Source organism: Tympanuchus pallidicinctus, unplaced genomic scaffold (genome assembly GCF_026119805.1).
Source record: "Tympanuchus pallidicinctus isolate F22 unplaced genomic scaffold, pur_lepc_1.0 scaffold3, whole genome shotgun sequence".
Lineage (NCBI taxonomy): Eukaryota > Metazoa > Chordata > Aves > Galliformes > Phasianidae > Tympanuchus > Tympanuchus pallidicinctus.
The window spans coordinates 32,912,776-32,984,864 of record NW_026294747.1 but is presented as its reverse complement, the minus strand read 5'-3'; the positions used below and the strand labels follow the sequence as shown (position 1 = coordinate 32,984,864).

General features: G+C 34.4%; 2 long non-coding RNA genes across 2 annotated transcripts; both read left to right on the top strand.

Annotated features, from left to right (window-relative positions):
* The first annotated feature begins 21,136 nt into the window (after positions 1 to 21,136).
* Positions 21,137 to 39,016, top strand: LOC128086764 (uncharacterized). Its single transcript, XR_008209525.1, has 3 exons — positions 21,137 to 21,184; positions 30,221 to 30,302; positions 38,660 to 39,016. It is a non-coding gene; the product is annotated as an uncharacterized LOC128086764 (long non-coding RNA).
* A 13,316-nt stretch (positions 39,017 to 52,332) lies between these two features.
* Positions 52,333 to 59,599, top strand: LOC128086211 (uncharacterized). Its single transcript, XR_008209290.1, has 3 exons — positions 52,333 to 52,534; positions 58,238 to 58,297; positions 58,416 to 59,599. It is a non-coding gene; the product is annotated as an uncharacterized LOC128086211 (long non-coding RNA).
* Positions 59,600 to 72,089: the final 12,490 nt, after the last annotated feature.

The window sequence follows — 72,089 nt, the reverse complement described above, 5'->3', positions numbered from 1 at the left end:
TCAGTTCTAGATATAGACCCTAATGACTGGACTGCTCTGCTTTGTTGTATCTTCCTCCTTGCCTCTTCCTATTCAACCCTAAATCCCACTTTAAGCTTCTCTTTCTGGTATATACAAACTGATTCTCTTTCCCACTTTGAATGTGCAGTTCAAGCTTTTATTATTTTCCTCCTCTTCCCAAGTTTTATTTTAGCATATTCTGTGCAGGAGTTCTGTAAGGTAGCTTTCCTTATAGGAGGCAGACTATGCAGAGACAAGACTTTGAACTCAGATGTATTTTTTTAAATTTTTGTAGCTATGCTAATGTACTGGATCTGTTGCTCACCAATGGAAGGGAACTGATTGGAGACATTAGGATTGGAAGCTGCCTGGGCTATAGTGATCATGGAATGGTGGATTTCACACACCTGAGAGGTGTGGGACAGACAAAGTGTAAAATCAGGAAACTCAGTTCTAGGAAAGCTGATTTCATCTTTCAATAACAACTACAAGAAAAAAAGCCTGGGAAACTGTCCTCAAGGACAAGGGAGTGGAGCAGAGCTGACAGATCTATAAGGAAGCTTTCCTTAGGGCATAAAATCTCTCCATTTCCAGGTGGAAGAAGTCAGGAAAGGAAGACAAGAAATGGGCATGGCTGAACAAGGCCCTGGTCATCAAACTGGAGAGTAAGAAGAAAATGCACAGGCAGTGGAAGCAGAGAACCTGAGAGGAATGTAGGGATGCAGCTAGGCTGTTTAGGGATGGGCTCAGGAAGATAAAAGCCCAACTGGAAATGGACTTGGCAAGGTCTACAAAAAAGAATAGGAAAAGTTTCTACAGGTGCATCAACCAGAAAAGGAGAGTTCAAGAAGCCATACCCTCCTTGTATACAATTCAGACAAGCTAGTAACAACAAAGAGAAGGCTGAGGTAGTCTAATTTTTTGCTTCTATCTTCATTGGCAATTGCTCTTCAAAACACCCTCAAGCAGGCGTGTCAGAAGGTAAGTAAAGGCAGACCAATGTCCCTCCCACTGTAAGTGAAGATCAGGTTTGTTACCGCCTGGGGAACCTGAATATCCATAAGTCTACAAGCCCCAATGAGATGCATCCCAAGATTCTGAGGGAATTGGCTAATGTCAGTAATCCACACTCCACAATATTTGAAAAGTTATGGCAGCCAGATAAAGTCCCCAGTGACTGAGAAAAAGGTGATCTTGTACCCATTTTTAAGAAAGGTAGAAAGGATGACCCAGGGAACTACCAATCTGTCAGCCTCATCTCTGTGCTAAGGAGGATCATGGAAAAGATTCTCCTAGAAGCAATGTTAATCTATATGTTAGAAGCACATAGAGGACAGGGATGTGATACAAGACAACCAGCATGACTTCAAAAGGGGCAAGTCCTCCCTGACTTAACTGGTGGCCTCCTATGATAGCAAAACTGTAACAATGGACAAGGGAAGAGGCACTGATTTCATCTATCTGGACTTCAGTAAGGCGTTTGGTGTGTGGTCCTTCAAAATATCCCTCTCTCCAAATTGGAAAGATACGGATTTGATGAATGGACTGTTTGATGGATGAGGAACTGGCTGTGTTGTATGCAGAGAGCAGTAGTCAATGGTTCAATGTCCAAACAAAAATCAGTGATGAGTGGTGTCCTTCAGAAGTCACTACTGGAGCCAGTGCTCTTTAATATCTTTATCAATGACATCAACATTGGCATCAAGTGCACCCTTAACAGTTTGTGGATGACACTAAGCTGTGTGATGTGGTTGACACATCTGAGGGGTGTGATACCATTCAGAGACCTTGAGACCAGAGACCAGGGAGGCTTGACCAGTGGGTTCAGGCGAACCCATGAAGTTCAACAAATTCAGGTGCAAGGCCAACTATCAATTCAAGCTCAGGGGCAAGAAGATTAAGCACAGTCCTGGCAAAAAAGACTTGGAGGTGGATGGCAAGGTGGTCGTGAGCCAGTAATGTGCCCACACAGCCCAGAAAGCCAACCATATTCTGGGCTGCATCAAAAAATGTGTGGCCAACAAGTCAAGGGAGATGATTTTGGGTACAACTCAAGAACGCAAAGCATGCAGTAAGCCAGTGTCTGGAGTCATGCATGAGTAAAATTCTCAGGCAGCTCCCAGTCCTCTTTTTATGCTTGGGTAAAGATTCTCCTTGCAGAAAATAATTGTGGATCTTCAGGTTAACAATTCCAATATTATTATCAAAACACAGCTCATTTATAATGTTTGAAACATTGCTGTGATAAATCACAAATCAAGTTATCATTGTAACTTATGTCATGTTAAGTGACAGCAATTTCTGAATAAGAACTTTTCTTTTATAATTATAAACATATTTTAAGTAACATTTCCTGCACATTAACCCTCTTTGCCATACATTTTAAAAATATTTTTGATATAGTTTTTGATGTTATTTGCTATTTCTTAAGTGAATTTCACATTTTATTTAAACATTTTTCTTTCAAATCAAACATACTCCTATCTATTGACTTGACAGACACTTTTGATTGTTGTTAAGGTTTAAGCATATTTCAGGGATGAAGAATTACTTAAGAAACTTAACTAATTAACGGGATCATCAATAAATGTTCATGTTTTTGTTTTGTTTTGTTTTGTTTTGTTTTTGAGAGAGAAATTAGCAGATTACTGGACATCCAGAAATTATATTCCTGAGAAAAAAAGTAAAATAATACTAAATGAAAAGTTTCGCTATCACTGGTTTTCCATTCAGTTTTCAAAGAAACCTACCAATTTGTCTTTAATATAAAAAAACTTCTGAAATAAATCTCTTTACCTACCTTGATATCTTTCTGACAAGCTCCTAATCTCTCCAAAATGCTCATTAAAAAGTGCACCGCTAAATCAGCCTGTCATCAATTTTGCCTCTCACCACAACAATTCAAAGATTTGCCTCAGCTAGATCATTTAAAGAAACCACAACATTTTAAAAGAACATCTGCTGCTGTAATTTATAATGTATAACATAACCTCACACTCAAATTTGAGTTTGGTAATATCTTCCAATAATAGGTTGCGAGAAATTCTGTCCTGGGATGCTGCAAACAAAGCAGCAATAAAATATTAAGATACATAATCACAAATTTAATGAGAGAAAAAAAATCACTCTCTTCTTTGAATACTGAACAATATGATGCCATGCAGAATCTTTTTTAAACTGCCAGTTTCAATTTTAAGTATGTACTGGTTTCTCAGGACATAATTTCCTGAGATTAGTGAATATGAATGAAAGTGCTAAGTGCTGACAATTTGAATTCTCACTTCTTTTAACACTCAAGTGCTAAATATTGCCCAAACTTTTGCTAAAATGTTAAGTATCTATCTTTTTTTTTCCAGTAAATTGCCATTGATTTGAAGATCTGACAGCTATAGCCATAATATAGTAGGAAGAACAGTTATTGTATAGGAGAGGTAAGCTCCAAATTATGATGAGAAAAAACAACCCACTTTCATAAGCAAAGGAATTGCTCTACTTCTGAGAGAGAATAAGAAAGTAAGTCAATGTGGGATCAGCCTGAGCAGATGGATCAGAAGATCAGAAGTATAATGACTAGTTGCTTGTGGTCTTCATTGATAAAATGAATTCTTGCACTTTTTTTTTAGGCGTGGGGAGAAAGGGAAGCTGAGGAATGCAAGCATTTCCAGGGACTAATTCTCTCTGAATGTCTGTCATCAAGTCAGTCACTTTTGTTACTAAAATTCAATGCATGGTTTGATATGTACATGCTTAGTGTAAATGTACTGTAAGAGGTGGAAATTGGGAATTGGAAGCTTATAGGAGATCTGCAGAGGTAAAGTGGATTAGATGAAGCCTCAGCTTGCCTTTAGAGAACTGCTATTTGTACTGTCTGGCAATTAAAAGAGTTTGCTTCTAGGCAATTGCACAAGAACATGGGTACCTTTTTGCTAGTTTCCTGCATGCAGTCAGGCAGAAAAAGTCTCTTCTGATGCACATGAACAATAATGAGGAGTAGGAAAGGAGTTGGTGGAAAGCGGGTTCGCATTTTTAAATGGAAAAGTTATCCACTCAGCAACAAAGGTGGTGAAGTTCCCAGTTTGAAAGTACTTTACAATCAGAGGCCTCATCAAGAGAGTCATTTTCAAAAAAGCACCACACTCCCTCATTGCAAATGAATAAAAAGCTGAGAAAACAAGCAGAGAATAAAGCTACTCTCAGCCTGGGGTTGGCTCCGTAGTGTGGCCTAAATCAATCCCCATCCTTTTTTATGCAGAGTGCACTTACATGCTGATGTGATGGCACAGTTTTGTATAAGAGGTCTCAGGTTTGGCAACTTATAAGTGGCTTATACAGTTCTTAAAATTCTTTAAAAAATAACTTTTCCATAATAAATACAATTGTATACTGTAATTATTAAGTAAGATTCTTCCCATTAGGAATTGAACATTCTATTTTTATGTTTTCTTGGTTTTAAAGAAATTGTACTCATATAGAATCTCATGATCATTGGTGATTACTATATTTATGGCATAAAATAATGGAAAAGTAAATCGTATCTTAAGACCAATGCAACAGACTATACATTATTCATTTTCAGGTCTTCATACCTTTAGTACACAGTGTAAATAATTCAGTATTGCAATTAGTTTCAATAAAAACTGGAAAAATGTGAAACCTGAAAGTTTTGTTTCCTTTCATTTGCCTCCCTGAGTCTTTAAGGCCTTCCAACTCTTTACCAAAACACTTTTTTGAAATGAGAGTTTAAAGTCTCTCATATTTAAATGTCTCCAAAATTATGCTTGAAGAAAAATACAAAATATTGAAAAGTGTGACAAAATGGAAAAAGTGTCACCACAACTATGTGAGTATATTTTAATTTGCATTTTTGCAACTCATTTAAAAAAAGCTATCCTTTCAAAACACCAACTAGGTAGCAAACGTCCTAAGAAGCAGGTAGCACACTTGTGGTTACCCTGAATTATGAGTTTGCACCTCTCATTTCTTCATATACTGGTCTCTGTATAAAAATACAAGAATACAAGGATACAATGTGCAATTGAATTTATCATATTACAGCAATATCCTGAAGTTCTTCTAAACAGAAAACTGACTCATCAATTAGGAGATGGGAAATCTAATATAATAACTCAAAATATTTTAAAATACCAATCTTTTAAAATATTTATCTTTTAAATGTGACAGTACCGTACCATAACATGACACTCCTACATCATGTTTTTGGTGATGTATAAATCAGATGGTGACAAACACCAGTAGCACTGCATTTGTTGCTCGTGATGTTCATAATCCTTAGTTTAGGAATGCAGATATACAAGAACTATGGAGACTGTGTCTCTGTGGAGACAGAAACTGCACTGCCTCAACTATCAAAGAAGAATACACCATGAAAAGGACAAACTTTTTTAATCTGTACATATACTTCTGCTACTGGAACTAAAAGATGTTTGTTCGTGGTATGTTTATTTTTTCCTGGTTGATTTTTGTTTGTTTTTGAGACTGCTTTCTGTTTGGAGCTTACAAAAGAAGTGTCCATTCATACATCAGAAAATTATATCCTAAGAGCGTATCCTCTTATCAGGTTTGTGGCTGCTAGTTTATGTACCTATGTCACTATTCTACGTGCTACTGCTGTTACTAGAGAAATACAAATCAACAAAACCAGAAGATATTTTCAAAAGTATTTCTTTTTAAGAATTTCATATTTTCATAAAATATTATAAGGACTGTAAGTTTCAAATCTAATTTCTACTTCAGTAAATCTAGCATAATTTAAAAATGACAGAGGAACAGGCAGGGAATGTCTGTGCTTAAATATCATAATCTGTTATTCCTTGCTTCCCTAACATGGCTAGTTTTGTAGACCATGCTGCCTTCCTGTGCTAGTTCCATATTCATTACCTAGACCTCATTTTCTTGCGTGGTTCAAGCTATCAAGTTTCCAGATTCTGTGACAGCAATTTTTTGAAGTCCTAAAGCTGCTCAACCCCCACTTTTAAAGACGTGACTATAGGCACTAATCTATAGGCACCAACCTTATAGGCACTAAACTATAGAAGATATGTATTCCAGTAGAGATTCTTCTTTCAGTAACAGCAGTTAAAATCCAAATATCTCAAATGAGTCTAGTTTAAGGCAATGTAAACAGCATAATCCTATTCTTTATACGATTTTAAATCAGCGCTACAGCACAGAATATTTAAAGTGGTAGAATCAGTACTGTGTTTGCACTAATAAATTAATATTTTATGTTTTGTTCCTTCAAAATGAAAATTCTAGAAAATTTAAGTCTATATAGATATAGGAATAACTTGTTTTTTATATATATATGCATACTTAATTGTGTATGTATACATGCACACATCAATGTGTCATAATACTTAAATAATGTAATTTTAACTTCTAGAAAACAGAAAAAGAAAAATAAATGGATTTCTACCATATACTTACTTGTAGTCAATCTCCTATAAGATATCTTTGTGACATACTTTCCTTGTGATCCACTTGTCAGGATTCTCTAAAATTTTCAGATAGGTGCCTGTGAAAGACTAAGATTGAAAGCTTGTAATTTGTATTCTTCAATGACTGTCTCAAATGAGTCTTTTCTGCATAGGCCATTGTGTCAAAACAATCTGTGAAGGCCAAAATGTTTCTCAAGCATTATATTATAATGATTTGAATTTTTAACTAGAAGTTGGAGAATATGAGTTCTGTTCTCACAAACCTACTTTAAAACCTGCATCTGGTGACAAAGTAGACTCACGTGGCACAGGATTTACTTTTCTTTATCTTTTCTGGTTAGGACATTAAACAATAAAAGGTTCAGAGAGACAGTGAGCAGAAGGTAACCTTAGCTCACTACCCTGTGATGAATATTTTCTGCTCAAAGATTCTGAAACTAATTTTGAAAAGTTCTGATTTTGAATGTTGCAACATTTTCCAAGCAGATGCATGATTATTTCCTCCTAGTATAGTTTGTATGCATGTTATCCTAGTATCCTGTGATGTAAGAATTTTGAGGGAGAATTTGTAAACATTCCTTAGAGATAATTATCAAAAGCATCGTTAACTGTATAAAAGGAATGTATCTGTATAAGCACAATGTCAAATTTCACCACTGGGTGAGAAAGTACAATGGTCTTCCCTACTCGTCAGTTTATATTAATTTCTACAAGTTTATATGAGTTTGAGCAAGTTTTCAAGGAAAAAAAAGTATTTCTGTTGAATTTTAATATGAAATCTTAAGTTCTTGTCTCCTAATTTCAAAGAAAAGATCTTTTTAAAAAGGGCCTTCCTAAATGAGTGGGACAACATTTACAGAGCACCATTTGTGCATTCAGTAACAGTCCTCACACTGTCTGTTAAATGGAATTGGCCTTCACTTCTGTTTCTGAATGTGATGAATGGCATCATTCAATAATATATGTTTGTCAAGTTGCAATCTTGAGCAGTGCTAAGCACAGTGTTAAGCAAGGTTCAGTCTGCATATAAAATATACTCTCTTATAATAAAAAGAAAGTAAGACAGAAAATGAGAGGAAAACTTTGATGTAGCTATATGCATTATCAGAATTATGGAAAGGATATTGTATCACATTGGGTTTTTAGGAAAATGTGCATAATAACACAAGAAGAAAAACAAATATTATTTATTTACATGGATTAAGTAATAAAAGTGCAGGACACTGGGCATAAATGCCTGGCTCAGGATGAGGAGCCTTTTCTGTCAACATTTTCAGAATGAATGAGGAATTGTAGTTCCTAACACAGAAGTAAATTTAATTTTTTTTTTTTTCTGAAATGAAAATTGACAACACATGCATTTTTCAGTAATTTCCTGATAAATCTAATTTGTTCAAAAAGTATTTAAATAAGACTGTGATCTTCTGTAAAGAGTAATGAGAATATGTCAGTGCTAATCATTGCTGCTTAAGACATGGTCATGGCAAACCACAGAAAATGCAATTAATGACATATTGAATGGATCAAACTTTATTTGCACAAAATCTACTCTCTCAGGAGCATTTTCTATTAACATTGCTTTCTGCAAGTGATAGAAGATTTAACCTTGGTGTATCAGATAAGTCGTTGATCTGTCATCAGACTTTTTCCTACCTCCCACAGCACAGCGCTTCAAAAGTTTGTTTGGAAATGAAACCAAATTCTATGTTTCCTCTACAGATGGTTGACCTCTTTCAGTTAGTGACTGCATTACTCATTTAAACAATTATACAGGTCAGAATAGTGTAATCTAAATTATTTAGTCTCTGGGTGTTTTTCAGACACCACTGACAGTCCGAGAGAATCCAGCTGCTGGTTGTACCTGGATTTGAACTCCACAAGATAACAGAGTTTTAGTTAGGGTTTTCAGTCGTGATATATTCCTTTGTCTACAAAAATACATACAATGCTATCACCTACTCCTGACAGACCACAAAGATGGTAGGTATCAAAACATGCAAAAAGTAAGATAATATATTCCTAGGCAAAGTTTTTAAAATAGTTTTTACTTTATTTGAATAAAAATACCTGGATGCTCCTTCCTCATGCAAATCTTAAAAATACCTTTTTGTTTGTCCCCCACAGGGAGCAATTCAAGTCTACCAAACAGACTAGCAAAATATTATGATAACCTTTTCTATCCTAATTTGTACTGGAGGCTGTGTGTGTGCTAGGATCAACATTAATTACTGTATAACATTTCAGCTGTGTAGTTCATAGAAATGTCAGGGAGTTAGCTAAAGGGGATGTAGGGTCCTGATAGCAGCAGGGGGTAAGTGGCCTCAGTCATTGTGCAGCATGTGGATGATGGGAATTTGCAAAAATAGAATCCATAGCGGAGGTGTTAAAGCTAACTAACCCCAATAAAAAGTTATGTTTCACCAGGAAAACCATCACATAGATAAAATGTTCACCAGCAATTATTTACTTTTTCTAATAAAATTTAAGTTAATAAAGTCTAGAAATCAACAGTTAGCAAAACAAACTGCAGTAATCATTCCACGTAATAGGAAATCTACTTTGTTAAAGTTAATATATCAGTTTGAATTAATGCATTTTAAATTCAGATTCCTTTTGCAGCTTGAATCCAAACTAATTACAGGTTTTAAATTGTCACTAGTAGGAGCTCAGCCAAGGCATATTTCCTCTCTTCTTTAGCTGCACTCTGAGAATTCATGAATCAATTTTTTTCTGGGTCATGACTTTGCCCCGCCAGGAGCAGAGAAAACCCTTCAGTGTGAAGAAAATTTAATGGCAGAGATCCCAGTACAGACAGAATTTGCACGCAAATGGCTATGAAGTAAATGGCAGGGGAACTTTCCAAAGCATGAGAAAGAAACCTTAAAATCATTTGTAGTAATCCAAACAGCAGTGAATTAAGCAAATACCTTTAAGCACAGCAGTATCCATATCTGCCTTGGCAGTTTGGGATTGTTGGATGATTTAGGAGGGCTGCTTTTGCAAGCCTTTTTTTTAAACAGTAGAGGTCACCTTAGTACAAGTATCTTCTAAGAAAACAACCACAACAACAACAAAAACCCCTTTTCTACCCAGACAATTAACATACATCAAAACTGCTCACAACTTCGTACCAATGTTTTATATACATTAAAAAAAACCTCAAAGCATACTGTCCATTTAATTTCATTATATTTATATCTATAGAGATTATGTGATAAGAAAAGAGGATTTCTCAAATTATACTTACAGTTTTAATCATTGATCTACACATAAAACTCATTCAAATATATGAAAATTGGTCTTAGGGAAACACAGGGAAAAATGCAAGAAAGTAATTTATTTCCTGAGAGGAGGTTCTCAAACATGAAGTGCATCTACCAAAATTCCCACACTTTCATTAAAAAATAAAAATTCAGAAGCTTGACAAATCAGCAGAAGATTTGGTTAATTAATATCACGTATATCTAGCTTAATAAAAATTGACAAAGCTTTTTCTACACTATTTGTTTTCATGATATGACTCCCTTTTATCAGCATTGTACCTAACATCACCTTGGAAACTGCGTTGTGGAAAATCTCTACAGATACTGGGAATGAAAGTAGAAAATTATTTGACAAATACTTCTTATATCTAGCAAATGAATTTTTTTAACCATTTAAGGCACGTCAGAATAAATGCATTGTGTAAATATGGCTATTTAAAGTGTTTGTATAGTTCAAAAAGAATCGTGAAAAATGGCATGAGGCACACAGTAACTTGCTTCACATGCAAACAGTTAAACATTCTTAAATTAGTAATCTGTTTAAGATAGCAGTGTTGCTGGATTCTGGCTTTAAATATTGTGAAGTAACTGTTGTGGCACTATTTTCCTCTGGATAAGGCTATTTAAAGTGTTTCCATTAAAAATCTTAGTTAATATCTCAAAAATTATTATCTTTATATATTATCATTTCAGAATTGAAATGCCTGGGACATTCTTAAATGCTCTGGTACTTCTAAATTGCTCTATTAGATTTCCTGCTTGAGTGGTTTGTGAAGAAAACATTACATATATATTTTCTTCTGATTACCAAACCACGTTAGACACAAAAGTCTGCTTGAAACTAGTTTACAGTTTAAAAACAGGTCTAATAACAGGTGAATGCTGAAAAATATGCAAACAAAATGGCAGACATGAATGACTTCATTTAAGGCATAATTGCTTCTCATCAACCCAAGAAATCATGCAGAAACAGCCCCTGTTTCAGCCAGTCAGAGAGAGAGACTGAAGAAATCACTCAGGCATAGAGTCTAAATGGAAGGTCCACTCCTGGGTCTCTGCCAGACTGTCGATCCACACACATATCCACTCTTGGGGACAATAGTCCTTAGAATCACAGTTCATCATAACAGATAATTATACAGCGAGTAAAACAGTAAGGTACTTTGGCCTTTCAATATACAGACTAATTGTGGACTACTGAGTTTTGCCTGGGAGGTGTAAAACACACCCCTCTGTGGGGTATTTTATTGTGGTAAGGAGTGGCATGAATTTTGTGGAAGGGATCTTAGGAACTGGTGAGATCCATATGTTGTTTTTTTTCTGTACATCTTGGGCAGAATATCCATACATGCAGCTAGGAGCTGTTTTAAAAAAATAATAAAAAATCTTCCTACTTGCCCCTTTTAAATATTTTAAGGAACAAGTCTCTCTTTTTCCATCAAAGTCAGTGACCACAATTATTTTTTTCTTTTAAACATAATATTTCAAATTGATCAAGGTGGAAAGAACTATACTGGTCTTTTCAAAAGGAAAATATGTTAAGATCATATATCTTATATGTTTTTCATAGCAATAAATTCATAGCACCTGGCTAAAATACTTCCTGTAACTATTGTATACTGTTTCTGTCGTGGATTATTTGTGAAGTTGAAAAATCAGGGAAGAAAATATACATAGTTGATGACTGAACAGCTTTTGAATCATTTAAAAGTGACTTTCTGTTTTATGCTCAGCCAGTTCTTATTCTCCTGCTTAAAACGATGACAAGCAAGCAAGCTCTTTTATAGCAAATACAAGTGTTAGTTTCTGTATGCCATGTAAAGAGTGCAAATGCATAAGAAGGCTGACCTCCTGCACTAAGAAATGAGTACTCTATCTCTGCAATTTGTGCAGCACCACTGCCAGCCAATTAACTTGAAGTTGAGTTTTGACTCAAACTCATGACCCTTCAATCCCCACAGTCATGTGTTACATCTGGTATCATTGAATTAGTCCTTCCATTTTGGCTTTTTTTTTTTTTTAACCATCCACTTTCTTTCTGCCAATTTTTTTTTCCTAACCACTAATGATAACTCAAGAAGCTTTGTACACTATCTGCATATTTGTTTGTTTTTGAGTAGAGCTCCCTTAGAAAAAAATCTGGCATACATTTTTCTTTTCTAAGAATACTATTCAATTCTGCATTTCATGATACCCTTTTTTCCTGTTCTTTCTATAATGGTGACCATTACATCATGTACCCTGAGGGCTGTGCTTAAAAAGAGAAAGGATGGTGAAATTAGCAAAAATAAAAGGAACTCCCTGACTTGAATTCACAAACTGTGCTTGTTTTTGTTAAACAGAACAAAATCTGCAGTGACGGTAGCAAGTTCAACAACGTGTAGTGCATACGTTTTCTCTCAGCTACAAAGCACCTTCCTTAAGAAATGCTTATAAAATATTCAATGTAAACTACTGAAGAGACTCATATTTAGTAGTACTCCCCAAGCTGTGAGTACATTTCATGATTTAACTTTAATGTTTTTCAGTGCAGTATAATTTATTACCAAAAATTTGCTTTCATCACAATTATTTGTAAAATTGTGTTTTAAAAATTCTAATGGAATAAAAGGAATTAGCTGATTTTGTTCAGCTTTTCAGAAGTTAGCACTGGAGAATTAGGAAGAGTTGAAAATACATTGCACTAGATATTTTTATTCCGTACTGCTTCTCTAAGAATCCTTTTTATGCTATCGAAGTACAGCGCATGGTAACTACTGTTAGTAATGACAGACAGTTCCAATGGTGAGCATGTACTCAATCTTCAGTGCTTAAAACATTCCTTTTTTCTCATCATGTCTACACTGGATTTTCTCACTCAGCTACTGTATGTGCACTGCTTCATCCTTATTGTCAGTGTACTTCCATGTAAGTCTTCTCCTTTCCTTTTGAAACTAAATGTATCGTTCCTCATATATGTGTGTGCGTGTATATGCAAAATCGGTTGAACAATTAGTATTCAGATGCCAACAAAAGTCTATGCAGATGTGGTAAAAGTAGTCATATTCAAATTGTTTTTGTGCACTTACAAAATACTGTTTTGACTACTGTATGTAACTACAGTAATATCATTGTATCATACATAATAAGTTTTTAACTGTCAGTAAAATAAATGATACATTATTATTGAATGATGCGATATTTAAATATAAAAGCAGTTGAGTGCCCTATCAGTTTCCTCTTAATATTTTGCTGGTACAAATGTTTTTCTGACTTCTAAATCACACATTTGATAAAATGAGCTCTGCTAGATATCAGTTTGAACACAGGCACAATGTGTCTCAGTCAGATTCATAAAACAGATAACTGAACTAGAGTTTGACTTTTGACATCAACAATCTGACTTCAATATTTCTCCACAAAATGAGACTTCTGACTCTCATCACTGTTTCGGTGTGATGGATAGCTTTTCAGCTGCTGACAGCAGTGAATGTAATAAATGTAATCATCCACACTGGGGGCTGAATATTTCTGTTTTTTAAGTTTTCCACCTTGTACATTGAGAATGACAAAGTAACACCTGCAGTATTACAGTCACTCCTTTCCTACACAATTGAAATACAAAAATGTTATCATAAGTTGTCTATGTATTAGTACTTCAGTGCTAAATAAGCTTTTAATTACCTGCATTCATTTTTTATCCTAAGAAACACTTGCAGAAACAGAGCTTAATTTGAGCTCTGTTTGACTTCTCTGATCATCTGGGTTTTCATTGTCACTGCTTCATAATAATTTAATGTCATATATAATGACCTAAAACCAGGGAAAACTTAGGAAGCTGCCAGTGTGAACTGATCTAAGTGTTCATGTAGAAAAGCCTGATTTGTTTCTGCCAACAGCATTCAGCATAGTCTGTAACTGGGCTAGCGTTCCCTCGCTATCTCATTTTCAAATAGTCTTTCAGCATAAAGTGTAGCTGCTTAATCAGACTGTTTTATCTACCACAATTAACAAAATGAGTGAATGTATATATTGGCAATACATTAAAAAAAAGTATTAAAATGATGTTTACCATTTAGTTAGATAAACATTTTACCATCCTGTTTTTTCACTTTCTTCATGTTTGAGCAACTATTATTATGTTTGCAACTAGAAGAGTATGACTGGACCACATGCCAAATTCAAAATTAGGTTTAAACTTTCATTAAATAGCTTTGTAGAGAAATATCTTTTGTCAATGAAAAACTTATTTGGAAGCATATAAAGCTGTGGTTTGCATTTTTGCCAGTCTCTGAAAGCAGTGACTTATCTTACTTTACATCTAATTAAAAGTTTATGGAGATGCAATGGATTTTTGTGCAAATTAGAATTAATTAGAGTTATTAAGAAGCCATGAAAAGAAGGATTTGAGAAATAGTGAGAAATATTATTTAAACCCTAATGGAATTCAGTGAAACCTACAGGTCTATTACAGGCCCCTGATTTGCCAGGATCACTGCAGGGAATCTAACATTAATAAGCACACTGGTAATTAAATCATTTGTTACTTTGTCTGTAATGTTGTAATGTTTCACTGATACTCTGTCAGAGCTCTTTGTGCAGATCAGAGCTAATCAAAGGTAATCAATTTTCAGCATTTGAGAAATCTGTAAATGATTATACATTCATCAGATCATTTAGTGGAGTGCAAGGAAAGTGCAATGCAATTAATCTTCCTGCATGAGGAGGAATTACCACCACAGAATTCAACAGTTATAATTAATTTCATTGTCTTGCTGTGAATTTTGATTGCTTTTCTTTGGACTGTATAGTACAAATGATGATTCATTGCAAAGTATTTGCAAAGCAAACACACCAGTGTGCTATGCAAATTAAAGTAGCTGTATAACAGATAGGTTTCAAACTTCCTATTTACTCAGGGTTGTTGAGTACTAATTTGCCAAATAATTGCTTGTTAACTTTATACACTCTTCCTCTGAATATTGAGATTGGTAACCAATATAAATAGAAAGCACATGCTGTTTGATATGTCATGGTAAGAATTGAAAATACTAGTTAGCACTTAAACTTGCATTCAACTAGAAAAAGCATAATTTTCAACTTATCTTTTAAAAAAGATTCTCTCTACCTTCTTTATTATATAACTTTTTTTTAAATGTGTAGTATACTGAAAGGTATAAAGATTTTTAACTTGCTTTGCCATAAAGAGTTATGTAAGCTTAAAACAAGCAAAAAAATCCGTTTGTGATTTTCATCTAATATTTGTATTCTCTTATTATCATTACTAAATATTGCATAGCTTTTCTTCAGGATACTACCAGAATTACAGAAGGAAATATAGAAGCATTTAGGAAATTAGTTTATGCATTGAATGTCAAACTGTCAAAAACAAATGTTCTGCTCTAGGTTTCTATACCAAACCAGAGTCTATACAAAACTCAAAGGGACTGGACTGCTGAGATGACACATGTGCTGCTGTAGATTCAGTTACAGGACTGGAATCTAATTTAAGACTTTGGTATAAAACTGAATGGTACAATCAATAAGCATGATTTGCTCATTGTTAGTCAAATGCTAACAGGGATGTTTGGATTTGAGAAATGTCAAAATGTCATTTTAAAAGAGCCAATTAATTTCAAAAATTGTTGAACTGGGCCCTGCAGAGGGGAATATGGGAGTAAACATTTAGGTATAGGTGGTAAGAATGTGTAGTTGCTGCAGTCTATGTACTTATCATGTCAGCTGAAATTAATTTCAATTTTATTTTTAAAAACTGTAGTAGATAACAAGTATTGGGAACTGTCAGTGGATGTCTAGTTATTCATTACTGACAGCATTATCTATTAGATACTATCTGACTTCACTTATGATCAGCTTAAAAGTTTCATTTAAAAGGCAAAACACTATAATCCTTCATTATTTTGTTCTGTACAAATGAGATCCGGTAACAGTAACCATGTGTATGATTATGTATATATGTGTATGTAACTTACATGATTACATATTGTCTTGTGCGCATACGTACTTTTGGAAAGTCAATTCTTTCACCGCTAAATGCAATTTTTGTGACAGCATTGTAAATAACATACGATGTACTAAAAAAACCCAACAAATTTCAAAGACAGTGTGAGGATGGAAGGGTAGTTTCCCTTCAATATTGAATAGTAAAACTTCAACATTGTACAGCTAATTTGAGTAAACACTAATGGAGGACAGAAAGAGAGATGTTCAGATTTGAGAAGTGCCAAAATACGTAGCTGGGAATACTGACTGTGTAAGTACTTCTGAGAGCCCTGCAAAATTTGTAGAAAGTTAATACACAGAAGTTTAAGGTATGTGTACTCTTCTCTGTTTCAACATACTTGGCCATGACTAAGTCAAAAGGCTGTGCATTGTGTAAACCTGAGGAGTTCATGCCATTATTGATTTAAGAAATTTTTAGTTTTCGTATGTAATCAATAGTTTCTCCATCTAAATCCCAGTGAAGCACAACTTAAGTACAACTTAAAATAGCTAGAAATTATTCTTGATGGATGTTGGGTTTACAGTATATCTAAGCCTTTTAGTGAAGCCCCCAAGATGAAAATATTCTTTTGGAAACCTTAGAAAACTGGTTCTTTTTGTAAAATGAGGTGCAGTTACTGTTACTAAATTCTGGCTTACGAACTGATTCAGACCATCCTAAACTTGAACTTGTTCATCACAGCTGCAAGAAGAAACTACTGAAAAAAAAAATAATATATGTATATATATACGTGCTTCTCTATTTCTTTTATATTTGTACATGAAGTAGAAGTTTTTTAACTTGTGAGGTTAAAATGGTCCATATTTTACTAGGGAGGAAGCAAGAACAGCTTGTATGATACTATCCAATCCAGACTGGAGATCTACAGAGGTCAAAGAGATAAAAGAAAGATGTCAAATGTGGAAAAGTGAAATGAAATGTAGTGTCTCATAAATGCACACAAGCATATTCTACATCTCCCTACGTACCCACAGATGCGTAAGAAAAAAGAGAAACTGCTTCTTCATTAGCATTCTTCATTTTTCTCTAACTGTAGACTTCAAATAGTTAATACCTATATACAGTGAAGAGGTTGAGAATGATCAATTTAGTGTTACATGAAGAACATTCACAAAATGCACACTGACCTCTCACTGGCCCTATTCATTTCACTTTTCTTTGTCATCATAACCTCAGTAACATCATAGAAAATCACACTCATATCCTCATTCTATGCTCCAAGCAATTTAGCTTGTATGAATTGCACTGTGTTCACTTTTAAAAGCAAAGTATCCGATATTTAAGTTCATTTTTTATTATTATGCATTTTATTTTACTTCTTTCAATGATCTTTTATTGTCTAAAGTCTAGATTTCTGCCAAGTTTCTGAACTGTGCTTGTCAGAGTATTGCCCACAACTCTGGGATCCTTTGTTGAAGCTGTAGAAATAAAATGAATAGTATAAAAGCTTGATGGCATCTGTGGATAGGAAACTCATTAAAGCCTCAGGCTTCTGTTTTATTCCTAACCACATTGCCCTGTGGGATTTCAAGGTCTTGCAGGATGAAACCAGCAGGACTCATTACTTCTAAAACAATGTTTAGAGTTCTATTGGTGGTGGAATGCTTCTGCCAGTCAGGTAAAAAACCTAGGCCTTTATCCTTCCTGAGACAATACCAGGCAGCTCAGAAACTGCTTGGAAAAGTCATGCCTTTGAATGCAACTGCAGGTGTTGCTCCTCAAAGACTGTTGGTACCCTCCTATGCACCCTTCAAAGGAATAATAGCAAATTCACTTTGGGATTCAAATGAAGTCTAAGAAAAATTCAAATAATAGGAACAAACTTTTGAGACTTCCTACATTTTTCCCACGAACTTACGGACCATGACTAATACCCTGGGGGCAAAAAAACATCCTTTTTCCCTCTTACATAGGAGTAGAATTCATGTTAGATAAATAAGTTTCATGACCTCACCTTGTTTAAGGCGACCGATCAATTACTAGCAAAGGCTACTCACCACAGTGAGAAGAGAGTGTGGTCCTCTGACTGCTCACATTAATTAGAAATAGATTGAAATTTATATAATAAAAGAATAGTTAAAAGTGTTATGAAATTTCTCCAGAAGAAATAAAGTCAAAACATTCAGTAAAAATGTATTCAGAAATATGTTGAGTAAACTCATGGCTCAAATCTTCTTTGTGATTGATATAATTATGAAAATATTCCTGAATATGTGATAGAAAAAAGTAATGCTCTTGCAAGTGTGGGACTGAATACTTAAAGCAGTATCATAACTTTGCTAAGTAGAATTTCTTTTACAGATTTTCTGAATAACTTATCCATACTTTCTGAAAATTTCAACATTTTTATAAAAATGTATAATAATAATTAATATACTTTTACACTGACATATTAATTTAAAAATTGTACACTGAAATGCTATTTGAAAATCCAAGGCAACACTCCCCTTCAATATTCCTGAACTTTGATCCCAAGAAAAAATATTTTAAGGCAAAATTATTTTACTCACAAATTTTCTTCGTAGATGATCAAGACACATAAAGATCACATTATCCTAACTTGTAAAACAGCTAGATATAATGACAGAAACAGTAATAAATGGCAAACAACTGGGTTACTAAATTATAAACTGCTGAGATTTTCTCTTTTAGAACAAGTTTGCTATCAGTGAGCTTATTGCTGCACCATTTACTAAGTTGTAGTATTCAGACTAGTTAAATCTAAAGCATTAGAAAGATAGACTGTTTTCTTTTTTGTTTTGGTTTATTTTTGTCACCAGATTCCAAAATGACTATTCAACTAAGTATTGCATTTCTCTTTCTGTTTGTCTTTTCTGTTTGCCTATGACAGCTCCAAGAGCTCTCCCATAATATCTCAGTAGATCAAATATTTTTGAGTTTTGAAAGCATTCAGTTTCAAACTTTAGCATTCTGTAACAAACTTTAGCAAAAATTCAGTCTGTAAACTAAAAGATTGTTTCTTTATAATTTACAAATATATTATCTTAATACAAATGGATCTAATGTGACTTACATTCTGTGAGGTCAATTTACTTAGCATATGTAGTTCTTTCTTTTACCTACATTTAAATTAGATATAGGAAACCACCACATTATTTCTGGTAATAAATGAGGGGGCTGAAGACTATTGGACAAAAACAAATTATGCCCTTCAAAGGAAGATACAGTTGGGATTTTTGTGTAATTGTTTCTGCATTACTGTTCCCAAAGGACCAGCTGAAGAGATTACCTACTTCAGCCAACCTCTAAATGTTTGTTGCCATCCTCTTGCCAAAGAACACTGCCTTGCCAGATCCACTGGTTAAACTATTTGTGCTACCATTTCCTAATTTATATCAAAATGAGTTTGGTTGACAAAGCAGGTAAGCAAAAAAAAAATCTATTATTTTCATGGTTTATCCTGGATCATTTTAATATTCATAACCTAGAAAATAATGTCAGCAGAAGCTCCTACATGAATGCTAATGGGTTTGCAGCTACTGAAAGCAGTATGGGGTTGGTTAACTTCACTATCCTGTCCTTGATTTGTAACTAACTGTTTTTAAGTAAGACTGTCAAACATAACATTAATTCTGGAAAACAATTCTCAAATTGGGCAATCACCATTATCAATAGTTGTAGCCTTCCTGTCCATTTTGTATAAAGTTCATAAAAATAGACTTTGCATTCAGAAGTAGGAACTAGTAGTTTTGTAAATATCCTTCACACAAATGTCACTGTTATTACTTTTTCCTTTAACTTGGTAGCTTCCCTGTCTTTAAAATAAATGCAATTGTAATTAACTTTTGTTAATTGTAAGTAACTTTTCTAATAAATATGTACAGTTGGAAAAGACACAGAAAATCATTTGGATGAGCTGTATAAATAGATGTAAATTAGCTATGCAGATCTCAGCATGAGTGTTCAAAGAAAGTGGACAATTTGAGGAAATATGCATTCTATTTGATATGACTAAAGTTCAGTAAAATGTTTTACAGATTCAGTTTGAAATCAATTTTCTATGATTATTTAAAGACTTTTCTTGCAAAGGTTTGAACTTTCTACACCTTCTACCGATCTTCATTCAGATTAAGTATACAGAGCTTGAAAGGTTCTCAATTGTAGAAACTCTTGTCATAATTTTCAATCCATTTAAATATCTATATATTACACTTATGCAATATGCTTAAGTCACTTATCAGCACAGATTAAATAAGGACAGATCTGTTCTTCGTCAGTTTGTTATGAATTACTCAGGTGAAGAGTAAATTGAAAGCTTTTCAACAATGAGTGGGAAAATTCATAACAACAGATCACAATGGAACAAAAATAATTTCATGACATCATCCCTCTTTTGGCTATGTGCATTTGACTTTACACTTTCTAGACTATTTCATGTGAATCCTCCTGATAAGAATTACTTGGTGATGTTTAGTATATATATCTTACCCATCATTTGAGGCAGAATGACATTTCATTGTTCTATCATAAACACTACTAGGTTAAAGAATCTGTAACTTGATTTGAGTCTAAGTTCAACCAGTTAGTTTAATAATAGTAGGAGAAGATATGTGAGTAAAAGAGTAATAGTAGAAAGTCAAAGCAGAGTCTAATTACCAAACAATATGCAATGTGTACATTCAGGACCATAAGATGGTCCCAAGATATAATGTGGATTTATTTTATACAAAAATTGGAAATCATTAAAAGCATATTGCAAAACACAACAACAAAAAAATAATGAGAATATTATGGTTCTGATGCTTACTTACAGTTTAGAATAATTTCTCCTTCTACACAGGCTTGAGTGGGGTTTCTTTCTCCACATTACGTTTTTATAAGAAAAGGGTTTTTTCTTCATTCATCAATCATGATAGTTATAATTTTATCAGTGCATGAGATTTAGGATACAATTATAAATGCTCTTTTGTATTTAAGAAATTTGGAATTTGTGAAAGTTGGGTGAAAACTGTTAGTGAGAAACACAAAGTAAAAATTCACAGAGTACATAGTGTATTTTAGAACATGAAACGTAGATGAAGTTCACTTACTGAAAATATACATCTCTGTGGACAAGTCTTACTCAAAATGGATGCTAGTTCATGTTCCTGGCCGTAAGTTTTCTATAGTCAGCTACAGATGTGACAGGAATTGCTTTCACATAATTATTTTGTCTTATTTGTATGCATCCCTCATTTGGACAATTTGTGAGGTGTTAAAGGTGCATGCAGATGAACAAGTTACCCTCCGAACTCATTTCCCATTTGTATAGGAACAGTTAAGCCACAGTCTGAACCAGTGATTGAGCTCCTGGTAAAGGGACATAGGGAGCACAGGTGGAAGCAATTCACCTGTGTGACTGAAAGGAGTGGACCACTCCCCAACTTCATTTAAAGGCTGGCAGCAATAAGATTATTTCTTTTTCCATGTTTGGGTGGGCACTAAATCCTCGTAAAAGGGTAAGTACTATTCCTTCTTTCTTTAATGTACCAGGTTGTGACTTTTATCTTTCTTAGGTGATCCAGAACTGTATCTGCTGCCTCCTATCCTTTAAGAATCCTCTGCAGAACTGCCTGCAACATGCTTATGCTGCATTGTACCACACCAAACGCATACAAATGTGTATAGTTATTATAGAGTAGGTAACGAGAACAAAGTTTTTAACACCTACCTTATCTTGTTGATAAGGTATCTTTTAATCTTTCTGTACTCAAGATTTCTTAGACCATATTTAATTTGCTTTACTCTGTTGTAACTTTATAATAAAATCATGGTTTATTGGTTGTAAAGTGAGAAAAAACTTTTCTTATTGCTTATAATAAGGAAAACACTTGACCAAGGTGATCAACTTGTTAGCGCTGTTACAATCCTACAATACATTCTTTGCGAGCTAACAAATGCATGGTTTTTTAGAGATACTCACACAAAGGCTGCTCTGAAAGTAATGTTTTGGTTTTTTACTATGTTGGCTCATAACAGCAGAGGCTGATGGTAGTGATATGGCCCTAGAGGTCGAGCATTCCCACCAATGTTCTGTGACGTTTTGTTGCTGTGTGACAGATGGCAGCAGAGGGATAACCTGATAAAACATTGAATTGCATGTGAAGAAAGGTGTGCCACTGAATTCCTCTATGCAGAATAAATTGCAACTACTGACATTCATACACACTTGCTGAACATTTATGGAGACCGAACAGCAGATATGAGCACAGTGAGGCTGTGGGTGGTGTGTTGCAGCAGCAACAACGACGTGGAAGACAAGTCATATTCCAAACAGTCATATAGATTTTTATGAGTATGGCATGCAGGCTCTTGTGCATCACTAGTGAATATTCATAGCTAATGGTGATGACTAAGTTGAACTGAGGATTTGCTCTGTCAAAAAATGTTGTTGTGCTCTTTGTAGCTATTGTAGTTTCCATAGGAATCTTTAAGTAGGAGGCATTACTTTCAGAATGACCTACATAGATAAGGAGAAAGAATCTTCTGAAATTATAATTTGAGTTTTTTCTACACTACTTTTTTTCCTATTTTACTACTCTTTCCTTTCCCATTGCATCATATTTATGCAACCTATATTGCTACATCTGTGTAATTATAAAATTGTCCTTGTACTAGTTGCCTCAACTTTAGGTTGATACCTCACAGCTAATGCTGAGCATTTGTTTGAGGCTTAGAACTTCTAGAACACAAAGATCTGAGTTCCAGTGATAGGAAGTCTCTATTTTCCTTCAGGACTAAAGCTAAATGCTCAATGGGAGCTGCTATATTGTAAGAATAACTTCTTTTTTATTCCTTGTTTATTCAAAGCTGGGGAAGGCAGGTCTGGGGAAAGAAAAGAATAACGAAAGCCAAATACGTGCTAAGTAAGTTCTTAGATTTAGTAGCACTATACATATACTAGAAGTATGGACATTTTTCAGTCATTGTTTTTAACAAGCAGAACTGAGCTTCGAGTGTTTCTTCTTGTCAGGTTAGTCATCATTAAAGTTTCTGACAAGTTTTGTTATTATTGTTAAATTCTAGCATCAATCCTAAATCATAATACAGATGTATGTATCTGTTGATCAGTCTGAGATGACTACTCTGTATTAAACATCATATTAAAAATAAATGATAATGCATCCATACAATAATGATTTTACTCTGCCTTTCACATCTATTGATATTTTTCTGCAAGAAAACAGATCACCGTTCCACATCCACGGTTCCACTGACATGCAGAAAAATAAACAAAAATGAGTTGGAGAACAGACATGCATAACATACGGCTCAGAGACTTCATGCGGCCTGCAGAGCAATTTCTCTAGCATGCCAGCTATTTAGCAGCAGTGTGTACTGTTATAAAAAAGCAGAGTGTGCATCCTGGCTGGGCTTTTAACCAACCTCTCAGCTGTAAGCAGCTGATGAAAACTGTATCTCTTGGCTGGCCATATGGGTAGGTGGGAGGACATTATTTATAGGAAAAAGGGGAAGGCAAGAGACACTGGACAGTCAGGGGGAGGAAGAGAACTCAGTGCTGGTAAGGGAGGATCATTACAGTAGTAGACGATTGGGTCTCATATTAATATAGCATTCTAATGGCTTTCATATTTATAGGGGATATCCACATTCGAGAATTTCATCATTGCATTTATTCTTGCTTCCACAAATACAATATCTGAATCTAGCCTAGCAAATTCTTGTGGTAAATAAGTGCTTCTGTCTATAGGTTAAAATTTTAGACCTTTTAGGAAAGTCTGTACTATACAAAGTGTGATGTGCCTAAGTTCAGTGTGAGGTTGAATGGCACATAAAATCCCCTACACCCAACACTTGCTAATGTTTTTTCTTATCTGCTTTGGCTCTTTTATCAAATATTACATTTTACCGAATAATTCAATGTTATAATTGTGATACTTCATAAAAATTTAAAACTCTTGGTTTTAAATCCTGCCTAAAACACAGTAGGGTTTCAAAAGTAGATGAACTGTAAAACCAAATACATGTTTCCCAAATGTGATTATCTCAGGGTAGTAAGAGACAAGATTACCATCTAAAGGGCAGTCACCTTGATACAACAGATCATTTCTGCCAAAAGAAAAAAGCCATGGTTTCCTTTGCTCTCATCCTTCTCTCCCTCTTTCTGCCACTTTTAGTGATGGTGAGCAGTTAAACATCATATCATGTTGGAACTAAGGTCAGGAACGTGAATGTACCTGTGAAGATGACTCTCTGAGAGTGCTCCTGAAAGCGTTCTCTGATGGAATTTTCAGGTAGTAGCTTTCTTGCAGATACGTTTCTCTCTTCATGGCCTTGAATGCCACATTTTCAGGAAAAATGTAAAACCATCTGGATGCAGGAAAGAGAGCAAAAGAGAGGGACAGCAAGACACATGTAATTTATTCTTAGTCCAGTCAGAAGAGATATGGCTCTTCTTTCTGTCTCTTCATCCCTTCCATAAACATTTGACTTGCTTTGTCTGTTTTGGTTGCCTGTATTTGCATTTGACCTCCAGGTTAACTGTGATTTAAAGCATTCTACAAGAAGCAGTCATGTCAAATACTTAAACTGGGAGGCTGGAGTACATTAACTTCTCAGCCCATCCATTTCAACTACACAAGGCAGGTGAAGAGCTAGCCCCATCGAGGCTGTCAGAGCAGAGCGTCACAAGATTACACAAAAGAGGTCCCTTGTCTCTTCTGGAAGTTGTTGAGAAGTATACAGTTAGGCCATGAAGGTCACAAGAGACATCACAGTAAGAAGGTACAGTATGCTCATGGTTAAAAAAGAAGAAGAGTAAGCTGCCTCTAGCTTTTTGTTTCTTTCTTCATGTTTATCTACTTAAAAGACCCCTCCCTGACTTACTAAAATAACTAGCATAATATGAAAATATTTCTGGATTAAGTCTAAGACTGGTTATTTTACCAATGAAGTGAATGATTCTGGATGGAGAAACATGGGCAGAACACAGAAAATTGCTGAAACAAATGCAAACTAGCTATTAAAAGGGAAGTATTTTCCCATGGTAAAATAGCAGAAAAATCATAAATCTTCACTGATAATGAAAGTACTGGGCTAATACAAACAGTTTTTAATCATTTGTTCTTATTTTATTTTATAATTCAATGTCACTTTGAAGTTTTTCATAAAGTATTTCACAAGGACAAGAAAAAAATTCTAAAGGTAAAAAATATCTGATTCAGAAAACAGGCCCATGATGCTCTGATTCGCTTAAGAGATGTTGCCTTTTTACCTCATTTGCATATCCCTCATAAATATTCCTGGAAAATATTACTGATTTACATTCAGCTTTTTACTTGTGTGTAAAGGGTGCAGCCTTCAAAAAGGACATGTTTTCTCCAGTATAACAGTATATATTTGTTTATTTCTGCAAAGTGTATGTGCCACTGCAGTTAAATTTGCAACCCGCATTTTTAGGATACACCACTCAGCTTCAAGTCATGATGATGATTTTCATATCCATTTTTTTTTTTTCCCTTCAAGCGAGATGGAAAATATTCCAGCAAAAGCATAAGAAAGCTATTTTAAGATCTTCAAAGAAAAATTAATACGTTGCGGTGGTGATATTTCATCTTAATCTGGCATCGCCCAGGCTTGTCCCCTTTCAAGGAAGGGAGGAAATCTGGGAATGAGTGAAAGCCACAATAAAATGAGATCGTTTTACTGAAATATGATGGCATAGCTGTTTCTTGACAGTTATATATTCAACGAGTAGGAATGAGTGGTATGATAAAGGTGTATGATTTATTGTTATGTGCAATTAAACGTGAGCTGCACAATATTGAATTTTTACAGAGAGCTGAACTGATGTTTTAGAAAAAAATATGAAATAGAACACAACTAGACTTATGGATATTTATAGAATAAGAGAAAAAGTATGCCTCCAAATATCTCAAAAGAATTGCAGTGTAAATTAAGATTTCTCTGGTCTTCTTACATCTAATGCTTAAATTAAGCAAGGAGAGGAAGAGTTGTTAGTATGATATTCAAGTTGCTGTTAGACAACCTAGGATATGAGTTTGAGCTCATTTCCAGTAACTTATACGTTTAATAATATAAGTGTATATTATGTATATACACCCACAGTATAATATGTATAATAATATTAGTATGAAACAATCTACATGTATATATGTAAGCTCATGTGAAATACATTTATCTTTCTGGACACTAACATTCAGAAATACTAAATTTTAACTGAAAAGGAGAAAGGAAAGCCTAGTAAAATGAACAGATTATGGATAAATCTGTCTAAATAGTGATGAAAGATCTTGTTTTGTCTGTTCTAGAAGATTGAAAGAGGGAAGATAATTACTATGTATAGATTCTTCCATTAGATATCAGAAGGAAGAATGAACTTAAGACTTGCTAACAAAGAGCAAGCAGACATATACTAGCTATGGATTAAATCAAACTAGAAACAAAGTTTCTAGCTCTTACTGAACTGAGGTGCTGGACATCTCAGGATGTCATGACTATTATTCCAATATTTTAAAACTCTTACATCTTCCAGAATCACATTCCTGTTTTACTTAAAGGACAACTGCTAGAATATAACACATTTTTTGCAAACATACAGATAACGTCTATTGTGTACACAAAATATTAAAATAAAAGAAATATTAATTAATATTAAAATAAAATTAATTATTAAATTATTAATAAATATTAAAAGAAGTTAATTAATATTAAAATAAAAGAAATAAAAGATAAAATATTCTGCTACTTCATACTATAAAAGTACCATCCCAAATAATAAGCACCACTGAAACACATTTTAGGTTGCATTTCATTGAATCTCTTATTGGAAAGGTGTATGCTACTGTTTTCTCCCTTAGGTCTCTTAATTGGAAAAGTTACAAATTCTTCAGTAAAAATTTTATGGGATTCTCAGTTTTACTTCCATGCAGCAAAAAGGGAAGTGGTGGAAAGAAAGGAAGCCTTAGTTTGAGAGATGGTGTCATGAGATAGTTTCATGAAAGAGAGAAGTGTGTGGCACTGGTGGTATTGCTGTCTTGGTCACTGCCCTGAGAGTCAGAGAAGAGATGTGTACCTACGGGAAAAGAGGTGCAGTGAAAACCATGGAACCCGTGGGTTCTCCTTCCATAACTGTGTACTGTACCACTAGACCAACATGCACTTCTCCTTGTATTAAGCATCAAGAATGAAGATGACCATTAGAGCATAATGTTTCTTCAAATCAGTCAGACAGCTTAGTTCAAGGAGAAAATACTTTTTCATTCTAGACAAGCTTTTAAAAGAAAACCATGAATTTTCAGAAATGTAACCAAACCCAAAATATTTGTCTACAACTGGGAAACAAAAAATTAACTAAATTTGTTTAGAAACTACATTTATTGTAATATGTGTTTTATGTATCAGTTGAACTCTGTTAAATGTTCTTGGCATTATTTTAGTCTTTTTTTAATTGGCAAAGTGCCTCAAAAGTTTTTACTTCACTCTTAAAAGCTCTTAAAAGCCCTTAAAAGATCCACTGTTGGTATGTGCTCATATTCAGGATGCTCACTGCACCTCAGGAAAGAGAATTTGGATGTTATATGAAAGAAAAGAAATATCTCATATTACTGGACCAAATTCAAATTGAATTTTTCTGGTTATCTTGGATGAGCATGAGAGTATACACATAATCTTCTCAATAGAAAATACTCCTCTAGACCTCCGTATTTATACCTTCTTCATTGTTTCTGTACCTGAATAACTATAAACAACTGTGAATTCTTTGGGTTTTCTGCTAGTTCAAATTCTAGTGAATTCTTTCTTGATATGCTGTGCAGTAGAATGCTATGCAAGGCAGTGGGAAATGAAAAAGAGAGTTGTTCCCTACTGAAAAAGACAAGTTATTTTAAGTTACAGGGAAAACATAATTATAGGTAATTACCACAGATTACATTTTCTACATACATGCACTAATTAAATCACCTATAAGATGATTATATTTTTAATAGATTTTTACTGTCTATTTGGCTTTACTGATGATAAATCAAATACATAAAAAATGAAAAAGGACAGCATCTATTAAAATTATCTTCATAAATATTTAAGTTTTGATAAACATTGAAAAAATATTCCTGAAGTATTGAGAGAGAAGAGTAATAGTCTTTATCCATCTCCAGTCAATTGTGAAGCCAACTCAATAAAAACAAAAGTTTTAGTTCCTTATATATTCCATTATTTTGGTCAAGATCAAAAAGCCAATAAAAGCACTTCATATAATACTCAAATCAGTCTAGTTCGGCTGGTAATTGCTATAAAAAGCATGTATGAAAAGGAAAAAATGGAGAAGAAAGCAATAGTTTTTCTGGTTATGTGTGGAATTGCTGTTATCTTATTTAAAAGATGTACAAGCAATAGCAAAAAACAATGTTAAATAAAATATATATCAAACTAAATTAGCAGGGCTGCAGGGAAAGCAGTATTTCTTAAAGAGACTTTCACAGTATGATGCCATGTAAGATAATGGACACGCCCATTATCTTATAAACTTCTCTAGAAAATCCATAGGCACATAATGTCTAAACTAAAATAAATTTAAGTAACAGGAATTCCTTGAGATAAACATCCTCTTATATACCAGCATCCCATCACTGATGCGCATTTTTAATTCTCTCCTTTGACTTGCTTGGTGATCAGTTCAGTGTCTTAAAACAACGGTATGTACTTTTGTAGTCATCTTGGGAAAGAAAAATAATTCTATTAATCTTGCAACTCTTTCTTCTTAAAAGAATGCTTCTTAGGACAAAAAGAAAAAAGAGCCTTCTCCCTAATGACCCTCCAAAACTTCCATAATGTTATACCTTCTTACTGAGTCTGCAAATAAGTTTCACTCTGGCACTTTGTATCTATGTTCCTTTCTTATGTACCAATCATACTAGTCTTTTTTTGGGCTTCAGTTGCTTTTGGATTAAATCCCTAATTTCTCACTTCGAAAAGTAACAGTAATGATTTCTCCTATCTGGCTAATGACAATTTAGCACTGTCACCATGTGAGATATCATATCCTTGTTGTCCTGTTTCTGCCAAAAATTTTATCATAATAAATGCACTAGAATAAGGAGCTTCTTTCTATGTTGGCATACCTAACAGCTGTTTATTTTGATCATGGAAATGATTTTTCAAAGCCTCCAACTTTTTCTCAATATCAATCTGGTTTCAATTAAAATGTTTGTGGAGAAATTTGGTATAATAATAACTGAAAGTTATATTTTGAGTTTTTCAGTCACAACATTCACTGTGGTTAGATCTAAATTCCAAGGTGCTTTGGAGCTACCCGTTGTCGCTTAGAGAAACTGTCAGTAGGAACACATATCACCTCATAGTAGGAACTAAGAAAGATTTGTAGTCACATCCCACAGCAGAGGTTTGGAACTAGATGATCTTTAAGTTTCCTTCCAGTGCAAGCAGTTATGAGATTCTACAATTCCTTTACTGGAATATACTGGATCTAATATTTCTATTTGGAAATTGTCACCTGCCTGGACAGTACCAAGTCCCAGAATTTGGATCCAGGCAACAGTCTGTATTGTGGTATAAATTCTAACACCCAAAAATGATAGTCAACAAGATGTGTACATGTGTTGGATAACAAACAGTATGCACAGTTGATCATGGTTCAGCTTCTTTTTTGTCACAATGCTTCCAGTATAGCTGGACTAGACTGTGGCACCTGCATGTTTGTTCTTGCTAACTACAAGAGAGCAGTGTCCTCCTCTCAGCAGTGCCTTAGACATAAGCCTGGGTCTGGCGTCAAGGTCACGTAGTATCTTCAGTAGCTTTCTTTGTCCAGAGTCAGTAATGGAGAAGGAACACAGTGAAGTTACTCAACCTACTATAGTGACAGAAAAGCCAAAAAACAAAAAACAAAAACAACAACAACAAAAAAATCAAAACAAACAAACAAAAAACCCTGACAATAAACAGCAAAACTCCTTTCAGCTCTACATCTAACATCTCAACCATTTCTACTTCCAGAGCATTTTAAACCTATTATCACCTCTCTCACTTTGCATTTCAGCTCCATGCATTCCTGTTTCATCCTTGGTACAGACCCCAAAAATTTAAACGTTATTTTACACACAGTTGGGACTACTTCAGGGGCAGCCTAGTCCTGGAACATTATTATTTAACACTGTTAAATTTGTTTCTCCACATTTCTTCCATGAGGACTTTGGGGGGAGGGGGAAATATCTCTCACTAGCAAACATAATTAATTTTGTTTGTTTTTAAAATAATCAGCTAATTAGTGGTGTGACATAGTTCATTTATGACTTTAAAAATATTTACGATTCTTTATGGTTTGATTTTATGCTTTGGAGGAAAATTACTGTGTTCGGAATATAGAACATTGCCAATTTTCTTGAAAATGGTTTGGACTACTTGTCTAAACTTGCCATAGTAGCTGGCAGTCCATGATCCAGACCATTTCTTCACGTGGGAGGAGTCAGAGATTTATTCCAGCTGTTTTCTTTTTCTAGGTATACTGAATAGTCTGCAATGCATTATAGTAACCTGTGTCTTCTGGGAATTCTCTGTCTCCATGAACCACTGCAGCAATAAGTGGAACAGAAACCAAATTTTTGCCTTGAAAAATCAAATTCCCTAAATAAAGTCATGAAGATGCAGGTGTTTTGTGAATTATGTCTAATATTAATAACAGCTATCAACAAAATAATATCTTCCCATGCCTTCTATTCACCAAAATAATAGCAACATAAAAATATGTATCATAAAATACATGGCCTCCAACAGTTTTCCTTTACAGCTACATTAAATGTACTTAATCCAGTGTGGATGGCAACATAAAGCAACTTCTATTCATATCCCCACGATTCAGCTTCACTTCAATGAAATGAATACTGCTTTCAAAGAAAATTGGAAACCAAATCAAAACCAAAAACACCCTACTGTCATTATAATACCTGCAGAGTGATACCACTAACGGACCTGACTGTTTGTTTCTAAGGAAGAACAGCTGTGCAACAGACTGTCTGAACAGTCCCTATTACAGAATGCAACATGGAACACTGACACAAAGGAAGCACTACACCAGCTGGCTTTCTGTCTTAGAGCATTTCTATTCCTAGATGATTTACCTGTTCTCAGTCCTGTCACCTTAGCACTTCTTCTAGCCAATTAAAAAATGATGTTGCTGGATTCTTTCTGCTGTAAATTAGATATGTTATTTATCAGATCAAACTGCTATGTTTTTTTAAACTTTGCAATATATGACTTATTTTTAAACTTAGCTGCTTGATTATTTATTTGTGGTATATTTTGTTCTCTTGTAGAGTTTAGATCAGAAAAATTCTTTCCTAATGTATTCACATGCAGTGATCTACATTTCCTAATCATAATCATGCCAGCAAAAGTGGAGCTGCTCTTAGGATAACATTTTAGTCTAGAAAATGATTTCCTTTAAAATGGATTCAATGGACATGATGATATAGAAGATGCAAAATTGCACACAACAGTTTGCATAATCAAAACAGATATGTTTTGTATTCAGGGAAGATTTCTTTTTGCTACATTAAATGGTAGAAAATAAACCTTTTGGAATTCTGCAAGTATGCAGTGGATGTAAAGGCAATAGCTGTGGAATTCCAGTAGGATTATGAGGAGGATGTACAGAAACAAAAATAAATAAATAAATAAATAAAGAGTCAAGATAAATAGGAATAATATCAAAGGATAAATGGATTTTTAAAAACTAACAATAGTCTATTTATTTCAAACTGGAACCGTGCTTCATTTTCTGCTTTATAACTAAAGATAAATTTATGAAAGTTTAAAATATAGACATACTTTGTGCAAGAAATTTACAGGTCTTTTAGATAATTGTGAGTTCAAATGAGATATAATGAATGTGGAGCAATGTGGAACTTTATTCAGTAAATAATGCCAAAGGTATAATCTTACCTAAGTTCAGAACACAACTTGCGCATATTATGAAATAATTTTTGAAGTGCTCTGCAGGTGTTTCCTAGACACTACTGCTCCAGAGAAGATAGACTTCAAAATTAGCATTTCTCTTCCTTAATGAACAATAAACTTGATTCAACACATCAAAATAATATATTACAAATGGCTACACAAAGTACTGTTTATTTTCAAGGACTGTGTGAGGATAACATTGTGACAATATTGTGAAGGGTACTGAATAAAAACCAAACCCCTCTGTTTTTATTGCTGTGAATGAATCAGTGTTAAAGCTGGTCATAAACACTGTTTCCGTCTCATTGAATTTTAAAATATTTCAGTTATTTTTCTTGTTCTGCCTTAGAAACAAATCAGAGCCTTCACAAAGGGTCTAGGAAGAGTAAGAAAAAAGAGTAGATGGTAGGCTGAAGATTAGACAAACCAAGTGTTAAAAAGAGGACATAGGTTCAAATTCTTTTTCTATCAGTCTTCCATTGCTCAAATAGCCTAGACTCAATTGAAGCATATCTGAAAATGAAGGGATATTAGGTTTTCATTGAAAACAGTAAGTAACAAAGAAGACAACAAAGAGAGGAGAAAATGAATTCTAAAACTTTACAAACTTTGCCCTTCTGTCTCTGGATTTCTTAGAAGCAAAATTCCTGACTACTGCATGCATTTTTCTATACTGCCTTCACCATTACAATTAAAAAACAAACAAACAAACAAACAAACAAAAAAAACCACCTATTTTCTTTGGGAAAAGGTGACATCAAGTTTTACTCTAAAGTAAAAATAAATGGGACAGCAGAGGAGATTTTGACTTAGTAGGAATTTCTCCTGTTAAATGACATTTTTTGTATATGTGGAAATTATTTCTGCCAGTACAGTTGCAAGTCAATTTTCAAGCCCTGATTTAGTAATGAGAAGTAGCACATTGTCTAGAAGTAAATGTTTTATATATATCTATCATCTATATACAAATGCCCTCGCTCCTGAGGAAGACTTGTCGTTTAGAAGATAATCACAAAGACTCAAAAATGCTGTATTAGAAGAGCCTCCTTACTAAGGCATGAAAACAGTTGTACCTATGATCCTGTAGCTCAGAAATGAGAGGTTTCAAAATATTTTAAATGCACACAAGTTTGGTATTAGAAACCACTAACTAAAAGCAATTTACTTGTTATTCATTGATCAGTAGATACAAGCTTATTTTTATTTCTTACAAATATCAGCGATTAAGAATTTATCCAGGATATTTGACCTCCACTGCAATGATTACTGGCCACTTCATGGTTTTTACTGCATTTAACTTCATAGTGCCTTTGTGAGATAAAAAAAACAAAAACATTTTTTCATACAAATGAAGAGCTGGCAGATTTTAAGACAAATGATTAAATTTCTAAATATATATTTAAATGTTTGAATCCTGCTATATTCAAAGAATTAAAATGTATCATTTGAGTATGTATGTCATGCAAGATCATAGAATCATAGAATGGCTCAGGCTGGAAAGGAATTTAAAGATCATCCAGTTCCAACTCCCCTTCTGAATTGGCTAGCAGAAAAAGTACACATGGATTGCAGTCATTGGAAAGGGAAATTATATGAGAGAAGTTTTATGCCACTTTAATGACCACTACAAATTAACAAGAAGAATCTTCAGTCACTCTCATGTGCTTCTGCTTTACGTAAATTCAAGAGTCATATTATCAGGAAGACTACTGAGTCACAGAGATGGAAGGTACATTTCTTCTCATCAGAAGTCAAAATAGGAATTGCCTCGCAGGATGTACAAGATTTATTCCTGTGTAATCTTCCCTTCTGATTTCTGAAAGCCATGTGTCTAGTCACCTCAAAGCTTGAATTGGACTCTACGTTGCTCCCTTTTGCAGTGGAAATTAATTTCTTAATTATGAAAATTTTGTGCAATTTTAAAATCCTCTCCCTCAAGATTTTCACTTCTGGACAATCGTTAACACAGACACGTAAAATTAGAACATTTTTTTCAGTCCTGCTTTAATGGCTGGGCATTTGCAAAATTAAAAATATCATTACAATAGATAATGATTGCTTGTAGTCTCAACAGAGATTTTTATTGGGGAAAAGTACCTCTTACCCTTGCATTAATAGATCTTGCTTCTAGCATGTGACAATGACAGGGTAACAAAATCAGACACATAATACAACCATTCTGTGAATAAACAGAGGGCTTCAGTTTTCAGGGCTCATATTCCTGTACTGACAGTCTGATGCCTTTGGCACTAAATTAACTCTAAGAAAACTTGAAACAAAAGTAAGGAACACAATGCTTTTGGCAACCACGTTTACTGCATAGTGAAGAAATTATTTCCTTCTAAGAAAACAAATACAAAAACAGCAAAGAATTTCTGTTTCATTACAGTAGCACACTGTGGTGACCGATGGGTTATTAAGGAGCTAATAAGAAGACAGACTTGCAGACTGCAGCATGTCCTATTTCCATCTATTTTGATGTTTTTCTGCTGTGCTGATGGGAATCTGCAATCATAAAGCATTGAAAATTCAGCTGAGTGTACCTGAGTACAGTTTCTACTGTTTTCTGAATATTTAGCCTTACTTCTTAGACAGTAACCTCTTGCTTTTTGTTATGAAGATAGTTACTGAAGTGTACACTAACACTTTCTATCTTAATATCTCCAACCAAATGTATGGGAGTAAATAGTTTTATGCCAGAAATAATTATCTTTTGTTGTTATTACTAGTGCCTAATGACTCTAGCTAATGGACTACTAATAAAAGAGACACAGTCTCTTCCTTAATTATTTCCAAATTTCAAGTACATGTAGGAAATCAAAGAAAGTGAAGACAATTCTTACTCAAGGACAGGATTACCACAGAACTCCTGAGAAGAATTTACATATTGAAACTTTCATTTATTTTAACCTGTTTTTACTACAGAACTCAGGACCAATGCAAATGCATAGCAGCCACAGTTTTAAAAGCTAATGTGTTAGATTAATAATTACTTGGAAGTGCAGTGGGCTCAAAGTTTCTGATGGCTCAGTGTAGCCAGATATTCCCCACTTAGTTACACAAACACAATAGATACCAATAGACTCTAATAGCTGCCTATATAGCTGTTGTCAGATGGCAGTGAGGTGGTAACAACAAAGCCAAATCCATGCTATTTTAATTATTCCTTTTCTGCCAATTAAAATATTGTCTTAAATATACAGAAAAATATTTCTAGATTTTTTTCTTCTTGCCCTGGGATAGACAGGCTGCAAGAATTATTTAGTCTATACACAAACTCAAAATGCCTAAGGTAAGCATACGATAGTGTTCCTGACTTGACCTCATGGTTGTTGCACATTTTTCGAGTTTTTCAGTTTTTCAGTTTGAAAAGTTTTCACAGTCACTAAGAGCTAACATAGATTTCCTTTTTGTTTAGGTATTTATATAAACATATGCAGACATAATGGATAGATAGATATCTATTATGATTGAGTAGCCAAAAATAATCAAATTCAGAAATTTAATATAGTTTGAATGAACTCCTGCTTTTATTTTCAAAAGTATTCACACATTTGAAATAATCTACCAAACATCAGAATCTTTTACTAAAGTTAGATCAATTAAAAAATGAAGTGCAAAATATATGGTAATTTTGAAATTACAGACACTAAATCTGTGTTAGTGGATTAGTGTTTTTGTTTGTTTTGTTTTTTAGTTTTTAATATTTATACCATAATTTTTGCATCTTAAAACATATTATTTTACAGTAACAGCCTTCACAGGTTGCTTAAATAAGTAGCAGAAAATATCACCATTTTACTGCATATTTTTCAAAAACATTGCCTTTTGCCTTTCCTTATAACATATAATGTAATAGCAGAGAGATTACTCATGGTCTGCCTTTAAATTTTTCAGTGATTGATTTCTGAAATTTAGTCTGCCTTTTTCCAGTGGTTCACTCAAATGAACCAAAGTGTTTCTGTGTATAAAATGTGGGAAAATTAATTCTAGATCATTGTGAATTCCATACCTTCCATTTAGCAGGAACTGTTTTCCCACTTCAATTTTGAAAATATTCTATTTGTTCTTTATATAAATATGCAGAACTTGGGCACTGAAACAACCGCAGCTTCCTTTCTAAATGTTGGTTTTCCTTGCTATTTGAAAGTTCAAACATACTTGAACTCAAGTTAAATTACCGGTAATCAAAACCACCCAAACCAAAATCATTCATATATTGCCTTCTAATATATACTATTACAGCTTCATTAGAGGAAACCAAATAATATTTGTCTAATTAGATTTGCTGAACACAGATCTGACGTAATTCTTTCTCTATAGAATTTACTCATTTTGGAAGGATCTATAAGAACGGACATAAATGAGTGTTTTTTTTTAATTTAAGTACCAAAGAGGAATGGAATTAGAGGATAGTACAGGATATTACTGCATTTCAGTGATGTCAAATACTGAGATTTTGTTGAAATTTACTGGAAAACTATTACTATTTGGTTATACAGAATCTGTAGCTTTATTTGCATTAGGGTAGTGCATATAACATTTAAGAGGTACTAGGCTGAGAACCAAAACTGTAAAAGAATTTTCTGTAAACAGAGCATATAATTGATAGGAACAGCTCAAATTAATACCAGAATTCCCTTATGTAAAATTAGACTTATTTCTTGTGAAATGTTTCACTTAATATGAATATGAGATAAATTAAAGTATGAGAGAACACATTTCTGTGTTCTCCTTGTGTCCTTGAATATGGAATCTGTGGCTGAAAATGATTTTTAAAATAATTAAAAATAATTTTATTTAAAAAATGCAAGTACAACTTTGGAACATGCATTTTCATGCTCAAAATGTTAACTTCAGATTTCATCTATTAATCCTGTATTGGCATGTCTCATACCGGGGATAGTTTATACTGTCTGGCTAACTCAAGCCAGTAGGTATGTATGAATACGCACAGCATTCTGAACTGAGAAGATTGCTGGACAATAGTGGATGAGACATAAGCCACAGTTTAGCCTTACTGACTTGAGTGGGAGCTGTATTTGACAGGACCATAGGTTTTTGGGTTGAAAATGACTTGTACTTCAAAGGGCAAAAAAAGAGCGTTAGAATATTCTTTCTGCCAGCAAAAATGCACTTAGACATGTAATTAGACAATTATTATTTATGTTGAAATTTTTACACACTTATATACCAAGTAAATGGAAACTGTTTTTTTACTCCCAGGTTATATATAAGGGCTCCAAAAGTAATGCCTCCTACTCTATTATGTTGGCCCACAAAGTCAGAGGCAAATGCTGGGTGTATGGTAATAGAGATTGAATCTTCCCACCAATATTCTGTTAGAGGGGCAGTCTGACAAAATGACTGCTGACAAAAAGGTATGTAATTGAATTTCTCCATAAGGAATAATTTACATTTGCCCATCGTTTATGGAGAACCAACAGTAGATGTTAGGAAAGTGGGGTTGTACATTTCAGCAGTGGTGACAGCAAAATGAAAGACAATTCATGTTCTGGACAGCCATGAACTGCTGTCACATCATGAAATGAAGACCATCTCGATCAGTTAATCCACTTAAATTGGGGATTACAATCAGAGAAGTGTGTACAGAGATGAATATTGGCTTTGATGAATAGGAAACTATGGTGGCACCTTTGGAATACTGCAAAGTTTCCATCACATGGGTCCAACAAATACACACGAATAGCTTATGCAAGTTTGTCAGGATATATTGAACCAATATGAGGCTGAAGGTGACAGTTTCCTGGATCACCAGTAATGAGCCACGGTGTCACCACTACCAGCCAGAATCAAAACAGCAGTCCATGGAGTGGTCACATGAATTCCCCATCAAACAAAATGTTCAGGATGCAGCCCTCATAAAGTAATTTTTGGGACAGGAAAGGGATGAACCTTCTGGATTTCCTGGAACCTGGACAAATACTCAAGACTGGTGAAAATACTTTGCTAATGGTGGTAACTATGTTGAAAAATAGTGCTTTGTAGCTCGAAATTTGCTCTATCAGAGCCTTTTTGTTCTCTTTGCTTCTGTTGTATTTTCTGTGGAAACAAATAGGAGCAACCTACACATACAACCCAATCTTTCCGCTACATGAGGGCAAGATATTTAAGTGAACTACACCACACTGCATCCAGCTTTGCACAACTTCTCTCTTACATGAATAATTCTACTATATCCTCATTCTTGGACTTTGAACCTTACAGCTTCTGAGCTGTGTGCTGACCAGCACCAGTAGTGGAGGTAGACAAACACTGACCTTCCTCTCTGGACAAAACAGTAGACAACTGTGCTATTTTTTACCTCATAAACACATCCACTGCAGTGTAATCTACATTCACTGAGTTCTTATTAATTAAATGTCTTGATGATGTAAAGTCTTATAAAAGCTACTGCTGTGAAGTTTGTATGCGACATCTTTCACTTATTGCAACATGCAAGATAAAAGTAATGAACAAGAAAAAAGTACTAATAGAATTAATTGACAAAACTATGATGCTTTTGATGAATGCTAGAAAGCAGAAATGGTTAAATGCAGAGTTCTGTCTGGGAGGCAAGCATATCCAATCCATTCTGGAGAAATTAGCTGGGGTCAAACACAATAAATCCTTCCAGTACCTAAAGGGAGTCTACAAATAGGAGAGGAATCAACTCTTTACAAGGGTAGATAATGGCAGGACAAGGGGAAATGATTTTAAGTTGGAGGGAAGATTTAGGTTGGATGTCAGGGGGAAGTTCTTTACGGAGAGAGCCATGAAATGCTGGAACAGGCTGCCCAGAGAGGTTGTGGATGCCCCATCTCTGGAGGTGTTCAAGGCCAGGTTGGATAGGGCCCTGGGCAGCCTGGTCTAGTATTAGATTAGAGCTTGGTGGCCATGCCTGCAACAGGGCGCTTGGAGCTTGATGATTCTTGAGGTCCCTTCCAACCCAAGCCATTCTATTATTTTATGATTACAGAAAGGAACATCTTGAGTAGCTGAAGAGAATCCCTGAAACAAAAAATACACAAAGAGCGTGGACTACAGGAAACCTGTGCTGGTAAAAGTGGAAGAGTGCAAGAAATGCTGGGTGTTGCAAGGAACCCAAACTGCAGCTTTTAAATGTCTGTCATGAAAAATTTATAGACAAGTTCACAAAGTTAATAGGAAGAATAATATGGCTTGCAGCACGTACTCTTGGAATGGACTTAAGGATATGATTGTGCTTTTCTAGTTTTGCTAATGAATTTATACCACCACAAACACCTGGTAGCATCTCTGTTTCCCTATTTGTAATAGAGGAATAAGAGCTCAGCCTTCTTGCAAGCATTCCTAATAAAATATACCAGAAGCAAATTTCTATTAATGCTGCTACTAATGTATCTAGGTAAGTTCTCTAGAATGTATGAGAACATCTCATAAATATCATCTTTGGTATCAGTAAAATCGTAGCAGCATAGGACCTGAAATGTTTCTTGTCAAGAAATGAAAATCAATAATGAAAATGAAACTTGGCTAAGTTTCATTTTTAAAACAGGGAGAAAGTACAGTTCAGTAACATGACTGGATCTGCAAAATGGATTGCCAGTAACATTCTCTCCAGGAACATACTCTTGTCACTGTCCCTATTGGCTTGCACGCTTGTCTAAACACTTTCTGAGGCAATTAAAATTGCTAACCCAGCAGAAAACTAATCTAGGGTGGGAAGGAAGGGGGAGGAAATAAGGGGAACAGGACCATCCTTTTCATTTCAGCGGTAACAAGCTGTTAGATTGGCTCAACTGCATCCACACTGGTTTTTGTGCTTGGCAAGGTATTTAGATTCCTTTTCATCAAAGCAATTAAAAATATGCCTAAGCTGAAATACATGAGCAATATCACCCATATTCAGTAGATCATTTACCTTTACACCTATGTCTTTACGTACCTTTCCACTTACATAGTGTTTTGGTAACTAGACTGGGATTGTTCACATGATTGAAATTAAGCACATCCTTACGGGCAGTGTTGAATTAGAATTAGTGGAGTTTGGAACCCCATTCCATGGCGCTATACATGGAGTTGCTCAGTCTTTGCTCATTTATAGTCAATTCATCTGCATGCTAGCTTTTAATTACACAAAAGTTCACTGTAAAAACTCGTCCACATACAGCATTTAAAGAGTACGATGCATACCCCTTTTGGCTGGCACGCATTTGGAGTTTAACATAAAAACTTATTTTAATATCCATGTAGTTACAGGAGTTTTATTCCCTTTTAACATGTTAAAAAGCCATACTAGTGAAAATTAAATGAATATAAAATTTTGCAGGAAATCACTCGATTTTGTAACTGAAAAATTTTTCAGCATAAAAAGCCTGGATCTTCAAAATGATTAAGACTTTCCCTGTTTATTTTGTAGATGGGTTTTCAGCGGTAGAAAAACGTAATTATAGGAAAAGCTGTAAAATGTGAGCTGGTTGAGGCATAAAGTGCAGCACTTAGAATAAGACAATTGCCTAAATTCCCTGATTGACAGATGGATGTCACATTAGATGAAAATGATAACAGATTTAGTGGACTGAAGAATAACTTCCTCTTGACAGTGCCCTGACCCTTAACCTACAACCTGACTCCTGTTAGCTTCACTAACACAGGGTAATTGTCACAGGTGCAGGATAAAAGAAACCCCTACAGCAGCTACCAGTGGTCAGAGGCTTATTTCTTTTGATGACCCAAAATGCACCGTTGAGATATGGCCAAGAAGTCCTGACCTCTGTTGACCTTCCAGGGCATTAAAATTTGCCCCTGGGAAAAGGAAACTATATAAAAGGAATGTACTCTGTTCTAACTAATGCAGAGTAATATTTTAACTGTGTAATAATTAAGTTGATAAACAAAGCAGAGTGATGGTAAAGTAATTATTTTCATCAGCACAAAAGAGTGTTTCTTACACAGTTGTAACATGGTTTCAATAAAGACCACTACTGTACACTCAGTAGAGTTCACGGGTTTTGTAATTACAAGTAAATTCTTTACCATGTCATATTCTGGATATGTGTACTTTTACAAAATGATTCTGTTTTATTTATATGCTAATAGTATCCTTTCAATAGAAGCCAGCTCTTTGAATTGTATTTAAATTTTAGGAAGGTAAAGGATTGTAACAGTATTTATAAAAGACGTGGTGACAACTGTGAGACTTCACAAAAGTTTATACCTCCTTCTGTTAGAAAATAGAGTGTATTTTATTCTTTTTTTTCTTCAGCAATGTGAATGGGGAATTCAGAAAACACAGAGCAGCACAATGAGCTATGCAAATATATTTTATAATAGAAGAAAGAATATTACAGAAGAAAACAAAATGACTGTGTCTCACATTCGAGTGAAGTCAATCCAGTTAACCTGCCCATGTTGTTTTCCTTTATGCATAGAAGAATGAATACTACATGGGGGGAAAAAGGAGAAAAGAGACTTCTCATTAAAGAGAAGTCAATGCAGTAAGGAAAACTGCCTGTGTTTTCAAAATGTTTCACCTGGAAAAAATGAAACAAAACAAACAAACAAGAAAAAAAATCCTCAATCAACTTCTTAAACATCTGACAATGTCTCAGTGTATTCAATTATTGTGTTTATTTGTGCTTAATACCAAGACCATCCAAATATTTATTCACTAAATATGAAGGAATAAAAACAATGTTCTAAATACAATAGACTTACTGGGATCAAGTTTCTGTTCAGAACAGTAGAGCTCTAAAAGATCACTGTGCAAGAGGCACAAATTACTCTAAAATTCCTTGAAGGTTCTTATTAAGGTCATAGGTCTTGCCCTGTGGTTATTATTTATCCACGAAATGCTCTGATAAGTAATATGACACTAAATTAGTGTACACAAGACTTAGGATAATTGCCTGAAAAAAATAAAAATATTAAGTTACACATAAAGGGGTACTATATTGGTAGGAAACTTCAGCCTATTGCAAAAGATGTAGAAGAATGTGACTCTTTTTATTCTGACACACATTATAAAATGATAAAAAATAAGGACAATTCTGTTGTAACTTATCATGAACACTTGCAATAATTATGCCTTCCTCCTGACTACCATCTTTTCAAATGTGATGAGATCATCAGGTAACAGTGTAAGATATGAAGGCTTAGCACACTGTGTTGTTAGCACATTAAAAAAAAGAAATTGCTGGGATAATTAACAACTACCTATTTGTCTGTAGGCTACATTCATTATGCCTACACAAATTGGAGGTCTCCAAAATCTGTGCAGTAAAATTTACTCTTTGTTCAGGAAGTTCCCCTTGGATTTGGGTAAAATTCTGGTTTGCTGTGTCTATTGTAATTGTGACAGGCAGTTGACATGTCTCATAGTCTAAATGTAGTGGCAAGCAGGGGGTGGTACAATGATGAAAAAAACTGCCATTCATTCTTGTGCAAAGGAAAGGTGTTTCTTAGCATATTCCAACCTATGTTCAGTCTAGAGTTGGGTCTCTGAGGTTGAAGGTCAAATCTGTGAGGTCAAAGCTATTTCTTGTCAATCTTCGTTCACTAATGACACATGAATTGGAAATTAGAACAAAGTAAGTAAAACGAATAGCCAGAAGGTGAGTGTCTGTTTTATTACTCAGAAGAGCTGGGAAATCTGGCCAATTGTTGCCCTATGTGGCTTGAATGACAGTTGTTAAGTTGAAAAAGGGACAGTGTGATGGGAATGCCACTTTAAATCTCAATTACCTCCTCCACTCCAATCAGCTTGGTAGAGCTTTAATGAAGTGCAATTCTCTGTCCTTTTCCTCATACTTCTATCTCCAGAATAAGCCTCACATTCAAGTTTGACAGCAGTACAATCAGTTTTCCATTCATCACTGGCCCTGTTTTAACCCTGCTGAAAAAGGGCCTAATGTACGTGGCAGTGATGGCAATTAGGCAGAAAAGTAATATTAGAAACAGACAAAAGCTCGAGTCTTTTAGCATTACAGGTGTTGGGTTTTTTTGGTTTTTTTTTTTTTTATAGCCCTTTATAGACATAAAGGAATAGGCAGTGTTGTTAAGTTCCCTTCTTCAGTCTTCTCTTAAGCTGAAAGTCCAACGATTTCAAGATTCAATTAATTAGAGACACAGAAAGCCAGAGAACAAGGTAAAAGCTACGTTCCGTCTAACTGAAGACACACTTAGTAATTGGCCTCTTATTAAAATGGATATCTTCTGGGAGTACGTTTAATAAGGTTGATAAAAGTCGTCATTTCCTCATTAGGACAGTGGATGAATATAATCTGAGTGATTCTGTTTACAAAGGGAGAGAGAATGGGAAAATAGCACTCCCTTAGAATGTAGGAATGTTAAATATTAAAACGAGAAAGCCTGGGTCTGTAACTCTGGGGGAGAAAGAAAGAAAGAAAGTTATTGTGTGTATGCGTATGCAAACACAAGAAAAACACAGAGAAAGGAGTTTACCGGGGGCTTCACTTTTTCATTTCATCTGAACAGGCAAAATGCAGAAAGCTTTTGAACTCCAGAACAGGAACTGCCACTGGCTTGTTAGCATGTCTTCTTTTTGCAACAACAGGGTAGAGGAAGTGGAATACAAGACTTATCTTTTAAAAGGTAGCTTACACCTACCCTTTATCTTTTTTTACATCATACGAGATCATACTTCTGTATGCAAGCTGAAAAACACATACTCTGCAATAGAGTTCCAGTGTTTTTGTTGTAGTTGTTGTTTTTTTGTTTTGTTTGTTTGTTTTATGGGAGAGGAATGGTTTTTCGTTGGCTTAAATGCTTCCCTAACAGTTCTTTTTATGCGTAGTTTTTTAAAAATGTCAGGAAAGGTCGGGGTGGGTTTTTTGTTTTGCTTTGTTTGATAGATTCCACAGGAACATGTGGCACTGGTGCAAGGATCTTTAAGAGAACAGGCATTTGGAAGTTGAAAAAAAAAAAAAAAAAAAAAAAAGATGACAGAGAGAGAGAGAGAGGAAAAAACAACAACAACAACAACAACCACGCAGCAATTAGGCGGCTCTTGCTGCTCATTGGGGATGTGACACAAGTGGGTGATAGTGGCTTTCACCTCTCGCACTCCCCTCTCTCCTGCCTGATTCCTAGAACAATCCCTGTCAGAAACACTCTTTGAAAAAGGCTGCATTAGACAATGGCTCTTCACCCTTATTTTATGCTTTAAGTAGTGGAGCAGAATGCTGTAAGGGGTTGAAAACAAGGCGTAATCTGAGAAAGACGCGCAGGCATTGTTATAACTGTGAAAACCAGAAGAACCCCTTTCAGAGCCATGACTGAAAGTGCTATGAAGACCTTTAGTCCTTTGCACTCTCCCAATCACCAATTAGACAAACATTAACATCAATTAAGCTGTTATACGGCACAGGTTCCATATAATTACCTTAATGGGTTGACGCTTTCTTTAGCAGCAATTTCTTAAACAAACTTCATCTTTTGTGCAACAGGCTAAGAAAATTTTCAGCAGGGAGCATTTCCTTTTGTCAAGTTTTCTAAAGAGACAGCTGAATTGTTCTATTTAACAACAAACACCTTCACTAAGGACCCTCGTCTTGTCCCCGTTCCCACCACATTTGACTACTGGGCTCAAAGCTTATTAACCATCAGAGACAAAAAAACTGACTAGCCAGGGGAGCACAGACTCATGCAGGGAGGGCAGTACACAAAGAGCCTGTGAGCCTGGCACTGGTTTGCAAGCAGACCCTAGGAGAAAGCACCAATTGAATTAGTTGCCTATTTAGTATCCAAAGAGCCAGATCTGTCCTTACCAAAAGCACAAAGAAAATGAAATAGAAAAACAGGATCTTGCTCATAAAACAAGACAAATCTGTCTAATTTATTTTGAACCAGTAAGTGCTAATTAAATGCAAGCTACTCAGATTCTTCCTGTTCCTGCATCACCCAATTCTCTTAGAATCGTGACAATGCTAGTCTGATTTTTCCCCCTGTTTAACAAACATTCATTTGAAATGTACTCAAATACAGCAATAAAATGCAAACCTTATATCATTTCTATTTTCATTTTATATTATAGCCTTGTCTTTTTACTTTGCTGTGAAAATACTTGGGGAGGGTGAGAATGGGAGGGGGAAAAACTCAGCAGAAACAAGTCCTACCCTTCATGTTGAAGAACAAAATTGAAGTGCCTACAGTGACCTGTAATTATTTTGTGAGATTCAATGTATGTAATCAAATGTATGTAATCAAAACCTGATTGAAAGTCAAAGAAATAACCTGCTTGAATAAAATTAAAAATAAAAATACAAAAGGAAAAACATTGAAAAAAACAAAAGCTATCAGACCTGAGTGCTTATAAACTGTGTTACTTTTTTGCTGCCCATTCTACTCAGGAGAACTGTCTGGTCATAACAGTGTGATAGCCAGTAGCCAATTCATTTTTTCATTTTTCAAATTTTACAGATTTAAGGTCAGGGTCCGGTATTATGTACAAGTGCTTGTTCCATTTAATCTCAATCTAGTGAACACCAAACACTACATTTGGTCAAAGGCTTAAGGCGACAAAATTAAAAGGCAACTACAAGCTTGCATGTACTCTAGAACCTCAGACATGAGCCAGAAATGTCCAAAGTCACAGGGGAATAGCAATTTGTAAAGAAATATATATATTGAAATAGAGTGAAGCAATTAAAGATGTGTTTGATCTGTTGGGGGTAGCATACTAAAGAAAATTTGGACAAGCATCAATGATAGTTTTTTTTAAACTAGGAGAATAATGTTCATAAAAGCGTATTTTTGAGAGGTTAATTTTTATTAGTTTCTTCAGAAAACTGGCAAATAAATGAACAGGTATAAATGTACAGGCTTGGACTGCTACCACGATCAACTCGCACTGCAATCAAAATTCTCACAGACATTTTCACAATTAATCCACAAAAATTCTTAATTAGTAACCTGAATCTCATAAAATTTACTAATTACATCTTCACTAGTAAGTCAACTCTATATAAACATGAAAAATAATTATGTTTCTGATTTTGAATCTAAAAGATAAATCTTCCTCATTGTGTTTCCTATGTTTTGCTATTTAGTTCTTCCCCTATGTTGGGATCCACACTAATTGGTTTAGTAGAGAAAATGTATTCATGAATATTTCTGATATATTTAGCTACTAATCACAGTATATAGCTTTGCTTCCTCTCATATGTACAAGCTGCACTGGTAGCTAAACATGAAACCCAATTCTCCCATGCAATCTTAGTAAAAATATTAAGATGTATTGATCAGAACTGGAGTAAAGAAGGGATGGATAAGACATGCCTTCAGAGTTACCTAGCATTTTATCAATAAACAGAAGAAATACATGAACAGGAGGATGATGAGAATAATAATTTTTTTTCCCTTTACCTAATTTTAATTTCTGCATTTGGAGAAAGACCAGGAAGCCAATTGTTTCCAGAAGTCACTTCACTTTTATTTGTCTTCTAAGAGGCTTTTGATTATGCATCAGAAAGTTTGATGCCCCTGTCTCTCACCATGAAATAATGTTGGAATTGCATCTGTGTGTTGACTGCTGGTATGACTAACCTATGGATTTATTTAGGAATAGCACAGTATTTTGGATGAGCATGGAAACCAGTTGAGTAAGGATTTTTAATTTCTTCACAATTCTTTAGATATAAGGAATAGTGATTCTGTGAATAGGAATTACTAAGGAAATACAGTAATAATAATAAACTCCTGGTCCCTGGGATGATAGGATGATCCTTTCACAATGTTTACACTACACACTATGCTAGTATTTGGGAAATTATGTTTAGCTTTTTTTATCTCTTCCTGAAATCCTTGGATAGAAATGGAGAGTGGGAGGTAATGGTGATGAATTCTTCATGGTGATTCAGAGAAGCAGTCTAACTTATATATCCTGAAACATCCTCTGAAGAAGTTTGTAACACTCCTTTGACTATGTTGGGAATCTGATCAGTAGCATGCTAACATCATGAGCTGGGTAGTGTGAATGCTCTTCTCCCTCCAGTGCCTAGGTAACAACTTGAGGTCCTGCCTCCATGTAAATATCAATGGCCAAAACCATAAAGATGCAGATTTATATAGCTTCAGCTGCATCCTCTTTTACAACCATGCATGAACATGGTGCTGCAGTTAAAGCTACATGATGAAAAGAAAGGGCTTTATGTAAATTTACGGTGTTTGCTCTGTTGCACTCACACTCCAATTTCTTACCTAGAATGGCTTGGGTTGGAAGGAACCTAAAAAATCATCTAGCACATATGCAATGAAATAGCCTTTCATTTTTCTTGTCCTGGTTTCAGCTGGAATGTAGTTGATTTTTCATCCATAGTGTCTGGTATAAAACTATATTTTAGCTTTAAGAGAAAAACAATGTTGATAACACACCAATGTTTTAATTGCTGCTGAACAGTGCAGTAGAAAGCCAAAGACATTTCAGTTTCTCAGCTTCTCGTACTGTCTTCCAATGAGGCAGGCTGAGGGTGGCATGAGGAGGTGGAAGAGGACAAAACAGGACAGGTGACCTAAACTGGTGAAAGGGATATTCCATATCATATGACATAATGTGAAAAAAACTTGAAAATGGTTGGCCAGGGGAGTAGCTGCTGCTTGGGGACTGGATGGCCATCAGTCGACAGGTAGTGAGCAACTGCTTGTGCATCATCTGTTTGTTGTTGTTTTTTTTTTTTTTTTTTTTTTTTTGTGAGTGTGTGTGTATATATATTACATATATATACATACCATATATATGTATATAATATCTGTTATCCTTTTTTTCCTCTTCCTTTTCTGTCTTAGTAAATAGTTTTTATCTCAGCCCACTACTTGTGCTTTTTTCTACTTTTTTTTTCTGGTCCTTTCCCCCATCCCACTGGGAGGTGGAGGAGTGAGCAAACAACTGTGCAGTGCTTGTTAGCTACCTGCTGGTTCAAACTACACCATATTGTGTCTGTTTCTCTCTCCTATGCTCTCTCCCATGTCCTAACTAAGTCTGATGAGCACAGGAAAAACATCCTATCAGAAACAAAACAAAACAAAACAAAATCCTACATCTAAGAAAACAAAACAGTTATTCTTTAGGAATTTTCCATGTCCTTAATAAGAAAAACAGGAAATTTGTCTCAGTAAATTGAATACTATATAACCAAGATTGCTACACCTCTTATTTGCTAGGGAAATATTTCTATCTTTGCATGTCCTAAACAAGGACAGAAAACTAAGCAGTTGTTTCTACTACTTTCATGATCTTAAGAAAACTCTACCAATTGCAATATGCTAGGCAGAAAAATTAAACAGAACAAAGAAGCCTAGCAGTGTATAAGGGATATTTTCTAAGCAATATGGAAGATGTAACATGAATATAGCTAATGGGAACATCAATCAGCGTGGGAACACAAATATCTGACTGAATGTCATTTATGCGTTACAAAGCCTTGAAGAAGAGATTCTCTGCTTATCTGCCAAATAGAAATCCACTTTAGTACATATTCCACTCTACGTAAGTCTTTCAAGAAAGGCTTATTTTCGTCTTTTTTTCCCCCCAAAATATGAACGTTAGATTAAGGGAACAGGGAACACTTCACGTTCAATATATAATGCAACATTTTCTAATTAGAATAATTAGAAGAGAAAACCAGGATTATACTCCCCAGCATACCTCAAACATCAACTTCTTTCCTTGGTTTTCAAAAGCCTTGGACTTCTGTCTTGCAAGTTTAAATAAGTGGCAGAGAATTGCAGATCAAGCAGTAATGTAGATCAGAAAAGCACAAGATCAGAACTGTGTAAGGACAGTGCTTGCAATATCACCTGCACAAATACAGTGAAAAAGTTCAGAAGACAGTATCAAATAAAAAAAAAAAAAAAAAAAAAGTTCAAATAAAAGGCTGGTGGAGTTTAAGGTCTCCAGAGGTCCTTTCCAACCTCAAACATTATGTTATTCTGTGATACTGTGAAACAAGAGAAAGATAAATGTATATTTTTAACATTTTGCTTGTACTACAGACCATACTTCTATTCCCTTTCTCATTCTTTCATTTTACAACATTTACTCTCCAAGAGTACTTTGAACATAAGCCGAACAAAAGCTTGTAACTAATGCTGTAGCCAAAAAAATAAAAAATAAAAAAAAATAATAAATATACATAGCTGCTTCAAAAATTCTCACCATCTCTGATAACATTAACACAGTATTTTCTACATCTTCCTGGAGATTAATGGAATAAAATTAATAAAACTGCTTATTCTCTGATATATTCTCTGATATATAGATATATATATTCTCTGATAATAGATTAGAATGATGTAAAAAAAAATTATAGGACTATTTTTAGAAAGGTTGTTGCACATTTTTCTTAGTATTAAAGGTTCTTAAAAACAGTAAGTTTGTGTGATAGGAAGAAAATGAAATCATAAAATATGATTCTCTAGTGGCACAGTCCTATAACTGTACTCAAGTTCTTTTTCACACGGCAAATCACTTGTTTTGATAATAACATCTGCAAAACTTTAGGTTTCTATTCATTATTATTTTCTCCTATTCCTTGTGTCACTTACGGATATGCAACTCATTCAGTGTAACATGCATCATCTGATGGTTCACTTAGAATATGAGTTTGTAAGAGCTCCCAGGTTCTAAGCCTGTTTTTTTCCTCAAGTTTCCTGACTCAGAGATTTCAGATTGTGTATTTTCTGTACAATAGATCATATGGATTACATCTTGTTCTGTTTCAGACTTTCCCTCTAGAGGGTTTGTAATGATTTATCTGTAATAAATGGTCTTTTGACAGTAGTTGCACACAGAAATGATGGCAGATCCTAATGCTGTTAATATTTCTTATAAAACAAATAAAAAATAAAATGAAGAAAAACTGCCTTTAATGTTTCAAAAGTTTTTAACAAGTTTGGAATGAGAGGTTTTATGATGTTGCCTCTGTTAAAATGTTCAGGAATAATTATTTTTTTCTTCCTGAATTACTATACAAGCAAAAAAATAAGTAATTATACAACATCACTCTACTACTCTACTCAACCAGCATCTCTTAACATTACGATCTGAAATATTACAGTATTTCAGCTATGACCATACTACAATGAATATTAAAATAAGAGGCGTCATAACATCATTTGCCTACAATGAAATCAGTAAGTCTTCAAATATAGTCTCATTCAAAAGAACTTTTGCCTATGCCAGTCTTCCACGTTTTTCTTTTTGAACTCAATTGACAGTTGATAATAATGAGACATTTGAGTGATTCTTGACAATTCCAAGGTTTTTGTGCAATGTGCATATATAAAAAACCGTAGTTCTTCCAAATATATGTATAAACTATTTATTGATAGAACTCTAAAGCTCCAGTTGTCAAGGAACAACTAAATAAAGAAGAGAAAAAGAAGTTGGATACATTCATTCAGTGATGTGGATATGAATATAAAGGTACACATATTAAAAGTTGTGCAAATGCGAAAGTATTCACAGAAGATATTGGAAATATCTATCAAGTGTGGTGAAATACTATTAAAAATAATGATAATCTCATTGAATAGTGTATATCCAACAACTTTTCCCATATAAACATATTCTTACCTGGGCACAATCTTTGCAAATCCACCTTGTGCTGACATTTTAAAGTGCTGCATATCTGGATGTTGTCTTGTATAAAACTACCACTAGCAGGAACTGAATAGCTATACAAGTGTTTAATAAGAGATGTATTGATTCCTCATTATACACCTTTATTTTGGTCTCTTTTCAGACTCCACATAACATGTACTGTACAATAGTCAATAGTGAAGAAGTGAAGAAGCCTAATGGCAGCCCATTTGCACAGAATACTGCTGGGGATATCTTCTGGGGCCAGCTGTTTCCAACTAGAAAGAAAAGCATAAGCAAATTTTCATTTTTCCTTACTTTCTACTTAGCTCTGAAGTGTCCCTGTCTGTGTTTACTGAGGCTTTTTGGTTTTGACTGTTTAGAAAGAAAGGACTTGTATGTTGGGTCAATTACCATCAAAGTCTTATTTTGGTCACTTGTAGAATAAATAACATAAATACCAAAACATTTAGCACATATAAAACACTAAAAATATTTCATTACAGTACACATGATGATGATTTGATAATGCAGTTACAGAATCCACATAGAATCTGTGAGGAAAAGCATTTCATTACAATGTCCAGTCTCAGATAAACATTTTCCCCAAAATAACTAAAGTAATTCGGCATGGTAAGAGTTGCAAAAACAAACACATCAAAGCCCTCTAAAGAATCCACATGGATAGGTCATTAGGACAGTATGGCTTTATATAGTTAGTTAAAATTCTTAGAGGTTAGTTTATATCTTGATACTTTAATAAACAGTTTCAGCTTTGGTGAAAGCTGGAAAGCTTAATCCATTAAGAGCCATTCAGAACCAAAACAAACAAACAAAGCTTTAACCACTTCAGTGACAACAGCACAGAACAAACAAGCAGTCTACTTAGAAAATCCCAGCAATTTTAGGATCAATAGCCTCACTCAGTGCTTCTAAGTGATGAAAGCTAGAAAATCTCTGTTGTCGGCTCCTTTCAAAAATGTTTCTGGCAAAGATATAGTTGTAAATTTGATGAGTTTAGTTTAGTAATACCCATGTAGTCTAGAAGGCTGACTTAAGTACTAGCACCAGTCATAATGAAAACAAACTAGCTCAAACATCACTTTTAGCTGAAATTTCCTCTCTCAACCATTAATTTAAGATGTTAAAATACTTTTCAGCATTTATTCTAAGTTCTTACATGTAGATTTTGGAAATTATTTTTCTAGTTAACAGCAGTAGAATTTTTTTTTCATTTAGAGAGTTTGGAAAAATGTATTAGAAAGATTTTTGTAAATGCAAGACCAATACAGTGACTTAATGCACTAAAATAATGCAATATTGTTTCAGAGTCCATTTAACTCACTCTGCCAATATGAATACTCAAATCAGCAAATACATCTATATACACAGAAAAAAGAAAAATAAACATTTATTTCCTTTATAAGATTAAGAGTGTGCTAGGCCCTTTTAAAACATTGCCATTGTATATTGACTTGCATGAAAATAGCATTTACTTCCTTTTACTTCATCTAGATTTATTTCATTCATTAGAGTTTCTATATAGTAGACCTGCTATTGTTCAAAAGAATTTTAAATTATTCTTGCATTTTTATACAAATATTGTTGCTTTTGTTTCCTGTTTCAAAATACTATAAATCATATATATATATATATATATAAAATTAAATTTCATATGCACCATTAATTATAAACTCAGAAGTACCAATAGGAAGAGTATTTATTTTTTAACCTAGCAGTGACAGCTTCTTATTTTACTCATAAATTGTGTAGTATATACTTATTAGGACATCAAAAGGCACTGTATAAATTGCCTGCATATGCCTACAAGCTAATTTATCCAGTAAGATTTGCTGTGTTCTTCTACAATAATCAGATTTTACTAATCACGTTTTTAAAATGTAATCAATAGGACAAAATGCTGTCAATATGAGAAAGAATAAAAACAGAGCTTGTCCCAGAATTCTTGTTTACACATCACACAGCTGAACCAAATTTTTCAACGGAAAGACATAAAGTCAGAATAACATTGAAAATATGTGGCTTTACACAGGGACACTGTGTTGTTTAGTCCTGATTCATTAAGATGCCTGATGCATAAGTGACTTGTCAAACGGTATGTGGGTGGCTGTAATGGCAGCATGTAGGTTTGTATGGAAAACAAGTATGGCACTGTGAAGATTTTTTTTCTCTTTCATCGTATAGGTACTCACATGTAACACTTGTGAGGGGTCTGCTAAGAACCTTGCTGTCAAACCTACTAATTCATCAGAAACATGTAAGTTTAAAGCTAAGTTCTCCAAAGGCGGAGAAATAGCTTAACCAAGTGACAGACACATAGACAATTTCATTGCTGCCAGAACAACATTCTGCACAACCCACCAGCAAGCTATTTGTCACTGCTACCAGAATATCCTCCACAACTTGGCATCAGGGACCTTGGGTAGCCAACTGTGCTTGTAAAGTGCTGGAAGTGCTATCCAATAATAGGGAGGAAAATGATCTGAGGATCTCATTATTATTATAAAATGTGTTATTGTATGAAAAACATATCTTTATAGCCACAAACATGAAAAGTTTATAGGAAAATACTGATTTACAGAAAATCAGATAATTGTATTCTATATGGAATGGCTGTTTAACTCCATTTCCATTTCCCCTTCTTTGGTCCTCCTGTCCATCAAAAAACATGACCGAATATTCCATACATCTGGTATAACATGATAGGCTTCTCATGTTAGTTCATAGAAATAAGAGGTTAAAATAATCTTTGCCATAATGCCATTGTGCATTATCCCAGAGATGAACAGACCTGAGTAATCAAGTAGTTTAGCAGGTATGCTCAGTTTTAAAAGTTTCATGTAGGATGACAGAAGAACACCATCTTCAGACTATCTGGTGTGAAACACGAAGTCACACATTGCTATATCACAAAAATCAATAGTTTTGATTTTGAATAATGTTATGCAATATCATTCACTACAAGCCCAGAGCAGCATCTGGGCACCTACACAGAAAGAACTCCTTTATTTTTCATTAGGTTGCACACACCACATTGGATCCTAAGTATTTACAACTAACACAGAGAACTAACACAGGCTCTGTACTGTCTTGGCATGTTTTTAGTCTTTCTTTTCTATGTATAGTTCCTCCCTTTTGCAGTATAACTTGAGCTACTGATAGAAATCCTTTTTAGGCAAAGGAAATAAATCAAATGATCAAATAGCAAGAACTATCTGTAGAATGACATTCAACAGGAAGTAGGAGAGCTTTAGACTGTAAATTCATCATCAGAGAGAAGGAGATCTAGGAGAGAAGAAAAGGAGAATTGAATAAGAGCTGTGAATCAGAGACAGAAAACCCACAACTGTTTTGTCCCATCCTTATATTGCGAACTGCCCATTTAGACAAGATCATATATCCTTAAAATACATTCTTGTACACCAACTGTAGTTATATTGAATTGGTACAAAGCTATTTTTTTAAGCTTCACCATTTTAGTTTTGTTAATCATATTTGTGTTTTGTTGCACTGAATGTTTTTAAGCAAGGTAGTAAGTTATGACGATTTTCTAAAAATATTGCAAATAACTGATTCTGTGCTCTTGCTTTTTTGTTTCACAAAAAACATTCTGAGCACCAGAACTTAAAAGTGCATGAAGAGATAATGAAAACTATTAGACTCTTTCTAGCAATTTGTTCATATAAATTAGTATTTTGCATTTCTTTCCCAGATCATTTCTTTTTTGAAGGTGGTGACTATTTGAAATCATTTTTACAATATAGACAACATTCCCAGTGAAAGTTAAAATATTTAATTCCGTTTTCCTACCTTCTTCCAAAAAAAAAAGCAGAGGAACAGTTATATTAGTTAGTATGAAACAGATCTCACAGATAATTATTCCTTTTTGTCTCCCAGGATATTAAGACCTCTGTTGTATTAATGAAAGGCATTGAAAGCAATGGGCTTATTAACATTAACAATTCTTAAGCAACCCAAATCTCTTCCTACTAAGACCTTTTGAGGAGTTAAATTTTGTTTGTGTTTTACATATTGACACAAGAATGACATTGACTCTTACACTGATCCTATTCAAAATAGACCTATAAAGTTATCAACATTTTACTTCTGAATTTAACATGGAGAATCAAATCTAATGGAAATACACATCCATGTTTGGAGTCTTACTCATTAAGCCTTTTACGGAACATAATTTTTAAACATATTATGCTTTAGCAGTTATTTTGCTCAGGACTTCAGATGTACTTCAAAGATCTCATGAACAAACTCTGCCTTGCTGCCTGCCAAGAAAAGGAAGTCTTACTTTAGACTACAATGGACTGATTGGCCTGGTTCAAAAGGTCACCAAACACTTCACATGCCTGGTCAGGACTTAAGTTTAAAGGGGAAATCTTTCCAAGCAGGATTAAGGTGTCTATTCTTCATTCAGTACAGTTATTCTGTGTTGAGGGGAGTAGCATATGCATATGCAAAGAAGAAAAATAAGGGTAACAGGATAAAATAACCTTACAAGTCAGGTATCAGGGAAGATAGATGAAAACACTCAAATGTATATGAGGAGAAGTTTAAAGCACACTGAAGAAAAGTTACAATTTGAAGTCAAATGTATCAAGAAAATGATAGTAATTCCATAAGAGCATAAAAATTCCTGCAAAGTTAGATTATGGATTTCCTGCATAGAAACACTGTAATGTAATGGCATTTTTACTTTGAGAGGGTGCATGAGTGACATATCTATGCATTTCAAAACAAGACTGACAAATATGTGGCTTATAACAAATGAAAATATTAATTTTATTTTGAAACAGAAGCGTACTGATTCACATAAAACTACTTTCATCAGGCCATGTGCACAAAAAATAAGGGATAATGTACTTCAGTACTGTCTCTTACAGAGAGGCTGAACTGTCATATCCCTGATTAAGTTTTTTCTAGACCTCCTTTCGTCTGGTCCACATTATTTACTTAACATATGTAAGAATTAGATTGTTTGCTTATTATAACACTGTGCATGTTTCCAAGATTAAAATGTAAATCTGTTTTATGTTCTTCCTACCCATAGATCACAGAGCTGCTTTCCTAACTTTTAGTTAGGAAATGGGTTCTCAACAGGAGCTCCACCATGTTAGAATACTCTAGCATGGTAGATGTCTCAAATCATAGAATCAACCAGGTTGGAAAAGACCTCCAAGACCATAAAGTCCAACCAGTCATCTAACACCACTAGTCCACTCCTAAACCATGTCCCTAAGCATCACATTCACACATCTCTAAAATACCTTCAGGGATGGGGACTCCAGCACCTCCTTGGGCAAACATAACAATCTGTTATGACCTCTGTGAAGAAAATCTTCTTGATATCCAATCTTTGGATTCTATCCCTTGCCACTTGAGAAAAGAGGCATATCTTAGACCCAGAATCTCAGCTCTTTTTCTTAATATCAGAAAATCCTTCTCTCTGCAACTGTCACCTGAATTTCAGGAGGTATTTTCAGGTAGTTCTAAATTCTGGCTCAGCCATAAAAAATAGAAATTTAGTAGGAATATAGGTGAATTTTGCTTAGTCCTGCAAATTTCAGCTAGTTTATAACAGTTTGAAAGGCTCTGCAGAAGAATCATAGGCTTTAAAGACGCAAGTGATGTTTGCAACTTACAAGCAACAAGCTGATATATGTGGGGAAAAAAAGGAGTGGATGCCCTTGTTTTTTACTTTTGCCTTTTTGCATTAGCTCTACTGTAACTATTTTAAACTACCACAGTTTTAAACAGAAGCCAAGATCAAGAAGAACAATATATATCTTGAATATTATGAAAGTAGTATATACATATGCGTATCAAACATTGGCTAGGTTTTCTTTCTTTCTTTTTTTTGAGTGTGTGTGTGTGTATGTGTTTTTTTATAAATACAATTGTATATACTCAGAATAGTAAAAGTCACTTCTTGTGAAAAGTGTTCACAAGGTACAAGAGGATACAAACAGGAGTAGGACAGAGAAGTAATCCTGTCCCTGTACTTGGCACAGGGGAGACCTCACCTTGAATACTGTGTTTAGGCAGCTCAATTTAGAAAGGACATTGAGGGGTAGGAGCAAGTCCAAAGAAGGGCAACAAGCCTTGTGAAGAAGGCTTCACAAGGCTTGGAGAATATACCCTGCGAGAAGCAACTGAATAAACTGGGGCTGTTTAGTCTGGGGAAAAGGAGGCTGAGGGGAGTCCTTATTGCTCTCTTCCAATATCTGAAAGGTGCTTACAGCGAGAGCAGAGTTAGTCTTTTCTCATTGGTGACAGGTGACAGGATGAGGGGAAATGGCCTTAAGTTGCACTAGGATAAGTTTTGGATATCAGGAAAAACTTCTTTACTGAACAGGTAGTTAAACACTGGAGTAGGCTCCCCGGGAAAGTGGTTGAGTCACCATCCCTGAATGTGCTTAAAAACCATTTGGATGTGGTGCTCAGGGACATGATTTAGTGGAGGGTTGTTAGGGTAATATGCTTAGGTTGCAATTGGACTTGATGATCTTGAATATCTTTTCTATGAGTCTAAGATTCTAAGATTTGGACAAAGACTGAAAGATTGTAACAATAAATCTCTAGTTTTTCATCGATAAATTGTATGCATTGTGCGGTTTACACAATAATGCATATAAAATACTTTTTGTTGGACTATGAATCAGGATGCTAAGCATTATGTAGAGAGAGAAGAACTGGAATACTCAGCAAATTTAATAGAACTAAATATTCTACCACTAGTGGCCTTTCAAGAGGGCACAGACGGTGAAACAGAGGAAGGAGATTTCCTAGACTTGTGCCCAATAACAAGCTGTTTAATTAATATTCAACCCATCATCCAAAATCTTTGCTGTTTTGTATCTAAGACTGCTTAGATGCAAAATCTAGTGTACTTAGTCAGGGCAACGCGAGGAAGTCTCCAGTAAAGATGATGCTTTATTTGGTGTATTCTCAGATCAGACTATTGCTCTCACAGATTCCACAACTCCACAAGACAGTCCTTGTCACTTCCAGTACTCAATGAAAAGGAAAAAGAAAAAATGATTTCTTCAGAATTTTATTTAGCAGTCTAAAATATTAAAGGGGAATTGTGCAAAATGCACACAAATATTTCCAAAGCCTCTCTGGCAAAAGAGGGAGGGAAATAATTTATGAAAAAGGAAAACTGAAGAGAAATTTAAGTCATTCTGAAGTAACCTTGACCTAGAGTGCATCTTTAGAAGTGAGAACATGGAAGGACTTTTGTGTATGTATTTTGGTTTGGTTCAAGGAGGCAAGAGTTAACTGCTGAAGTGAAGGAATGTGTGAAGTGTGCATAGTGCTGAAAGGCTGAAGTTTGGTTTCAAGCTTATCTGAAGGGTGAGGCACAATTGAAGAGAATATGTGCCAAGATCTAAACAGATAAGGAAAATGGAGTCTCTCTATTTCTTTCTTATTTTTTGATTGTATGTGAACACTACCTATAGGTTTCTGAAGTTGAAACAGGAAAGGAAACTACATTCAATACTGCATATGGAATTAAATATTCTCTATCCATAGGGAACATATCCTAATTCATATATTTTTATATCATGAAAATTCATGATATAAACACATTTCATTCATGTTCAAATACTCTGATCTGAGAATATTCCAAAAGAAACAGCTTATTTTGTCAATTTACATTGTTTTTTTAGTTTTTGTTTCAAATTCATCAAATCATTTCACATGCTTATAATCAACCGTACTCCGAAAAATATTTATACATACTTATAAACATGCTACTTATGCTGCAGAAACAATGCTAAGTATGAGCTTAATGTTTTGATAAATCCAAGCCGGAGAACAGAAATGTCTGAAAACATTCTGAAAGCATCTAAAGAGAAAATGCTAAAATGAAAAAACAACTAACATGATAATCTTGGGATACAATTTTTGAGATAATATTAATGAGATCATTATTAAATTCCAGAATGAAGACCAAAATTATCAAACTGGAATCCTTCCTCCACTTTCTTACTCATTACTTGAGGTTAGTCTTGAATATTATCAAATGTATTTATATTTTCATTTAAAATGTGTTATTGTATTTTATATTTACTCATGCATTCCTTTACCGTATTTTTCCATTACTCTGTATTTACCTACAGATACTTGCTCATCTCTCAGCTCATCATGAATACTGGGAAAGGACTGCAGGTGGAAGGAAGTACGCTCTAATCTCACTTCTTCCCACACCTTTGTTTTAGGCATTCCCACTGCTTTGTTTTAGGTGAAGAAATAATTTCCTTGAAGTGAGATTTGGGGAAGTCATCATCAGAAGGAAAATGAATAAATGTAAAATAATTTTCTCTTAGTTCCAGTAAGCAGCTGCCAGTATTACTATTACCAGATCCAAAATGCAACCAGCCAATACTACTGTTACCAGACAAATTGGTAAATTTCTTGATTCTTGTTCTTTGAAGATATTAAGAATCATAGGCTATACATTGCTAAAGATACGTATTACTGATATGTTAAGCGTTACCTATCTGTACATTCATACCTGTAAAAGTCATTATCTTGCCTATGTAATATGGAAAATACTTTTCCACTTGTTCCAATTACATAATCAACACAAAAGATCAGCACAGAATAATACAGAGCAAGGGGGGATACTCTAGGCTTTCTGTCTTATTTCACACTTCATATTCATGAAACTTAGTAAATGCATAATATTGTGCAGTAGAGGAATTGGCGATATTCCTCAGCATTATATTACTACAAAACACAAGTCCATTACAGTCATTGGATATGGTCTCGTAGAAATTTCTCAGCTACTTACTATTTTATACTTCAAAGTACTAAATACTTTCATAGGAATTTATTGAAACAATGTCCTGCATCAAAGTAAGTTTGATTTTCCTAAAACCTCTCTCTAATCACTAGATTTCTGATAGCATCCAAATACATACTGTAATCATGGTAAAGGCATTAAAAACTGGATTTACAGTGGCATTTTGCACCTGTATCTCTTTGTGAAGGCAGAGAGCCTCAGATATTCAACACCTCGATGGCATATTGTGATTTAGATGATACAAAATGCAACACATGCCAATAAACACAAGGCTGATTTAATTTTGTCTCTGTTCACTTTATTGATTTATTTGGAATGCTGCTGAGTTTACAGAGATGCATACTAATTCCTTCCAGAATCTGGATCCACTGCTCGCACTGAGCATCATTTTACTCTTAGGGTAGTCAGTGTGAAGTAGGGCAGCACAATATGACTCTTGTAGCAGACAGCTGTATAATGTATTTCATACTAATCTTACTATATTGTTCCTTTATATATATACATTTTCAAAGAAGAAAAATGGGAGATCTATGTAAATCCTTTATTTGCATTTCTGCTCTCTAAAGAAGACACATTCCAGTTTTAATTTTTCGGTGGTGAGTCCTACTTGTAACTACTTTCATGGGTTCCAATTATGACTGTTTTAAAAGGAATGTTCCTTTTAAGAGTATAAATTAATGTCTGTAGAGACTTCTTTTCCATGTGACCCACTTTTCTGTGTGGATTTTAATTTTACTGAGGAGTTTTCTAACATGCTACAAAATTTAAAGATCTTTAAAAAAAATAGAACTTCAAACAATTCTTCCCTGGGATCAGACGCCATAAGTCTGCCTGATTTCCTATGGAGTCACTATGGAATGATACAGCCCACATTGAAATTTTTAATAATGTACCAGATAATAGCATGAGAGCTTCAAAATAATTCTTATTAATTATACTTTCCTTGTTCTTCAGTATTTTTCATCTTTTTTTTTTTTATAAATAAAACTACCCTTGTACTTATGTCATAAAAAATTCTGCCTTTTTCTCTTTTTTAATATTTGTATTCAAGACAAACAACAGGAGGTTGAAATCAGGCCATTTAAAAGAAACATCTGCTGACATTTATTCATATGCTACATGTTCCACTTTCATCATTGAATGTAATGATAAACACACATTCCAGTCAATAATGGCAATTCCCAGCCAAGCTTTACAAATGGTCCCTTTAACACCTAAATTGACAGCTCGGGAGGATTTGAGATAGATGCTAAATATGGTACATTTGGACACTATTTCCCTAAGACTAGAATGACTGGGAGACTTTTACAAGCAAATACTGTGGGTATGTGGGTACAGTCTTGACTAATACAGGTAAATATATCATTCGACTTTTTTTTTTCAAAGAACAACTTTGAAAAGAATTTTTTGCAGCATGACAGCATATTCTTACTTGAAAAATAATTATATTTTCTTCAAACAGGAGAGCTAATATTAATGGAACCTGAAATTTGAAATAAGTTTGCTTTCTAAAATAGAAATATTTTGTATATTTTTGGCTTATTGTTTTATATATCAAGCTTATTAATTACTTTTGCTTTGAAATCATTTATATAAATTTGCTTTTAAAGCAATAATATCAAGTGCTACATTGCTTCCTTATTTAATTCATGTTTTTTGTGTAAGACTGTCTCATGAGCTGCCATATTGCAAAATAGGGTCTAATTTGAAAGCAGTCTCTCAGTTATATGTGACCAAAGATGTTACGAAAAAATTAGAGGTTTCATGACTGAGATAAACTGAATAAACTGAAAATGTCTCATCACTTTGTATGTATCTAAATGTATTATTCTGAAACAATAATAATCTTTTTTTGTATTTCTAAGTATATTCTTTTCCATTTCAGTTCAGATTGATTAACCTTCTTGTAACTGAATCATAAACTGATTTTAAGTCAAACAGAAAAACACAGCTTTTCAACTCCTTCATGTGTGAATAGTTTCTCCTTTCAAAACTCTTGTACAGTTCAAAATAGGTCATTCATTATTTAGCAAGAGGGGAAAATTCTGTGCATTCTAAAATAATGAATGTAAAAATAATTACAGGATCACAAAGTTATCTTGTATAGCATAATGAAAAGTGTTAGACAAGATGACAGTACTGTACCTATTGATTGAAAAATACATATTTTTAAATGCATTCAGTTTAGTTTATCATATTAGAATTGGTGCCATTTCTCTTTATGAAGAACTACAAAAATTGATGTTCGTTTGGTAGTCTTTTACTCTATTGACAATTTGCTTGGAGTATAGTAACAAAAGTCACAAAATTTACACACTTTGTGTCTGTCTATTCACCCATCTACACAAATTCATCCTATTGGATGTAGGAGGCAGGTGACCTATCATTGCCCTAACTGTATGTTCAAAGATGCCACGATTTCTGTTTATATTTCCTTTACTTTTCACTTACACAAAATGGCTACTCGAAGCTTAAGATAATGTTGAAAGGTTCTACACTGCTTTCTAACATGGAAGTCCATTTAGTATCTGACAGTGTTTGCAGCATTAGGACATATGTGCACACATGAATGGATCGAGCTGTTTAGTACTCACACTGTTAAGTCCTGGGATGAGTTTTCACAGCTAAGTGTAAAACAACTGCTACAAACAAAGTAATTAAATCACAATCAGTATTTTGTTATTATTTGAGTCTGTAACCTATGCTATTGAACTGAAGGTTTCGGGATATTTTTTTTGTTGTTGTTGTTAATTGCTGAGTCTAGTTTTGAATGTCTGGTAAGTAAAGTAAGTTTGTTACTTTTATTAGTAGAAAAAATAGAATAGAGTAGTTAAGCTTGAAGGGACCCACAAAGATGACTGAGTCTAATCTTTACCTTGAAGTATAATAAAATTACAATAGAGCTTTTGATTTCTAAATTAATGGAATAGAAAAATTTAGTAACACACCTAGTTCTTAAATATGCAGGAGGGCATGCAGTATTGAAATACAACTCTGTATACTGATGTAATACAAACTTTCATCTCTCACCAGTAATTGTAATAGAAATCATGTGTTGCTATCAGGCAAAAGTTTAATGATCTGCAATTGACCATTGGGCCACTAGTACATAAAGCTTGCCTTTTTGAGAAAGCTTAAGAGTAGATAGCAGCTACGAAACACAAATCTGTGGATTTGTTAAGAGCTGCACATGGCACAAAGTCAACTGAAGCCACAGTTTTTGTAGTGATGTAATTGTAGTAGAAAAAAGGGTATAATACAGAGTATAAGAAGATGGAGCCTTCTGATTCTCATAGATGAGGAAATTCTCTACAATACCATCCAAGTCATCTGGACATCGTATCATTTTCTGATGTACCTACAGATACATCAGAAAAAAGTTCTATGTCACAGAGTTCTTTATTAGAAAATCGTTGCTATTCTTTTTTTTTGTTTTCTACTTTAAGAGTAATTTCTCTTCTTTATGAGATGCAGTATTACTAAGTGTAACTTTAATTATGAATATTTAACCAGTTATGTAATAATTACTGCAATAAAACATGCCATTCCAGATTCAGAATTTAGACATTGTTTTTCTGAAACAAAATAAATACAGTCAGCATCCATTACTCCATAAATGGAGAAAAAAAGGTTGCCAAAAGGAATTAGGATTGTAATCCAGTAGCCTTCTAATCACAAATATTAGAACTGGAAATGCTGTTTTCCTTGCTTAGAGCTGATGCAAACCACATATATGGAGACAAGATTTTAGTTCTATTGTAAGTCTTCCAAATTCAGATTTCTGAATATTATGGGTTGTTTTTTTTTTCTACAGTGGGTATTCAGTAGCCCAGGGTAAAAACAGATTTAAAAAAATTATCACACAAGATTTCTAGGAAGATGAAAAATATTAACCATCATGCCATTTTCATAGGATGCTCCTATTGCATACATGGAAGTGCTCACTATTCAGGTGAAAGTTTTAATGCTTTAATGAAATCTAGAAGCTTTGCTAGAAGCTTCTGATATCATTTGGCTTGTCACTAAAAATTTAAAAAAAAAAACAAACAACAAAACCAATGGCCTTGTTAACTTAAAATAAAACTTTTCTCTTTACATCACATCCTTAGGACTACTGTAGGCCACTTGGCTAAGATTGCTCCAATCTCAAGAAAATATTGAACATTAATGAACTGTCAACAAAGCTCACAGAGTTACCTCTACATGACACAGAACTCTGTGCCTGTGTAAGGGCGAGTGAGGGACAGATCTCTGCACAACAGTCTTTATGAATATATTTGAGAGACTAATCTCTACATTCAGATTTCATTTTTCACTCATCTAAATGTGATGCAAACCTGCAGGTGAGCCAGAGCTGTAGTTGCTTATGGATAATTTTACCATTTCTATCTCATTTCTTGTTGTTGTTGTTTTTCTATTTTCACAAAGAAGAGAAACATACGAACCCAAGTTTTTAATTGCTATTATTAGGCCTATATATATAAGCATGATTGTAATTATATGGGGATTTCTTTTTTTTTTCTTGAAAGACAGTGCAGATAAATGATAAAATTTAGGTACATTAACTTTCATTACAATGCTAAATATTTATATTAAAAAAAAATAAAGGTTTCTCTGTCTTAATAATAAAAAAAGAAGAAAGTCAGAAGAACACATCTTGCCAATGAATGTTTCATGACTTCTAAATGGATACATTTTCCAGTATGCACTAGAAAGTTAATATGTTCTCAGAAGATTTCTTTAATTTAGTTGTCGCTAATTTATTCACACTAATACAGGAAAAAAATACTGCAAAATTTTTCATAACAAAAAACTGTGCATATCTCTGTGTTTTAGCTGGCATGTGGTTCTACACAGATGGTTTGGGGCTTTCTGTGCTGCAAAACAGATGGGCCTCCACTGTCCCTTACCAATCAAATGAGAACTTGAAAATATAGGAATATCTTTACTTTCATTGTGTCCTGTAATTCAAGAAATTAAATGCCTAAATATATGACTTCCTGTGTAAAATGATGAAATATCATATGTTTAATTTAAACTATTTGTCTACATTTAATGTGAAAACTGTTGGGTGGTAATGGTTTTCTTCCAAACAATAACTAAATATTACAAAAAGTATTGACTAGAATGCTGTTAATCTTAGCTGTGTGATATTGTTGTATCTGTACTTTGCTGATACTGTTTAAATTTATTTTAGATGTGATACGATGTCATTCAAAATAATTACCAACTTAAGGGAGCAGCTTGTTGACAGATCATCTTTTATTATTTGTTCACATACTGCACTGTATGACAGTAGCACAGACATTTATAGTGTGAATATCAACTAACTTTGTTTTGTTCTATATGCATTTGCAATGGGAAGAGTATATTTGGGGCACTTTTTCCTAGTAACACACCATTTCCTGCCTCATTTTGGATATTAAAAAAACATACTTCTGTAGCATAAAACTGAATTTCCTGAGGACAAAGAGGGAATTAGTTAAACTAAGGGACTGGTTCACCGTGCAGTCCAAACTTTATCACATATAAATAATCACATATATATAATAATCACATTACAAATGATGCAAACCAAGTGAGTTGGAGCCTGAGCATCCATTAGGGTTGCCGTTTATCCCACAGTTGCTGCCCCGATTGCTGTTTTGATTGCTTTTTGCCTAAATGTTCTGAGGAAATGCACTGTCTGAAAAATAATACGTTCTCAAATATTCTGACTTGGATTTCTCTGAAGTGGTTAGCTGAAATATACAAAGACTGTAGCACTACAATACAAGATGTCAATTAAATAAGATCTTATTCCTTTACTTTAGCATGTTGTCATGCAATGCTTGTTGCACATTGGACATTCCCTATTAATGATGTTATGTCATCTTGATGGTATGCAAAGAAAAGTTCCTTATATATATACTTGGAAATATTCTTAGGTGACTTTTTTTTTTTTTTTAAGAGCTCTCTTCCAGCTATAGAAACTGAAGATATAGCAATTTCAGAGCAGTACCTTAAGGTAATATATCTATTATTACATTCCATGAATTATAACAGCATATCACTTCTATCTGTGTTTCGAAAATTACAAACCCAGTGCCACTTAACTTCATTAATGCTATACATTTTTATGATCCAGTAGCCTTGTGTGGGAAGGAGTCCCATTTTGCTGTCTACCTTAAACAAAAAAGGTGCAAGTCATCCAACTAATTTTAAAGTATTACGATTTTGTTGAATGCATGGAACACTGAGCAACTGAACATCTTTTCTTTTCCTCTCCAATCTCCAATAATATTTATAGTTTTAACTTCTATTTGATACATATTATGAAGAATACATTTTAGCAGCAGACGGCGTTGACTGCAATGCACCATCTTTTCTTGTGTTGGTGCAGAAAAACTTCTAATTGCAGGTGATGTTCTTTTTAATCTGCTGGAGCTATTTCTTTTATTGTCATTTAAAAGGGGAAAATTAAAAGATTAAATAGTCATGCCACTATGTCAGAATAGCTCACTGAGATATTCTATACATAGAATATACAATGATTTTTGAGCAATAAAACATAGCTATAATTATAATTATAGCTATAATTATTCATTTGATCATGCCTAGCACTCAGAATCAGGAATGATGAACTCCAGTTCATGGCTGGATGTAAGAGTGTGGCGGTTTCACTCTGAAGGGAAGCTAAACTAGACCACAACTGCTCACTCACTTGCCCTCCTCATATGAAGAAGGGGAGAAAATATGATGAAAAAAGCTGAGATAAGGACAAGGAGATAGCTCACGAGTTACCATCAGGATATACTCAGTAGACTCTATGAACAGAAAAGAACTGTACAGTAGGAAAAGAAGGAAGGATGATTAAAAGTCAACATTCATAACCTAAGAAGGCTTTATAACCTGCAGTACAGTGCACTTCTCTCTTGAATGGGACTCTGTAATATCACTCACTCTTCTGAGGACTAGAGGGAAGGCCATTGGTGTATACCAAAGTGAGATTGTACAGTCTTCTTGCAGCAGTAATAATCAAGAGCAGGGATGTGAATTAGGATTGGACCAAAGTCTATGAAGCCTGTGGAAAATCTGTGGGATAAAGAATAGGAACTTCCTATTCTTGTCAGCTTATTAAGTAAAAGCGACATATAGTTCATTTATCTGTCCTAATTTTTAACATACATATGTTAATAATTCTTTATATTATGTTTTGGAATATATTTCAAATTGTAAATGTCAAATAAATTTCTTTTACAATTTTTCAAATACTATTATAGCAACTGCCATTTTCTCCCTATTTAGTTTGCCTTTTGTGAACCATTGTAAAGAAATGTTTTTTGTAAAGATTGTAAAGAAACTTGTTTTGTCAAGTAACAATTTAATAAATTTGACTTTTGATTCACTGTTAAAACAAAGGATGTTTTTCAGCACTTGTAACGCAAGAGGTTTTTGCAGCATAGTTTCAGAACTCGTTCTCAGTGAGTAACCTTATCTAATCCTGTTTCATCCTTTAAAACTGTCTACATGCTAATCTCAAGGGACAAATTTAATACTTTGCAACAAAGGGAATATAGCCCTTTCAGCTTGAATAGAGCATTTGTTAGGACACCACGTGAGGTATGAATAACATTATAGTGCTGCCATTTACTTGGCAAGGGAAAAAGTGCACACTTGCAACCAAAAGATTAGAGCTTCTTCCTTGGGTTAAATTTTTTGACCCATACTATATCCCAAGACACCTATTTTACTGTTGTATTTGGGTTTTCTACCTTTTCTGAACTAAACACTGAACAAATATAAGTAAACAGTTTGTTTTAGCTGAAGATAGGCACTATTTAATTGAGTTTTGATGATAGATGTGCTCCAAATGGTGCAAGCATCTTTGAGACAGTAAAATAAGATTGTCTTATGGCATATATAACACTACATAAAGGATTTTCTTTAAGGGATTTCTGAGAAATTACAACAGAAAAACAGAAAATGATCTAATATGGAGAAGAATAAAAAATTGTAAAGCAATGTTTTGGTAGTAAAATTAAGTATTACTTTTCTGTATCAGTTTTTCAATACCAGCATTTGAAGTTGTGATCAGATGACCTTTTCTTTATCTTATTTTCATACCCAAGTGTTGTGGACAATTTATTCTTTTAAAAATATTGTTCAATATAGTGTTTTTACAGTTTAGAGTGCTCCATCTTAAAAAACAAAACAAAAAAGCAAACAAGCAAAACAAAAAAACCCCACAAAACACATATTAGTGTGTTTATAAAATATGTATTAAATATATTTACTAGATTTTCAGCTTTTTGATGATGTTGACTTAATTAACATGTTCTAATCTAGCGCACTTTTTCTCTTCAGTCATTAATATATAATCTGTACCCAACATACTGTATTAATTATAAATGTGTTAGTAAATTATACTTGGTTATAAAAATGTTGCAAGTAGGTCTGATGACTATTTTCTTTCCCTCACACATGAAGCAATACTCAAACAGCAGACATTTGGGCAAATACCAATGGGCATACCAAGTAGACTATAGTGAATCTGTCTCTTTGCATTGCTGAAGAAATAATTACACTTCTTGTTTCCTCATATCCAGAAAGAATTCCTTGAATTGAGTTCTACAGCAAAAGCTACTTCTTCCTGACAAGATGGAATTTTAACCTCTGAAATGGCATGTTACTGCCATTGCCATTAGCCATAGCATTAGATATTTTCATCTCTTAGTACTGAAGATAAGAAACTATTTCCTGCAAAGCATACTGCAAATGAAATACCAAATCCTAAACATGCAAGTAAGGATATCCAGTTTCTACAGATTTCATTTAGTGGTGTGCCTTGCTACCACATACCCAAAACAAATTTCCATCTTTTTTCATTCAGCTTTAAATGCAGAAGAAAAGCTCCAAGACTTGTTTCTCTATACTGTCTTGCAGTAAATAAAAATCTATGGATATACATATAGAAATCTTTCTGATTGTCTGCTTTTAAATAAATCATTTTCATAAGATAGAATGCCATGCTGATAAAGAGTCATAGAATCATAGAAAAGTTTGTGTTGAGAGGAACATTTAAGATCATCTAGTTCCAACCCCCTGCTATAGGCAGGAACAGTTCCCATCAGACCAGGTTGTTCAAAGCCCCATCCAGCCTGGCTTTGAATGCCTCCAAGGCATTCACACAATTCAACCCACAACCTCTCAGGGCAACCTGTTTCAATGCCACTGTCTTAAACAGTTCATATGGACGTGAGCTCTGAATTTAATCATACTGTGATATATAACAATGAACAAGATGTTTAAACAGTTTGTATCATAATATTTTTCTTTAAAGATGCTCATTTTAGTCCGAAGGATAAGAATCCCTACATAAACACAATACTTTTTTATTTAAAACAGAACATGACCTGGGTGCTACCGGCTGCCTTATTTGCTTTCATATCTTAAGCAATACCTTCTTTGTAAAAATTCATCTGTTTTCTGTTACAGTCAACTTATTCTTGACTGTGCCAAGAAATGTGATTAGATGGAAAGCCAGCTTGGTTTCAGTTCTCTTAGGGATGTAAGTTCTAGTAAAAGTGAACAAATTTTATTATTTCCTGCCTTTCTGCTTGCAGAACTGTTATATCAGTATAAAGTGTATACATAATGACGCTTTTTTTTTTTTTTCATTATGTGTACGCTTAATCAAGTGGAGTACTTAAAATTAAGGTAGCAAAAAATCAGACACATAGTTATTGCTGATAGAGTAACATGGTCTCTTTTCTTTCAAATCAATTATCACAGAATCACTAAGGTTGGAAAAGACCTCTAAGATTGTCTAGTCCAACTGGCAACCCATCACCATTATGCCCACTAAACCAGTTCTCTGTTCTACTGTTTCTTGAACGGATGGTGACCCCACCAGTTCCCTGGGCAGCCAGTTCCAATACTTTTTCAGAGAATGAATTTTTCCAAATAGCCAACTTGAAACTCCCCTTGTCCAACCTGACGCCATTATCTCTTGTCCTATTGCTAATTACCTGGGAGAAGAGGCTGAGTACAACTTCACTACAATTTCCTTTCAGGTCATAGAGAGTGATAAGGTCTTCCCAGAGCCTCTATTTCCAGAGTAAAAAATCCCAATTGCCTCAGCTGTTTCTCGAAAGACTTGTGCTCCAGACCCTTCACCAACTTCACTGCTCTTCTTTGGACATGCTGCATTGCGTGAATGCCTTTTTTGTAGTGAGAGGTCCAAAACTAAACAAAGTACTTGACATGCAGCCTCACCAGTGCTGACTATGGTCAGACAATTGCATCCCTGCTCCTGCTAACTACAGTATTTCTGATGTAATTGGTCTTCTTGGCCACCTGGGCACACTGCTGGCTCATGTTCAGCCAGATGTCAAACAGCATCCCTAGATCCTTTTCATCCTTCCAGCCTTCTAACCCCAAAACTGTAGCCATGCATGGAGTTGTTAGGACAAAAATACAGGACCTGACACTCAGTCATACAAGTAGAAGCTTATACAATTGGTCTCAGTGCATCAATTCAGCAGCCTATCCAGATACCTCTGTGGAGCCTTCCTACCCTCTGGCAGATCAACATTTCTTCCCAGCTTGGTGTCATATGCAAACTTACTGAGGGTGTGCTCAATGCCCTAATACAGATAATCAATAAAGATTTTAATGTTTAATATCTAATACATATATTAAGGATAGGATTATGTGCATACTAATCCATGTTAGACATACTGAGCTTAACAAAATAGGGAAACATACAAATACTGACCAGTCTTTTATACCAGCAAATGCAAAACACCCTACCATATCTGATTAAAATGCTAGAAGTCACAATCCAAAGCTGGTGAATTATACCTTACTAAAGCAATCTCCTGCCTATGGTTACAGGAGGAAAGTAGAAAACTTAAACACATTAAATTGTCTCTGTTTTCAATGTAAATCACCTATATATCTGTACTTCCTATATGAAAGGATAATGGTTAAGACTTTTCAGTATTCAATGAGGTGCTCCTTTATATGAATAAATTAAGTTTAAAATGTAAAGTGGTAGTCTCCTTTATTTTGTTAATTTCAGTCAGTAACATGGAGTGATCAAAAATTTTTCTCTGAGAATAATGTAAAGCCTAGTAAGATTGTAATAAATACAGATAATTAGGATAACAAGAGGGCAGGCTTGCCAAAGTTTATCTCGGTAAAACTGTACTGATTACTATATCTCCGTCTGCTTTACCTTTCAATTGTCTTCAGCCTGTTACACCTATGATGACACATTAAAACAAACAGTGTTCACCATTTCCTTGTACTTACACAACTGCATGGACAGCAATTGCAATAGTCAGAGTTTAAAAACCCAGGCTGCAAATTAGATGCTTGCTAAAGATTTACCAATACAGCCATGATTGTTGATGTGCAGTCTTCAAAATGATACAGGCATTATTGTGTTGAAAGAGAAAAGTCTTTTTCCTCTGTGACTTCATTGGACACTCACACCTTCAGCTTAGTCAGCATCACAATGTAGTTGTCAGATTTGATGATTTGTCCACATACAAGAAAATTCAGAAGGATCACCCCTTTCCTATCCTAAATGACAGTGTACATCACTTTATCCACTGATGGTTGCATCTTTAATATTATTTTTTTTATCAAGGAATTCACTTATCACCACCTCATGGACTGCCATTTTGACTCCATCTTGTAGTGATGATACCCTGATAATGATGTAAACCAGAAAGCTATCACTTTCAGTCCAACAAGTGTAACAAACTTTAATAGGCTATGTTGACTTACGAATTTTCAATAAAAGGCAAATGTAAAATGGAAGAAATAATGCAATTAATGTAAATTAGAAGTCAGACAATTAAAAAAGTTACCTATGGAGCAAAATACATCACAGAAAATTCTATATCTGGCATGACTCCATGAAATGTGAGAATTAAAAGCATATTAGTTACAAAATAAATTATAGTAATGATACCTACATATGGGAAATATTACTGACCAATAGAGTAAGACCATAGAAAGTATTTATATCAATATTTCTAATATGTAGGAAAGAAGCTGTCTGATACCTTATTTTTCATAAAGCAGTAATGGAGTATTTCTAGTCTGCTGTGCTAGAAAATCGTAAAAGGAAAAACCTTCAGGGTTTTTGTTTATCAACATATAGGTTTCCATGATCCGGGCACATATCCATTTTCCTAAAGCTTACTTTTCATGGGATGGATCTTCAGGAAGTGTAGGAATATTATAACACTGTGACAAGGAGAAGTGAAGCAAACCAAACTATGTTAAAGCACTAATATTTTAAAATATAGAAAGCTTATGAAAAAGCTGATAGGAAATTCAGTTGTCAAAGAATTAATATATAATAACTACAGTCAGCATGAGTCTATCAGAAAGATGTCTTTTCAGACAAAAGCAATTTCATTTTTTGACAAGATTTCAAGTTTCCTTATTAGCGTGAATTGTATAAACTTTAGACTTGGTTAGGTATTAATGAACTGGCCAACTGATAGATTCCAAAAAAAGAGTATTTTCCAGTGTAGTTCCATGGGGACTGGAACAAGTCCAATTGCTTTTCATCACTGTCATAGTTTCAGCTGGGAAGGAATTGCTTTTTTCAGAATGTCTAGTATGATGCTATGTTTTAGTTCTATTGAATATTGATGTCCAATAATGATAACACACCAATGTTTATAGTTGCCTGCTAGGCAATGTTGAATAGAGTAAAGGCCATTTGCAGCAAAGAGCCCAAAGAGCTGGAAAGGAACAGAATTAGGACAGCTGACTTAAATGGGCCAAAGGAATATTCCATATCTTATGACATCAAGTGGAAGAAGTACTGAAGGGGGTGGGAGTTCATCTCTCTTTCATTGCTTGAGGGCCTGGCTGGGCATCAGTCTGGGAATAGTGAGCATAATGAGCAATGGCCTGTGCATCACTCATTATATACATATGTATAACATAGCATCATACTAGATACTCTGAAGAAAACAAT